The sequence below is a fragment of the Xyrauchen texanus genome, chromosome 1 (assembly GCF_025860055.1).
Source record: "Xyrauchen texanus isolate HMW12.3.18 chromosome 1, RBS_HiC_50CHRs, whole genome shotgun sequence".
NCBI classification, from domain to species: Eukaryota; Metazoa; Chordata; class Actinopteri; order Cypriniformes; family Catostomidae; genus Xyrauchen; species Xyrauchen texanus.
Window position 1 is genome coordinate 54,349,811 of NC_068276.1, and position 68,704 is coordinate 54,418,514.

The following is a 68,704-nucleotide window of genomic DNA, read 5'->3' on the forward strand; positions in this document are numbered from 1 at the left end:
CTCATCAAGCCTGCGTGTATGAACAGCAGACTGAAACATAGAGAAAGCCTTCAACTTGAAACATTTCAATTCATTCACTTTAAAATCACAAAACTCATTTGAGTGGGTTACTAATTTAAGGACAATGGAAAAATTGATGTGAAGAAAATATGCATCCCTACACTCCAGGTAGTAGAGCCAGAACTTTAAAGACAGAGAACATTTCTTAAAATATTTTCCTTTAGGCTCTGTAGTGTTTTATTGATTTATTTTAAATTTAGTGTGCTAGTGCTTGTGCAAGAGCTATTTCTAACTACCCCTGAGTTGTTAGATCTGTGCTCATCGCTCTCCTCAAGCCTCATATTGGAGAGACTCCTGAAATTACAATTAGCACTTCATTGTACCTATTCTACCACTTGACCAGAAGGTCCCTAAACTTTTTTATAAGCCAACCAGCATATGTAATACCCCATATTCCCCTATATAAGCCTGTACACCTGATAGGGTTTTAACACCATGGTATATGAATATGGTAATCATTCAGTACCATTTTAGCAAGATATCATGGAACAAAACAACTGTAAAAAATGGAGAATGAATCAATAGTGAAACTTCACTGAGGACAGCACCTGAGTTGAATACTTTACCATCAGCTCATGCTGTGTGAATATATGTGGTGTTTGAGATACAAGTGTCGAGTTGAGATTGGCTTACGCGCTAAAGCTAATAACGACACTTCCCCTTCTGTCGCTGTCTCCACGTTGTGTCGGAGAAGCGACACTAGGGGTCTCTCTTGAGCGCCGATATTCACCTCTGATCTATGAAAAAAGGCCAATGAGAGTTGGCAGCCAGTATTTGCATGTCCCGCCCCTGGACATACGGGTATTTAAGCGGCGCAAATACGGGAGTTCATTCAGAAAATTTCTTCGGAGCCGATGGTCTGTCTGCAGTTTGCTGCGAGTTACACGCCACTTAAACGTTCCTGTTTTCCTCTGACGATCTGCATGCTGTTGGATCTTGACGGCGCACAACAGCGGCTTTCTCCTTCTCAGTGCACGGCATGCATTGTTGCCCCTGAGCGCCGACAGCGCAGAACACGTACACACACACACTGTGTATTAAAAGAGTTTTTACTAAAAGAGTAATTTTCTCTAAAAGAGCAAACACAGCGGCGTTGAACGTCCTTTTAAGGATGCGTCTTTTTCAAGATGCCTTTCTGCCCCTGTGTCGTTCCTGGATGCGGTAGAGTGCTCTCTGCTTCAGACGGCCACAGGCGCTGTCTCGTGTGTTTGGGCCACGATCACACCGAGGCGGCGTTTGTGGATGGTTCATGTTCTCACTGCGAGAACATGACCATGACCACGTTAGCGATCGCGGCTCGCTTTCAACAGAAAGCAAGCCACCCCAGCTGCACCCGCATTGCTCCTTCTTCCCACGGGATTAAGGGCGGTGCGGTTGGCGCTGGAGGCGATTTGGGGTGGCAGCGGGTGCAGTTTCGCCGGGTAGCCCCCACGAACCTCCCGTTCCCGACACGCTCGCTGGTCTCCGTCCATGCTTCGCGGCGATAGCGGCTTCGCCTCACGGCCCGGCTGTCTATCCTCCCGAGTCCGAAGCAGATGAGCTCGCCGCTGCATCGGAGAGTCGCGGTGTCTGATGCCGAGGACTCCCCTGGACTGCCGCCGGGCCAGCAGGCCCAGGCTGAGGCCGGCAGCTCAGATGTCCGACATGCTTGCCCAGGCCGCCTTGGCGTGGGGTTGGACTGGAACCCTCCATCCTCCCCACAGCCTTCTCGGTTGGATGATTGGTTCCTGGGGGCAGCGCGCGTTCGCGACCTCGCATCCCCCGGTCCCTTTCTTCCGGAGGTGCATGATGAGCTGGCGTCTACGTGGAGAGCCCCGCTCTCCGCTCGTCTAGGTGCCACCCGCTCCACTCTCTCCACCCTCGACGGCGGAGGCGCCCGCGGTATGACGCGATTCCCCAGGTTGATAGGGCAGTTGCGCACCATCTATGCCCGGTAGCCCTACCTCCTGGCGGGGTCGCCCGTACTCCCGTCCAAGCCCTGTAGGACAACATCCTCGCTAACGCGAAGGCCTACACTACGGCTGGACGCGCTGCCTCCGCCCTGCATGCGATGGCCCTCCTGCAAGTCCACCAGGCCAAAGCTCTCAGAAACATGCACGGGGTGGACCTGATCCTGATGTGCTGCAGGAACTGCGCTCAGCGACCGACCTCGCCCTGAGAGCGACGAAGGCCACAGCGCAGGCACTTCGGACAGGCGATGGCCACCCTAGTGGTCCAGGAACGCCATCTTTGGCTCAACCTGGTCGAGATGCGTGAGGCTGACAAAAACCGCTTCCTGGGCGCACCTGTCTCCCAGATTGGCCTTTTCGGTGACACCGTCGAGGACTTCGCCCAACAGTTCTCCGCGGTGAAGAAGCAGGCGGAGGCCATTTCGCACATCATGCCCCGCCGCAGACCTGCCGCTCACGGGCCCTGCCCCGTCTGCCCGCCGAGGCGTCCCCTGCGAGGAAACCAGCTCCTGCTCCGCCTCAACCCGGGCCCAGCTCTCAGCCCCAGCGTCGAGCACTCCGCAGGCGGCGCGCGCCCCTGTCTCCACGAACCCCTCCAGGACCCGGAAGGCTCCCAAGCGTTCCTGAGACAGCCGACCCAGAGCCGAAGGCGTTAGCTCTGGAGGTGGTAAGACCGCTCCGTCCCCGGTGGAGGGCGGGAGGAGAATCCTTTGTTTTTCATTTGCCACACCCCTGGCGGGGGCTGTGGTACCCACATTCTCAATAAAAGAGCTATTTCCTTTGCCTCTGGGTCACCTGGCCCGCAAATGCCGTTTTCACGGCAATGTGCTTTCAGATCACAACAGTCCGGTACACGGACGCGGCGATCCCGCCTTCCGCCTGCCCACGACTGTCCCCGGCCGGCCGGTTCAGAGCGAGTCCAGAGGGCGCCAACATCAGACCTCCTCCTCAGTCAAGAACCCGCCCCTGCCGGGCAGCGGAGCAAGGTAAGTGCTTTGAGTCTATTCTCAGCACCTCAGCCTCAGGCCGCAACGAAGCCGCCCGACGCTGCATTACCTGTTCCGCCCGCTCGCGAGGCCCGCCCGGTACGTCCAAAATACTCGTCCCTTTGGTGCCCCTAAGCGCCAGAGCTGGGAAGCATGGCTTTCAGCTTCCCAACGCATCACGCTGGCTGCACGGACCATTCGACTTCGGTTACGCCAATTCAGTTTGCCCGGCTCCGCCCCCTTCAGGAGCGTCCGCTTTCAGCAGTACACGGCGAGCACGCCAGTTCCCTGCGCACGAAATCGCGACCCTCTTAGCCAAGAGCGCGGTAGAGCCCGTCCCTCCAACCGAAATGAGGAAGGGTTTCTACAGCCCTTACTTCATTGTACCCAAGAAAGCGTGACTTACGACCAATCCTGGACTTGCGAGTTTTCAATCGGGCCTTGTTAAAACTCCCGTTCAAAATGCTTACGCAGAGAAATATTCTGGCTGGCGTTCAGCATCTAGATTGGTTCGCAGCGGTGGACCTGAAGGGCAGCGTACTTCCGCGTCTCAATTCTGCCACGACACCGACCCTTCCTACGGTTCGCGTTCGACGGCCAGGCGTTTCAGTACAAAGTCCTCCCCTTCGGCCTGTCTCTGTCCCTCGCGTCTTCACGAAAGTCGCAGAAGCGGCCCTTGCCCGCTACGAGTAGCCGGCATCCGCATTCTCAACTACCTCGACGACTGGCTCATCCTAGCACACTCTCGAGAGTTACTATGCACACACAGAGACCAGGTGCTCTGGCACCTCAGCCGCTGGGGCTTCAGGTCAACTGGGAAAAGAGCAAGCTCACTCCGGTTCAGAGCATCTCTTTTCTCGGGTTGGAGTTAGACTCAGTCTCAATGACAGCACGTCTCATGAGCGGCGTGCTCAGTCGGTGCTGGACTGCCTCGCTTCCTTCAAGCCAGGCACAGTGGTCCCTCTAAAACTTTTCCAGAGGCTCCTGGGGCATATGGCGTCCTCCATGGCGGTCGCGCCGCTGGGGTTGATGCATATGAGACCACTCCAGCACTGGCTCCAGACTCAAGTCCCAAGACACGCATGGCACCGCGGCATGCATCGGGTAGGATCACCCCGCCTGCCTCAAAACACTCCGACCCTGGACAGACCTCTGCTTTTTACGGGCAGGAGTGCCCCTGCAGCAGGTGTCCGGCGCGTCCTGGTCACAACCGGCGCCTCCGGTCGGGTGGGGTGCCGTGTGCAGCGGGCACGCAGAAGCGGGCCGTTGGAAAGGGGCCCGCTGCGTTGGCACATCAATTGCCTGGAGTTGCTGACCATCCTTCTTGCTCTCAGGAAGTTCCTCCCGTTAGTTCGGGACAAACATGTCCTCATGAGATCGGACAGCACCACGGTGGTGGCGTGCATAAATTGCCAAGGCGTGCGCTCCGCCACATGTCACAACTTCGCCCGCCGTCTCCTCCTATGGAGCCAGCAGCGACTCAAGTCAGCTGCGTGCCACTCACGTCCCGGCAAGCTCAGCGTCGTAGCGGACGCGCTATCACGACAACGCCTGCCCGGCGGGAGTGGAGGCTTCACCCCAGTCGGTCCAGCTGATTTGGGAGCGGTTTGGCAAGGCCCAGGTAGACCTGTTCACGCCCAGGAAACCTCCCACTGCCCGCTCTGGTGCGCCCTAACAGAGGCTCCCCTCGGGACAGGCAGCTGGCACACAGCTGGCCCTCGGGGCTGCACAAGTACGCATTTCCCCCAGTGAGCCTTCTTGCACCGGTGCTGTGCAAGGTCAGGGAGGACGAGGAGCAAGTCACGTTGGTGGCCCCCTACTGGCCCACTCGGACTTGGTTCTCGGAACTCAGGCTCCTCGCGACAGCTCCTCCCTAGCGAATTCCCCTGAGAAAGGACCTCCTCTCTCAGGGACGGGGCACACTCTGGCACCCGCGCCCAGACCTCTGGAACCTCCACATCTGGTCCCTGGACGGGACGCGGAAGAGCTAGCCAGCTTACTGGCGACCGTTGTGAATACCATCAACCAAGCCAGAGCTCCCTCTACCAGGCACCTTTACGCCCTAAAGTGGCGCTTGTTCGCAGATTGGTGTTCTTCCGAGCCGAAGACCCACAGAGATGCTGCGATTAGGTCAGTGCTTCTGTTCCTACAGGAGAGGCTGGACAGGAGGCTGTCCCGTCCACCCTCAAGGTGTATGTTGCGCTATCGCCGCCCACCACGATCCTGTAGGCGGCAAGTCTTTGGGTAAGCACGACCTGATCCTCAGGTTCCTGAGAGGCGCCGGAGGTTGAATCCCTCCCGGCCAGGCCTAGTTCCCTCCTGGGATCTCTCGGTAGTCTTGGCAGGACTCCAGAGACCTCCCTTCGAGCCGCTCGAATCAGTTGGACTCAGGGCCCTCTCTCTTAAGACGGCCCTGCTGATCGCTTCGCCTCCATTAAGAGGGTCGGGGGACCTGCAAGCGTTCTCTGTCAGCGACACTTGCCTGGAGTTCGGTCCGGCAGATACGTCTGTGATCCTAAGACCGTGACCGGGCTATGTGCCCAAGGTTCCTACCACACCATTCCGAGATCAGGTAGTGAACCTGCAAGCTGCCCGGGAGGACGCAGACCCAGCCCTTTCGTTGCTGTGTCCAGTCGCGCGCCCTGCGCATTTACCTAGACCGCACACAGAGCACCAGGCGCTCTGAGCAGCTCTTTGTCTGCTTTGGGGGCGGCAGAAAGGGAATGCCGTCTCCAAACAGAGGCTCGCCCACTGGGTTGTCGATGCCATCACACTGGCTTATCACACCCAGGCTGTGCCCCTACCCGTACGGGTCCGAGCTCACTCACAAGGGGTGTTGCGTCCTCGTGGGCACTGGCCAAGGGCACCTCCCTAGCAGACATCTGTAGAGCAGCGGGTTGGGCAACACCCAACACCTTCGCGAGGTTTTACAACCTCGGCGTTGAGTCGGTTAGCGTCTCGTGTTTTCTCAGGTCGAGCCCGTAGAACTTCGGTAACGCGTGAGACCGACCGGCGGGTGGATCAGCTTGCGCCCAGCGCCCTTTCCTGGCGTCAAGGTAAAGTAGTGCGCCTTCTTCCCAGGGCGCCCCACTCCGAGTCGGGCCCCTGGTCGATTCCTCCCCAGCCCTCGGGTCCGCGGTTCAGCGGAGGAACTTCGCCGACCCAAGCCACTCGCGGGTACCCTGATGGCTACCCTGTACTGGTATAGGTGCTCCACAGGTAAAGTAGAAGGCCACCTGTGCGGGCGCCCCTGTGTGTATTTCCACGGTTCTGTCCCCTTACGGCGGACCCCGTGTCTCCCTTAGGCAGTTACAGCTGCCCGGTCGCCATGCTGTAGCAACTCCCCTTCGAGGCTGGGATCTACCACCGCACCATACTTTCCACCACGAGCCCTAAGGCGGCCGTGTGGCGTGTCTACCACTTTTCCTCCCCAAGAAAAAGGGCAGGTGTGGTCTCCGCAGGGTCTGGGTAAGACCCCTTCCCTATATGCATGTAAGGGCCCGGCCGTGATTGCTCTATCGCGAGAAACATAGAGAGAAAGAGGCCCAGCCAGGCTGGCCCGTTCCCATGTTGGCAAACATCGCCTTGTTCCCCTCCCAGGGTAACTAGAAGGATCCCGATGTTCAGTATGGGGCATTGGGGAAGAGTACGTGCAGCCGGGTACAGGCGATGCGTGGCACTGGATGAATCCCTGCCCGCCTCTGTATCGGCAGTTCACGTACACGGTTCAGCACATGGCAAGATTGGAATGGGTCCCCTAGTGTCGCTTCTCCGACACAGCGTGGAGAGGCGACAGAAGGGGAACGTTTGGTTACGTATGTAACCTCCGTTCCCGAGGGAGGAACGACACGTTGTGTCTTTCCTCCGCCATGTCACTGAACCGAGCCACTGTTGTGGCGGACCATTTCGGCTCCTCAGAAAAATCCTGAATGAACTCCCGTATTTGCGCCGCTTAAATACCCGTATGTCCGGGGCGGGACATGCAAATACTGGCTGCCAACTCTCATTGGCCTTTTTCATAGATCAGAGGTGAATATCGGCGCTCAAGAGAGACCCCTAGTGTCGCTTCTCCGACACAACGTGTCGTTCCCTCCCTCGGGGAACGGAGGTTACATACGTAACCAAACGATCACATGCATTTGAAATGTCACTTACATTAGCTGTTATACAGCGAATGCTTCTGTCTAGTAAAAACGTTAGTTGTTTCATTTGGTACAATACTGCACTTCAAAAGCTTATATTGTAAGGTCATTGTGTATAGTCCGTCATATGGGACACAGCTTATATTGTTTAGTATTAGAGTGATACACAGTTGTTGTTTTTTTGTTATCATGTTCAGTAACATACATTTTAAATTTCTGAACCATAACAGTAACTGTAACAGTACAGTAAGTTCTTCCTGTCTTCCTGTCTGTCAAGGATCTGTTTAAAGATCATGCCACAGGTCAAATATTAGGTGCCTTAGAGACACCCAGGCCATTCCAAAAACAGAAGCAAAGGAAATAGTGTGTATCGCTGGAGTCTGGGTTGTTGAAGAGCTGCAGTAAATCACCGGAGGTCAGGGAACCCCATTACTGGAGCTTTCCTCAAATGCAGCCTTCAAAAGTCACTCATTTCTATTAAGGTCCATGACACATACAGCACTGAAGTCCGATACTTTATGCTAAACATTGCATACTCAAAAACCCATTAATAAAGGGACAACATGCATTTCCAGAATTTATTTTAAATACCAGATTTCTGCAGATAATCAAGAATGAATCTAGATAGATAACTGTGGTTTAAAAACACTGCACGATGGGAATGTGTTCAAATTCCTTATTACCCAATCTTAGAATTAACGTTGTCATTTCAAAGTGGAAGAATGAAGTATAAAGGCTTCTGACATCTCTTCATGATAAGAAATATGTCCCCAACACAACAAACCATCAAAACTGTTGTCTAGTGAGGAAAGTATCTTGTGGTTCAATTCTAGCTGTTTCTGTTTCTATTTCATTTCCATTCCTCCTATGTCTTTGCATCTATAGTATTTGTTATCAGGGCCCCACAGTGCTGCTGTGTGGGTTAAAAACCACAAGCTAAATCTCTGGAGCCCAAGCTGTTTTTGGACCATTGATGGTCTGGTGGCTTGTTCTGTGGTGCTGTTTGATGGATGTTAGTTCTTTTATTGCCACCATATGCTCTTGAGCTCCTAAATACGTATGTTGGCGTCTACAGAATGGGCTTTGAAAAGACTCTGATACATTGGCTTCTTTTGAGGCCCATGTACTGTTTATTATGTTGTCATTCAGAGTGAATGAATAGAACATCAACTGAACTTCAAACAGAGACAACTATTAAGTCCTTGTGGCAGGGCGGAGTGCGGGGCCGGGTCGTGATTATACACACCCGGTCCCTTATGAGGCTAATTAAGCCTCTGAGAGGGATAAAGGCCGATGGCAGACGGTAGTGTGATGAGAGAGCGATCGTTTACGGATATGTCCGTTGCGTGTGTGTTTGTCTTTTGTTTAAGTTTATTATTAAAATATTATTTATATTGACAAGCCGGTTCTCACCTCCTCCTTTCCATTGACTTCTTTACACTGGTGCCTAAATCCGGGAAGGAGGAGGGATACGCCATAGTAGAGTTCTTGCAACTACCGTCCACCCCAACGGAGCAGCCGTGGCCATCTGTGGGGGGACGAGGAGCCGAGCCGCCTGGAAGCGGACGACGGCCGCTGACCGCGAGGGGAGAAGGGGCTCCTAACCGACCGCCTGGAGCGGTAAGGGGTGGAGGAGTCCCCTACCAGCCGCTGAAACGGGGAGCGGGGAGGGGCTCGCTGCCGACCGCCTGGAGCGGGAGAACCTCTGCCAGGGGTGGGGGAGACCTCTTCTGTTCCCCAAGAACGCGGCGGGGCGTTCCGTCCGCCAGGGGCTGGAGGTCTGCCTCCGATCCACCCGGAGAGGTGCGGATGTTGTCCGTTAGAGGGTGGAGGAGTGGCCGAGGAACAACACTGTTACACCTTTCCATTGAACTTCTTTACACTGGTGCCGAAACCCGGGAAGGAGGCGAGAACCGGCTTGATAACATAAATAATATTTTAATAATAAACTTAAACAAACTACACAAACACACACACATGACGGACGTGCCCATAAACGATCGCACACTCATCGCACCACCGTCTGCCATCGGCCTTTATCCCTCTCTGAGGCTTGATTAGCCTGATAAGGGACCGGGTGTGTATAATCACGACCCGGCCCCGCCCTCCGCCCTGCCACAGTCCTTTCAAAGAGATCCTCAAAAATTCCAAGTATTTATTGAATATTGCATAACCAAGACTGCAATCATGCAATTTATCATACCTTGAGCTCAGTGGTTCTCAAAGTGTGGGGCAAAAGACCGATCTCAAAATGTGTTCACTTTCATAAGAACCAATGAAATTTGTGCACAATTTCTTCTCCACCACCCTTTTCTCCTTATATAGTGTCATGTATGCCTGAAGAGAATACTGCTGAGTAAGCAAATTAAAGTCAAATTATTTATAGCAATTTACCTGAATAATAACACACCTAGTTTAATGGCACTATAGCCCCCTTTAGTACTGAGGTTTGGTCCCAACACAGTAATACAAGAACACACCTCCAGCAGCATGTTCACCCCCAGACCGCGTGCTGGCAGTGCGTTGGTCATGCACTTGCATTTAAGCATGCATACCTGCGTAGTAGTGGTGTAGTGGCTAAAGCACAGGTCTGTTAATCAGCAAGGTCGCTGGTTTGAACCCCACGGCCACCACCATTGTGTCCTTGAGCAAGGCACTTAACTCCAGGTTGCTCTGGGGGATTGTCCCTGTAATAAGTGCACTGTAAGTTGCTTTGGATAAAAGTGTCTGCCAAATGCATAAATGTAAACGTAAAGTTTGTTTCTGGCCAAAGAAAGCATGTACTTAGTAAAGGTATTTGACTAATACATAACTTGGATGCAGATTTCAGAAGGTTTAATTGGTCTCACCCTCAATATATGACATTATAACATCATTGTTATGTGCGCATGTCAAAATCAGTGACTCATGGGAAATACCCTCTTCTCCTGAGGGGGACAATCTATTGCAAGAACGATTATGAGTATAGTTAAACGGTAATAATTGGGAAACATTTTCTCTGACTGTAATGATGGGACATAGTCTATGTATGTAGCCTCTCCTGCCAACACAGTTTGTATGTTTGGGTTGGGAAACAAAACCTCTGCATAAGTGTAATACATGGCTCTCTGTGTCTGATCGGAAAGGTTCTGGGAAAGGTTTCTCTCTCAGACTGAAAGGACAAGACTGGGAGTGCGACGAGTTTACTTACTCAGTAGGCATTCGGCAGTGGCATTAAAGGGATTGAGAAAATCCCAGGAAGTGACCCATCTCTGAAGGTCTGGACGAGAGACTTAAATGTTGCAACTTTCACAAAGACTTCAAAGCTGATGTAGAACTTTTTTGATGCTAAAACTTTAAGTAAGCCACGTGTAGGTTCATTTAACTTAAAAGTGTAAACACCGTGGGTCTATGGTGCTATCAGACATACTGCAGCTCTGTTTGCAGCGTCCCGACTGCCTGACTTAACTTAACGGCACCGCTTTCCAAACCCCAACCCCATAGAAGGAAGGAAAATGGCATTCCAGTGAGGATAGGAGATGTAAACATAGTGAAAATCAATGACATTTTCAAACGAAAACATATGATTGTCGATGTGGCAAAAGGGCCCGATCTGGGTTTTGCATCCCTTGTGCTGTTTTTCGATAATTTCTGTGTAAACATGCGCTAGACAGATGCATTTAACCACTGTGCCAAGTCTCAGTTTTTTCAGCATAAAAAAGCTATGTTCGTGGCACTGCATCTAGCTTTTTTTAGTGCAAGGGCGTGTTTGGTGTGAACGGCCCTTTTATCTTCAACAAGATGTTGCCTCCTCTTCACTCCATATGTGGATTATTTTTTCAAATGCTTCAAATAAAATTTGCTCTACAGAGCTTGCTTTGATTTAGAATACCACCCTCACTATTCCAGTGGATTTTAAAAACATAACGGGGTTTTCCATTCCCACAAACTATAATTTACTCATTCTAACCATGTAGGCTGTGGATTGCTTTATTTGTTCAACAGCATATAGTTAGATAAAGCAGATGAATACAAGAGATGAAGCTTGAGCTGCCTGTTGTCCCTGTGAACCATAAATTATCTATATAGATGTTTTGACGTCTGTGTGTACATTGTGGTTTGTCACAGGCTTTGGCTTTTTAAGGAGCAAGTGACACAGCTTTTTCCCATTAGGACACCCATTTGACTTGGGCAGCAAGTCACCGAGGTAGGCCGCTGACGTGCATTGACTGAGGAGGAGCCAATGCTCTATTTCCAGCCAAAATTCACGTTCTTAGAGCCAACATTTTTAGCTTATTGAGAAACAGAAGGACAGACCACTACAAACTGTTCTCGATAAGTCTCACTCTCATATCTAACACATTAAATGAGAAAAACACATTCCCCCCTCTTTTCCCCTTCTCTATTTTGTTTTCAGGGAATCGTTTTGATTTACTCATGTTTCACATACTCCCTTATTTTTCCACAACTGTAAGTCATGGTCATCATGTCCTCTGGAGAGAGAAGAAGTTGCATTGAGCTTCTTTCCTGGCTCTTGTACAAAACATCTTATACCGTGGTATGCTGACACTCTTAGAAGGCAACAAGTGTTGCATTTAAATTTTTCTGTATGAGCTTTGGTTTTCTTGTTTTTAACAACTTGGATTAAGCAAAATAATACTCATCACGTCATTTCTACTAAGCATTTAAATTTACAGTTAATATTGACCGAATGCTTGTATTTAAGGAGCTGCTCGCATGGTCTGTCAAAAGCAGTGATATATTTCCACATTCTTTTCCCCACTAGTTAAAGAGCCAGTTAACTGTAAATCTCAATTTGTACAGACTCAACTGGCAAAGAAACGGTTGTAAACATCTCAAAGTAATTTTAGGGACGAGAAGTATTCTCCCCACAAAAAATAAATACAATATAATGGATCAACCAGTCAACCGTGGCATGCAGATAAAGCAAAAGTTGTTTACTAGGTAAAGATTATACTTGTCGGATGCTGTTGGTGTGTGAAGAGAAGATATTCTGTGGCTGCACTTTTATTTAATAGTACACACAGGAACATATTAGCAATCAATACCTACCGGTTATTTCAGTACACTGCAGTGTAGACTTACATATGTGTATAAATGTAGGCTTGTGGTTGTTAGTAAATGCTAATTTATAAAACTGGTGTCATCAATCAAAAGCTTCTATCCTCAGACTGATAGCTACACAGATGTCATTCTTATTTCATCCCAGGATTGTTCTGTACGATTTTTCTTTATGTCAACTGCCATTTTATTCTAGACCTTGAATGGGTACACACACTCTCAGAAGGTACAATAGGGTACATTTCCATTCCTTTTCATTAATTGTGCCTTAGAAAGTACATGAAAGACCTTTCAAAGTACCAATTTGTTATTTTCAGAGAACAAAGTTACCTGCTACGATGTTCAACCACTATGGCCACAGACATATTGGAGCTTTTCATCCTCTAATCTGCTTTTAGGGCAGAAAGGAATATGATTGCTACATTTATATAACCTATTCAATTCTGCCTTAAAAACACTTTAGAGGAAGAAAAGGTCCAATGTTCTTTTGCCTGGTGGCTAGTTTGTAACTGAAAAGATGTAGGTTCAATTAAGGACTAACATGAAGACCAGACACTGCATTTGCCAATAAGGTGATTGGCTTGTTTAGCCCTTTAATGTATACCGCGTGTCTTTATTGTCCCAGGACCTCATCCACCCCCTGTACTTAATCCATTATTTGGAGTTATATCAACACCTATTTAGTATTTCTCTACCTTTTATCTATCTATCTATCTATCTATCTATCTATCTATCTATCTATCTATCTATCTATCTATCTATCTATCTATCTATCTATCTATCTATCTATCTATCTATCTATCTATCTATCTGTCTGTCTGTCTGTCTGTCTGTCTGTCTGTCTGTCTGTCTGTCTGTCTGTCTGTCTGTCTGTCTGGATGGATGGATGGATGCATGGATGCATGGATCCGTCCGTCCGTCCGTTTGGTTCGATTAAAATGAACTCTGGTGTGATTGCTCTGTTAGTGCAGTTCATTTGAACAAGTGTGAAAGCTGCCATCTGAACCTTGGTGCGCACCAAACAAGCGGACCGAGACCCCCTGAATAGTGGGTCTCGGTCCACTTCCAAACGAACACTGGTGCGGTTCGATTGATATATGAACGCAACATGGACCAAAGACGTCTAAATGGGCCAAAAACAGGAAGTAATTTGCCTAATACTGACCACAAGCATACATGGTTCTCATCATTGGAGCAATGTTGCCCATTATAGTTCGGTACAGGTGTCTGAACCGCCGTCCGCCGTCCTTGCAGCATATCTTCACTTGTGTGTGCAACGGAGGAATTCCTGGCACTGTTTTGACTCCTTTACACCTTTTATTAGCTCTTATTTTGTTCTCAGCTGGTAAAAATACCACCATACGGTATATACATATATAAATTTAACAAGAGCATTTCGCCCAGCAGCTAGCATTGTTTTGGATGATTGGCAAGTTCTGTCAAAAAATTTACGTCATAAAAGCTGTACAATCAGGTTGACTTTTTCCTGATGCCTTTTGTTTCGTATCTTTAGGTTCAGTGTTAAAAATGCCAGTGTGAAGGCTAAGCGAACCAGGACTAAATGTATCATTTTCTTTTTTGGTCTGAACCAAGAGGACCAAGAGAACTGAACTACAAGTGTGAACACAGCCTTATATGGTCTATTGAAATTATGTAAATTGTGCATCTATTTAGACTCAAAAAGTGCCTGAGAGTGCATAGCTTGTATTTTACAATTAATCTACAAAATGTGAATGTGTATTGCTTTAGACTGGAAATTTGTGAGTGGTCTTTTTGAATCTAGCAGACACAGTCACATCTGATAAATGGAAAAGTTCTCTCCTGCCTGTGGCCTCACTGCTTAGGCAGATTTCTCCCTCTAGGGTCGCTCTGTATGTAACAGGTGTGCTAGAGGCCTCAGACTCAAGCCAAAGTACCAGGGCTGCCAAGACTTGCTCCCTTAAGCTCCCTCATTTTCACTCAAATCACAGATTCACCAGGCTACAGGTGTGAACGTGTATACATGCAGAAGAGGGCAAGAATGATCAGTATCAGTTCAGTCCAGCTTTAGAGAAATCTAAAGAATTTGGCATAGTAATGGAATGCTCATGGCACATTCATCTTTGTGCATTTTGAATTTGTTCTTATTTTTTATCCCCTTTTCTTCCCAATTTGGAATGCCCAATTTCCACTACTTAGTAGGTCCTCATGGTGGTGAGGTTACTCACCTCAATCCGGGTGGTAAAGGACAAGTCTCAGTTGCCTCCACTTCTGAGGCAGTCAATCCACACATTTTATCACGTGGCACACTGTGCATGACACTGCGGAGACTGCTACTCTCCACAATCCATGCACAATTTACCACACGCCCCATTGAGAACAAGAACCCCTAATCCCGACAACGAGGTGAATCTACCCTAATTTGGTTGCTTAGGAGACCTGGCTGGAGTCACTCAGCACACCCTGGATTTGAACTCGGTACTCCAGGTGTGGTAGTCAGCGTCAATACTCGCTGAGCTACCCAGGCCCCTGGCTGCTGGATATTTAAATTTATAGAGCACATAGATTTCCTTTGGAAAAATATCGATATATAGACATTCTAATTCTAGGAGCCATCCATGAACATATTCAAAAGAGAAGTCCAAAGATGTGCCTAAAAAGACTTTAAAACAACATTCACAGAAAGGTCCAAGAAAGCTGTGATAGTTGCCTGCAGTGTGTGAAATTTGGAGTTGCATAATGTTTTGACAGAATTGCCAGTTCCCTTTCTGTCGCTCTCTCCACGTTGTGTCGGAGAAGCGACACTAGGGGTCTCTCTTGAGCGCCGATATTCACCTCTGATCTATTGAAAAGGGCCAATGGGGGTTGGCAGTCAGTATTTGCATACCCCGCCCCCGGACATACGGGTATTTAAGCGGGGCAAATACGGAGTTCATTCAGAAAATTTCTTCGGAGCCGATGGTCTGTCTGCAGTTGCTGCGAGTTTACACACAACTATAAAACGTTCCTGTTTCCTCTGACGATCTGCATGCTGTTGGATCTTGACGGCGCACAACAGCGGCTTTCTCCTTCACTTTGCACGCCATGCATTGTTGCCCCTGAGCGCTTCGACAGCGCAGACACACATACACACTGTGTATATTAAAAGAGTTATTTTCCTTAAAAGAGTAAATTTCTCTAAAAGAGCTAATACAGCGGCGTTGAACGTCCTTTTCAGGACGCGTCTTTCTGAAGATGCCTTTCCGCCCCTGTGTAGTTTTTGGAGGCGGTGATTTCTCCCCACCTCTGACGGTCATAAAAACCGCCTGGTGTACCTGGGTTGCGAAACACGCAGGCAGCGTTTTTTATGAATGGTCTATGTTTTCAGAACGAAAACATAGCCATGACAGCATTGCGGTCGTAGGCTTTCTCTTGTAGTGAGAGAGAGCCACTTCAGCAGCCCCCCGTGCCTCGCCTCCTTCCCACGGGATTGAGGCAGGCGCCGAGGGCGATGAAAACGATCTGGGGTCAATGACGGGCTGCGTTTCGCCGGGTGAACCCCCTTGAAACCCCCCGCCTCCCCGGCACGCTTGCTGTTTTCCGTCCGGGCTCGGGATGAGCATGCAATCCAATGGGTTATGTTTTCAGCCTGAGAACATAGCTGCAGCAGCGTTGCGATCTCTGCTTTCTTGTGAGGAAGAAAGCCACTTCAGCCGCCCTCCGCCTCGCCTCCTTCCTACGGGATTGACGCAGGCGCCGCAGCGATGAAGATGATCCGAGATAATGGCGGCTGCGTTCGCCGGGTAAAACCGCCGAAACCCCCCCCCCTCTGCATGCTTGCTTGCTCCCCTCACAAGCTCGGGATAAGCGCGGTCTGCCTAACGGCCGACTCCACCCAGCAGTCCTCAGTGGTGAAGAAACAGATGGAGGCCAGGTCACACGTCCTGCCCCGCCGCAAACCTGCCGCCAGGGGCCATGCCCTGTCTGCTCGCCGAGGGCGTCCTCCTGCGGCTTTCAAGGAAGAAAGGAAGTGGTGCTCCGCCTCAACGAATGAGAGCGGGCCTAGCTCTCAGCCCCGCTGAGCTCCCCGCAGAAAGAGGACGCCCTCGTCTCACGGACCCCTCGAGGACCCGGAAGGCTCCCAGGCGCTCCTGAGACGACCGACCCAGAGACCGAGACGTTAGCTCCGAGGTGGTAAGACCTCTCCGCTCCCGGTGGAGGGCCGGGAGGAGAATCCTTTGTTTTTACATTTTCCACATTCTCAATAATAGAGCTATTTCCTATGCCTCTGGGTCACCTGGCCCGCAAATGCCGTTCTCACGGCAATCTGCTTTCAGATTACGACAGTCCCGGTACACCGGACGCGGTGATCCCGCCTTCCGCCTGCCCACGACTGTCCCCTGGCCGGCCGGTTCAGACGAGTCCAGAGGACGCCAGCATCAGACCCCCTCCTCAGTCACGAACCCGCCCCCTGTCGGGTGCGCGGAGCAAGGTAAGTGCTTTGAGTCTATTCTCAGCACCTCAGCCTCAGGCCGCAACGAAGCCGCCCAACGCTGCATTACCTGTTCCGCCCCGCTGCGAGGCCCCGCCGGTACGCCCAAAATACTCGTCCCTTTGGTGCCCCTAGCGTAGAGCTGGGAAGCGTGGCTTTCGCTTCCCAACGCATCACGCTGGCTGCACCGACCATTCGACTCGGTTACGCAGTTCAGTTTGCTCGGCTCCGCTCCCTTCAGGGGCGCCCATGAAATCACGACCCTCTTAGCCAAGGGCGCGGTAGAGCCCGTCCCTCCAACCGAAAAGAGGAAGGGTTTCTACAGCCCTTACTTCATTGTACCCAAGAAAGGCGGCGGCTTACTGACCAATCCTGGACTTGCGAAGTTTTCAATCGGGCCTTGTTAAAACTCCCGCTCAAAATGCTCACGCAGAGAAATATTCTGGCTGGCGTTCAGCATCTAGATTGGTTCGCAGCGGTAGACCTGAAGGACGCGTACTTCCACGTCTCAATTCTGCCACGACACCGACCCTTCTTACGGTTCGCATTCGATGGCCAGGCATTCCAGTACAAAGTCCTCCCCTTCGGCCTGTCTCTGTCCCCTCGCGTCTTTACGAAAGTCGCAGAGGCGGCCCTTGCCCCACTACGAGTAGCCGGCATCCGCATTTCTCAACTACCTCGACGACTGGCTCATCCTAGCACACTCTCGAGAGTTACTATGCACACACAGAGACCAGGTGCTCCGGCACCTCAGCCGCTTGGGGCTTCAGGTCAACTGAGAAAAGAGCAAGCTCACTCCGGTTCAGAGCATCTCTTCTCTCAGGTTGGAGTTAGACTCAGTCCCAATGACAGCACGTCTCACGAGCGAGCGTGCTCAGTCGGTGCTGGACTGCCTTGCTTCCTTCAAGCCAGGCACAGTGGTCCCTCTAAACTTTTCCAGAGGCTCCTGGGGCATATGGCGTCCTCCGCAGCGGTCGCGCCGCTGGGGTTGATGCATGTGAGACCACTCCAGCACTGGCTCCAGACTCGAGTCCCAAGACAAGCATGGCACCACGGCACGCATCGGGTAAGGATCACCCCCACCTGCCTCAAAACACTCCGACCCTGGACAGACCTCTGCTTTCTACGGGCAGGAGTGCCCCTGCAGCAGGTGTCCCGACGCGTCCTGGTCACAACCGACGCCTCCGGTCCGGGTGGGGTGCCGTGTGCAGCGGAGCACGCAGCAGCGGGCCGTTGGAAAGGGGCCCCGCTGCATTGGCACATCAATTGCCTGGAGTTGTTGACCGTCCTTCTTTCTCTCAGGAAGTTCCTCCCGCTAGTTCGGGACAAACATGTCCTCGTGAGATCGGACAGCACCACAGTGGGGTGTACATAAATCGCCAAGGCGGCGACGCTCCCACCACATGTCACAACTCGCCCGCTGTCTCCTCCTATGGAGCCAGCAGCGACTCAAGTCGCTGCGCGCCACTCACATCCCCGGCAAGCTCAACGTCGTAGCGGACGCGCTTATCACGACAACGCCTGTCCGGGCGGGAGTGGAGGCTTCACCCCAGTCGGTCCAGCTGATTTGGGAACGGTTCGGCAAGGCCCAGGTAGACCTGTTTGCCTCCCAGGAAACCTCCCACTGCCCGCTCTGGTACGCCCTAACAGAGGCTCCCCTCGGGACAGACGGCTGGCACACAGCTGGCCCTCGGGCCGCGCTAGCACGCATTTCCCCAGTGAGCCTTCTTGCACCGGTGCTGTGCAAGGTCAGGGAGGACGAGGAGCAAGTCACGCTAGTGGCCCCCTACTGGCCCACTCGGACTTGGTTCTCGGAACTCAGGCTTCTCGCGACAGCTCCTCCCTGGCGAATTCCCCTGAGAAAGGACCTCCTCTTTCAGGGACGGGGCACGCTCTGGCACCCGCGCCCAGACCTCTGGAACCTCCATGTCTGGTCCCTGGATGGGACGCGGAAGAGCTAGCCGGCTTACTGCCGACCGTTGTGAATACAATCAACCAAGCCAGAGCCCCTTCTACCAGGCACCTTCACGCCCTAAAGTGGCGCTTGTTCGCAGATTGGTGTTCTTCCCGAACTGAAGACCCGCAGAGATGCGCTATCAAGTCAGTGCTCCTGTTCCTACAGGAGAGGCTGGACAGGAGGCTGTCCCCGTCCACCCTCAAGGTTTATGTTGCCGCCATTGCCGCCCACCACGATCCTGTAGACAGCAAGTCTTTGGGCAAGCACGACCTGATCCTCATGTTCCTGAGAGGCGCCCGGAGGGGCCTCCCGGCCAGGCCTAGTTCCCTCCTGGGATCTCTCGGTAGTCTTGGCAGGACTCCAGAGACCTCCCTTCGAGCCGCTCGAATCAATTGGACTGATGGCCCCTCTCTTAAGACGGCCCTGCTGATCGCGCTCGCCTCCATCAAGAGGGTCGGGGACCTGCAAGCGTTCCCTGTCAGCAACACTTGTCTGGAGTTCGGTCCGGCAGATACGTCTGTGATCCTAAGACCGCGACCGGGCTATGTGCCCAAGGTTCCTACCACACCATTCCGAGATCAAGTAGTGAACCTGCAAGCGCTGCCCCGGGAGGAGGCAGACCCAGCCCTTTCGTTGCTGTGTCCAGTGCGTGCCCTGCACATTTACCTGGACCGCACACAGAGCACCAGACGCTCTGAGCAGCTCTTTGTCTGCTTTGGGGGACGGCAGAAAGGGAATGCCGTCTCCAAACAGAGGCTCGCCCACTGGGTTGTCGACGCCATCACACTGGCTTATCACACCCAGGCCGTGCCCCTACCCTTGCGGGTCCGAGCTCACTCAACAAGGGGTGTTAGCGCCCTCGTGGGCACTGGCAAGGGCACCTCCCTAGCAGACATCTGTAGAGCCGCTGGTTGGGCAACACCCAACACCTTCGCGAGGTTTTACAACCTCCGCGTTGAGTCGGTTAGCGCCTCGTGTTTTCTCAGGTCCGAGCCCGTGAGAACTCGGTAACACGTGAGACCGACCGGCCGGGTGGATCGCTGTGCTCAGCGCCCTTTTCCTGACGCCAAGGTAAAGTAGTGCGCCTTCTTCCCAGGTCGCCCCACTCCGAGTCGGGCCCCTGGTCGATTCCTCCCTAGCCCTCCGGGTCCGCGGTTCAGCGGAGGAACTCGCCGACCCAAGCCACTGCGGGTAACCTGATGGCTACCCTGTACTGGTATAGGTGCTCCACAGGTAAGGCCTCCTGCTCGGACTCCCCCTGTGTGTAATTCCACGGTTCTGTCCCCTTACGAGCGGACCCCCATGTCTCCCTTAGGCAGTTACAGCTGCCCCGGTCGCCGTGCTGTAGCAACTCCCCCCTTTCGAGGCTGGATCTACCACCGCACCATACTTTCCACACGAGCCCTAAGACGGTCTACCACTTTTCCTCCCCAAAAAAATGGGCAGGTGTGGTCTCCACAGGGTCTGGGTAAGACCCCCTTCCCTATATGCATGTAAGGGCCCCGGCCGTGATTGCTCTATGCGAGAAACATAGAGAGAAAAGAGGCCCAGCCAGGCTGGCCCGTTCCCATGTTGGCAAACATCGCCTTGTTCCCCTCCCAGGGTAACTAGAAGGATTCCGATGTTCTTATGGGGCATTGGGGAAGGGTACGTGCAGCCAGGTACAGACGATGCGTGGCACTGGATGAAATCCCTGCCCGCCTCTGTATCGGGCGGTTCACGCATTACACGGTTCAGCGCATGGCAAGATTGGAATGGGTCCCCTAGTGTCGCTTCTCCGACACAACGTGGAGAGAGCGACAGAAGGGGAACGCTTGGTTACGTATGTAACCTCCGTTCCCCGAGGGAGGAACGACACGCTGTGTCTTTCCTCCGCCATGTCACTGAACCGAGCCACTGTTGTGGCCGGACCATTTCCGGCTCCTCAGAAAAATCCTGAATGAACTCCCGTATTTGCCCCGCTTAAATAACCGTATGTCCGGGGGCGGGGTATGCAAATACTGACTGCCAACTCCCATTGGCCCTTTTCAATAGATCAGAGGTGAATATCGGCGCTCAAGAGAGACCCCTAGTGTCGCTTCTCCGACACAACGTGTTGTTCCCTCCCTCGGGGAACGGAGGTTACATACGTAACCAAACGTTTTATCTCACATAAACTCTGTCTTGTTCCTGGCAGTGCCAGGCAAAAAGAAGGGAAGATTATTGCACCTTCAAACTACAATACATAATTAGACGAAGGGATGGTTGTAAAGTATTGCGGTGCACAATACAGGACAAGTAAATGACATGACAAGGGTTTCATTATGATATTAAAATGTTACCTCCACGAAAATCACAAAATTGTTCACTCTTTGATTGATAATCTATCATAATATACACACTTGTGTTACAATAGATTCCTTATTAAATAAAAGCTTGTGTTCTATTTATGCATGTCTATTGAAACACAGCAGATTGGCTAAAGGTACATCAAAGCTAATTGTTTGCTCAGCAGATTATTGTGCTGCTTTGCACTACATCTTCTTACAAAGAAAGCACAAAGACAACAGGCATTTTAGTACAGTGAATATAACCCTAAATGAATGTCCTTTGGCCTGTTTTTGTCACCAATTTAATCTGTAAATTTAACAATTTAAAATTAAACGAAAACTGCCAGCTCAGACCGTTTAAAACTGATTTGTTTTCTTAGTTCAACCCATTTTAGGATTGTTCATTTAAAAAAGATGTGTAGTGTAAAGGGAATGAGTTTTGCTGTCTGCTTGTATTTTTAAATGAACACAAAATTGATTGTAATTACCCATAATTTTGTCTCATCCATCAACTGGCAAAAATTAAAAAGAGCATTTGGAAGGATTTGGGCTTTTCCCATTTTAAACAACATTCACTTTTTTCAGTTTAATTTGGGTCATAACTGTGGGCATGCATGCCTCATTTCAGCAGCCTGGTTTCCTGTCATAAAATCATAAATCCATTGCACATTAGAGGCTGCTGTCAGTTATGGCAACATGAAAGTAAAGGCAAAAACAGCAGACAGCTTTTCCCCTCCTTCTTTAATAGAGAAAGGTGCTTGTCTTTTCACTCTATGCTCTAACTGAACTAGTGTTTTGACAAGGTGAAATATGTCATTTTTTTTAGGGTTTGCTTTTACTGCTCAGCATCTAGAAAATTGACTAAGATGTATTTATTCATTTGTATTTATTTGTTTATCTGTAACTTTTGATCACATCTTTGTTATTGGGTAATTGCACAAATGCTGCATTAAGCTATAGTTCAGCTAAACATGATAATTCTATAATTATTTACTCACATTCATATCCTTCCTCTGTGGAACATAAAAGATGACCTGTCAAAAAATAAAAGTAACATAAAAGTGTTATATATTGAAATCGTGTGTTATATTCCATGATGTCAATACCATGTTTTTTTTTTTTTTACTGAAAAATAGGTCGCTATTCACTTTGAGTCCTGACATCTGCCTGGCTCTCCCTAGCCCATTCATGAATGTACATGAGTAAAGGGGCCGTTCACATCTACCATGTTTTGTGCTAAATAAAGCTAGATGCAGTGCCACGAGTGGAGCAGATTGCCTCTCAAGACACATTTTGCAGGGTTGAAGTTAGTTTTATATAACGCAGTGTTAATTAAAAAAAAAGAAAAGAAAAAAAGAAAAATCATAATTAAAAAATATAAGATCTTACTATTACCAGAAGGTGAAAATGAGGATCCACTCTGTTTGTTGTTCATGCCCAAAAGGGTTTTCAAACTAGATCACACAGCCTTAAAGCCCAGGGTATCCCTGGGCAGTCAAGGGCACCCTGGTAGTGAAGGGCCCCTGGGCACTGGCCCCATTGGCCCGGTTGGTAATATGTCCCTGGCCAATGCAGATAGTCTCTAAAGACCATCAGAAAATGGTCAATAATCAACTTTGGTTTACTTATTAAAACTGGGACAGACAATGGAGCATGTTGCATTGTGTCAGTGCAATGATAAATAAAAAAAAATACTAATTTTGTGTTTCTATTATTCTTGTTTAAATGAAACACCAGGTGATCCCCCAAGTTAAATGTTTTTGGCATTATGGGGGGGTCCCTTAATTCTGAGTGGGTGTCCAAAAACACAGCGCTCCTGCACGAGATGCTGAAAAACAGTGTTACGTGGTGCAACGGTCAAAGAAGTCTTTTTAGTGCATGTTTACAGTGCAGACTGAAACAAAAAGTGTTGTGGTGATGTCCGATTTGTGAATGAATTATTCTTTTGAGTCAAATCTTTTCAGTGAATCAGTTGATCCAGTTCACAGTTCAGGTGATTTGTTCACAAATTGGACTGATTCGGTTTTCAAGTTCAGTTCACTAACTCAAAGATTCATTCACAGCAGTTAACGGCTCACTGTTCCTCACACAAGCTATGACTTGAAAAACAATGCAAAAGCCTTGTGAATTACTTCCATGATAGTTTTGTTGTGTTTTTTTGTTGTTGTTGTGATTTTAGAGCCTGACAGCCCGGATCCTTGTTTAATTTAATTATATGGAAAAAAGGAAAATTGACTGTAAAGGGATAACAGGGAAAGGAGGAGGCGAGAGTCCTCCTTATTTCTGCTTGACGATAGAAATAATGGTTTAAGGAAAAACTAAACAAAAAGACAAACACACAAAGGTGTCGGACAGCTGCCCGTAAATCTCTCTCTCTCTGTCCCACTGCAGTCTCCAGTCGGCCTTTATCCCTATCTGAGGCTTGATTAGCCTGATTAGGGGCCGGGTGTGCAGCATCATGAACCGGCCCCACCCTCCACCCTGTCACATTGACCTGTGTTGAACGGAAAATATGGTCTTGAAATGTACATTTATGGGTAAAGTATTTTAAGGGAATTTACACAGAGACTGTGATCTGTTCTTTATTTTGAAGCAGTTGAAGCATAACTTTAGAAAGTGATGGTTGTGTTATTGTGGGCATTGTATCAGACTGAGGATATGGGTGATACCTCCATAGCAGAATTGTTTATGACATGGATCAACAGAGTATAATGAAAATCAGACCAGGCTACGTCATGACCATTCTGTCTTTGTCTGTGTGCTCTGGTCCTTGTCTTTCCCTGGCACCTGGGAATGCTCATGATAGTGGCCAATTCCACCATGGTTTCTGAGGTTTTGGGGTGCTTGGCTTCAAGTGACAGGTCTGCTCTTTGCTTTTTCAACACTTATGGCTTTCAATGTCATCTGTCTTGGCTAGCTAACCAGGATCTCCTCCCAGCTATGATGACTATACTTTCATCACTGTGATGTCACATGCAGACTTTGTTGCATTGACATTTTAGGCTTTAGGAGGCTTAACCATCCAGTTTTCTATGATTAAAGAATTACAGAAAGAGACACATCATATTTCCCACTGTCTTTAAACTGCTGTTGTTGGTCACACAAGTATTACTACTTTGGGGCTTTCCATTTTTTTCTCACAAAACTAAGCAAAACCCAAAACACTATTCTTAGATCTATTCAACTGAAACCATAGTGTAAAATGAAAGTAGTGTAAAAGGAATGTGGGTGGTGATGCTCCCTGTTTTTGGTTACAGCTCTACGGTTACAGCTCTACAGCATGAACAATATTAGCAACATCAGGATTTTTTTTTTTTAAAGAAGAATATTAATTATTTTTGTCTTTTGTCACATTTCAAAAAGGTGCTGAAGATGAAAGAAACAATTTTAGGCAGATGCTACTTACACCCCAGTGCAAATAGTGGAAGATATTATTTGCACCCCAACCCTGATGAGAATAATGGTAGATATTACACTGCGGTGTGTTTGTTGTGTTTATTTAGAGTTCCACAGACACACTATATAACCTCTACCTCTAAACTTAACCTTACCTTAGAAAAAATAACCTTGGTTTGATGCAATCTACACACAAGCAATGCAGAGCCGCGGGAGTAAGAGGAAGGGAACAAGTGCAATCGTCAGACCCCGCCTCCAGATCAAAACCTTCTCTGTACTCCTCGACATTCACTGTGACAAATCACTGTGATGAAATCAACATTTATATTAATTTGATCTATTATGTTAAGAAGAAATATTTAGAGTGGAAACAAGAAATAGGAAGTGAAGAAGAGTAGGACAAAACAAGGAATCGATCCTTGGCCGCTAATACAACAGTACACATTCACACGCACTCTTTACTCCCCACACCACTGGAGCAACACCTATTGTTTGGGTTACGGTATTTTTCACTGGTTCCACCAGACATTGGGGTGCAAATATCTTCCCTGTGTGGCAGATGCTACTGTATTAACACCGGGGAGCAAATATACACTCCATAATTTGTTTTATGGGGGTCATGAAATGGAAAATGTAATTTTCCTTGATATTTAGACATATGAGAGGTTACTAAAAAACGACATTTCTCTGTTGTATTTACATGCCCCACAACAAGTGTCATCGCACCCTTAGCCCCGCCCACTGTTGTTCAGTTTGTATCATAAACAGAGAGGGAGAGAGACAGGACTAGTGTGACAAACTATTCCTGAACACCAAAGGGGACCCATCTGGACTATTATAAAGTATTTGTTTTTGCATTTAACATGCATCACACGTCTTTGACCGTTGTCATGTTTATCGTGCCGCTTTTAAAAGACACGTGTCAAGTTACAACTCAGGAAAAGAGATACCATTAAGTTTCATTCAGCTGCTCTGCGTCTTGCACCCATTTGCACTATTTTTAATTATAAACGAGGGATGTGCCGTCGTGTCCATGAACCATCCCATTAATCAGGCTCAACAGCTGCTCACATTCTACTACATAAAAACGTAGACATTTTTGAGGCAAAAATAACTTTTATGTGATCTTGCAGACATTGTATGGCTTTATGATGCTATCAATCTACATCACTAGCCAAATGAAGACACCTGTAGAATTCTGCATAGGCCAGAAACAAATACAGAATCCAGTTTTACAGAAAGGTGTTCTGAGTGGCAGTGAGAGCGAAAGGCTTGAAGAAGCATCTTGGGTGAGTGAAGTTTTCTTTTGAGATTATTGCGTGCATATCAGTTTGGTTTTGACCACTCTTATTTGTTGTACTGAAAACACGATATAGGCTATATGCTTTCTACCCTTTTGTTTGTCTGAAACATCTGAGCAATGTACAGTGGAAAAGAGAAGTATTTGGAGTGCTGGTAAGCCACACTGTGACACATCTGAACATTTGCTTTCAAGTTTAGAATTGCTCAACTTTAAACAGACTGATGCAGATACTCCTACTTATACCAGGTCCGTGTATCATCCGATCATTCGATTATTCCATTTAATCTGGCAAACCAAAAACGAAATAACGAATCAATGTTTTGTTTTTCTGTTTTTCTGTATGAACCAAATATGAAAATTTTCGTTCGTTTGATTGCTTTCAGCTCGAAACGGGAAATATAATAAACAAGGAAACCAAAACGAAATAATGGGTCGAATATACGTTGTCTTTATTTTTCTTTATTTGTTTTCCTATTTCCCACGGTGGATTAAATTCTGTTTCGCGCATGCGCAGTGGATAGTTTCAAAGGAGTAGGTCGCTGAGCGCCAAAAGCGTAGGGTTCGGTCCCAGTTGGTCAAACTTTCCAGTTCAAATGGCACTCGAACCATACATGTCTTTTATTGAGGACATGTTTATGAATGGAATGCCATATCATGAGATCTCAGTAAAGATGCAAGAAATGGGTGTCCAGCGTGGAAGCTCTGAGATCAGCATCCGGAGACTACTTGCCTATGGGATCAATTCCATGCCACATATATTTGCAAAAATATAAAGTATTGCAAAATAAAATAAAGTTTTGCAAAACAAAAAATGTATTGAGCAAAAAAAAATTTTTTTTTTAAAAACAAAAATTAAGTACCACAAACGTAAAATAAAGTATCGAGAGAAAAATAGAAAGTTTTGCAAACAAAAATAAAGAATTGCAAAATATAAATAAAATATAGCAAAAACCAAGATATAATTAATTGCAAAAATCAATGACTGTTGTAAAAGAAACTAAAGAACTTTTATCCTTTTTTTATCTCTGCAACAGATTTTTAGGCAGCAATGATTTTGCCACACATCTTTTTCTTTGCAATGCCTACTAATTATTTTGCAATGCTCCTTTTAATCTGCATTTCCATCACGTGTGAGCTCGTGATACCGTTTTGCCTTTGTGCTTCACTTTTCTCTGCGTTTCACTTTATGGCACTGTTTTGACGTGGGGGTGGAGTCAGGGGATTGGGGCGTGTACAACGGGCTCAGTGATGCCTCCCTGGAAGTTACCTCATTAGCTTGAGACACTGATCAAACATCATGGCTGAGCACAGGCATGCAGGTGGATCTCAGGTATATAAAGTTGATTGTTTCCTTTTATTTAATTAGCATTAAATGTGCTTTAACAGCGTTTGTGTCAGATAAAGAAGTTAGAGATCAGTTAAAGTGGTGGATTTATTAGCCATACGCGCTAACATAGCCAGCATCTGCAGTTTTTTCTCTCTCAATTGATTGGACTATTGATTGATTCTTATGTTTACTTTATAGATTATAATTGTCTATACCATAGTATGTTGTCTTCTAAAGAAAAAATGTAAACTCCATATTTAGATGTAACATTATCACTGTTAAAGTAGACAATAAATAGATTATAAATAAAAAGTTAAATGATCGTAACAAACGTGCATGTGTTCTGTCTTTAAATATAAAGTTTTGAAATATAAAATGTTCACATCCCCTATATTCTTAACCCTGCGTTATACAGCTATGTGGCATGGGGGGCGTGGTCGTGAGTCGGTCTGCTGGAGAGAGAGAGCGGTAAGGCTTGTCACCTGGTTTGTAATTATCTCTAACACCTGTGTCTTGTTGTAGTGATACGGAGAGAGACATTTAAAGGGACGCCAAGTGTCGAGAGGGAGAGAGAGATTGGATCCAGAAAGCTCCACAGACTGAGTGTGAGATTGTTTTGTTTACATTTCTACGGCGGTGACCGTCGTATGTTCGTGAAAGAAATTAAAGTGCTGATTTCAAACCTGCTCGCTGTCTCCTGACTCCTCCATTGGTCAACAAACCTGTTCGCAAGCTACTTAAGTTCTTACGATGCTCACAGTAAATGTACGTGTATCTAGGTCATCTCATGTAATGATTTGCCATGTCACATTTAGCAGAAAGAATATCCAGATGTCGTGACGAATCTTATTAGTGTTCTGACTCAAAGCTTCGGTCATATTCAGGCGGGTCAGCAACAACAACAGCTTTCTCCTGCTGTTTCTCTGCCTCGAGTAGAGCAGTATATAACCAGTTTATCAGCACCTACTCTTAAGAATCAATGTTAAATTTGTTTTGCTTTTGCACAATTAACATTATAAGTGATGTTCTTTTATTGTTTGTAGATCGTTTCCTGGGATGCTTATTTGTTACGATCGTTTAACTTTTTATTTGAAATCTATTTATTGTCTCCTTTAACAGTGATAATGTAACGTCTATTTACATATTTTTAAATATGGAGTTTAAATTTCTTTAGAAGACAACATACTATGGTATAGACAATTATAATCTATAAAGTAAACATAAGAATCAATCAATAGTCCAATCAATTGAGAGAGAAAAACTGCAGATGCTGGCTATGTTAGCGCGTATGGCTAATAAATCCACCGCTTTAACTGATCTCTAACTTCTTTATCTGACACAAACGCTGTTAAAGCACATTTAATGCTAATTAAATAAAAGGAAACAATCAACTTTATATACCTGAGATCCACCTGCATGCCTGTGCTCAGCCATGATGTTTGATCAGTGTCTCAAGCTAATGAGGTAACTTCCAGGGAGGCATCACTGAGCCCGTTGTACACGCCCCAATCCCCTGACTCCACCCCCACGTCAAAACAGTGCCATAAAGTGAAACGCAGAGAAAAGTGAAGCACAAAGGCAAAACGGTATCACGAGCTCACACGTGATGGAAATGCAGATTAAAAGGAGCATTGCAAAATAATTAGTAGGCATTGCAAAGAAAAAGATGTGTGGCAAAATCATTGCTGCCTAAAAATCTGTTGCAGAGATAAAAAAGGATAAAAGTTCTTTAGTTTCTTTTACAACAGTCATTGATTTTTGCAATTAATTATATCTTGGTTTTTGCTATATTTTATTTATATTTTGCAATTCTTTATTTTTGTTTGCAAAACTTTCTATTTTTCTCTCGATACTTTATTTTACGTTTGTGGTACTTAATTTTTGTTTTAAAAAAAAATTTTTTTTGCTCAATACATTTTTTGTTTTGCAAAACTTTATTTTATTTTGCAATACTTTATATTTTTGCAAATATATGTGGCATGGAATTGATCCCATAGGCAAGTAGTCTCCGGATGCTGATCTCAGAGCTTCCACGCTGGACACCCATTTCTTGCATCTTTACTGAGATCTCATGATATGGCATTCCATTCATAAACATGTCCTCAATAAAAGACATGTATGGTTCGAGTGCCATTTGAACTGGAAAGTTTGACCAACTGGGACCGAACCCTACGCTTTTGGCGCTCAGCGACCTACTCCTTTGAAACTATCCACTGCGCATGCGCGAAACAGAATTGAATCCACTGTGGGAAATAGGAAAACAAATAAAGAAAAATAAAGACAACGTATATTCGACCCATTATTTCGTTTTGGTTTCCTTGTTTATTATATTTCCGTTTCGAGCTGAAAGCAATCAAACGAACGAAAATTTTCATATTTGGTTCATACAGAAAAACAGAAAAACAAAACATTGATTCGTTATTTCGTTTTTGGTTTGCCAGATTAAATGGAATAATCGAATGATCGGATGATACACGGACCAGGTCCAGTAATCCATCATTGAACTACTGACTAATGTCTGATTGTGTCAAGAGCATTATTTGGTAAGGTTACATGACTATTACCAGAATTTGAAAAATTGATATAGCAAAAAAGCAGTCCAGTCTGCTTCCTTTTATATCCCTGAAATTTTACAACTGTGGATTTCCCCAAAAAACCCTTTTTCAAATGTCAAACTGATCTATTAACAAAACATGTATTCATTTTCAACATCAAAATGTTACATTTTCCCTAGTTTAAGCTATTAATTAATAACTGTCTGCATATTTCTTGTTTTGTAAAACTAAATGGGAAAAAAAAAAAAACTTTTAATGGTTTTACACAGAGTAGCTTTACAAAGTTAAGTGTGGCTTAGAAGTGATTGGTAACATGATTTCCCAGTTATTTAACCTGTAGAATCAGCAGATGGCAGTTTAGGTAAATACGTAATCAGATTTGAACTACAATTGGCCATCGGTGATGAAAATGAAGGACCAAAAGGCATAGATCTAGGAATGGAGAAATAGGCTAATACTCTACTTTCCCCTATGATATAAACATTCATATTAAAACTAATAAATAATGTCACGCCTTGCCAAAAGGGGTGCTGAAATCAGGTCATCATTCAACCAAAAACTCCCAGGCTCTGCCAATTTGTTAACATCCAAAAAAAGAAGTAATTTCGTTTTACAGGTATTACAGACACAAGACTTTAGGTCAATAAAGACGACAGGCATGCTGAAAGACCCCGTTTGTGCTTATATGGCTGTGCAGTTTGTTGTTTATTTCCCCTTTTTTTTCTGAAGACAGCAAGGACAGGACTAAAGCAGCATGGAAAAGCCCAGAGAAGTGCACACAGAAAGGTGTGTGAAAGGCAGCCAGCTGGAAGTAAGTGGAGCTCCTGAAGCGCTTGGAGAATGCAGACCGACTTTTCAACACCAGTCAGCAGCAATGTTCAGCCACGGAGAAGGAAATATCTACTTCTCTGAATGAAAGCTGTGGTTTATTCTTAGAAAATAAACATTTGTTATCAAAGGAGAAAAACCATTTATTTTTACTCTTGTGCCCAAAAGTATTGTATCATTATACATCGTGTCATGACCATTAGCTAGCCTATTATATGGTCATTACCAGTAGGCCTATATGACATTTTTTTAAATGTTACGGTCATTTGTTTTCATTGCATGTGAATAAATGGGTGTGATTGTGTGTGTATGACCAATGTGTTTATTTCTGCAAATTACTGCTTTATAATATAACTAATTTATCTTCTCTGTCTTATGTTATATTTCACTTATTTTTCTCTTTCCTGTTTTCTTGAGAGGGGATACTATAGATCGTGCATATATCATGTACATTCAAACGTTAAGCGTCAAGACACGTTGTTTGATGTCAGCATGAGTCACACCTGGCATGGCGTTTCTTAATGCACCATGTTTGAATGTACATACATTTTTCAAATAGCAACTATGGAACACTTTGATTACAAGACTAAAACTTACCTGAGGATAAATCATGTGCTGCATAGATGACTGATACATAGGAACAACATATACTATAAATGCTGTTTAGGAATTGTTTTAATTAACAGAACAATTAACAGAGTACAAATGCAGAAGAGTTTGTGCTTTCTTTCCAAACTGTACTCAAAGATTTGAAATATATGTATATACCAATCAATAATGTTCAAACATATATGAACTGGATTACATACACACAGTTGACAGATAAAGTAATAAGGGTTGGCTGATGAAATATAGATTACTACAGTGCTTTTATTGTAGTTTTCTTATTATTCGCCTACCTACCTACAAATGTGATGAAATATTTTCAGATAATGTATGGACCCCAAGTGTTTTCCAGTAACAAAACTTTACTCATGATTTTGGTTGCTTTCTTTTCAATATTGCATAAAGGGTCTTGATCTGCAATCAGTGGCGTAGCAATGGGTGGGCCGGGTCTAATTTGGGTGGGCACAGGCCCTCTCAGAATATTAGAGATTATTCTTTGACATTCTGAATGTGCCGCTTTGCTGTTGTTAAGGAAAATTTTGTAAAAAAACAAATTGGGTGAAAACTTGGCCCGTCCATTTTTGTTGAGGCCCACCCAAAAGTTATTTCCTGACCACACCCTTGTCTGCAATGCCTTTGGCAATTCCACTGTGACATTGAGCTAATTTTTTAATAGCTGGTGATATATTTCCACAGGTGAAAAAAAAAATGTATTGAACTTGGTGCAACTGGAGCATTACTCATCCATTGGTTATGGTGGTTAGTTTATGCGTTTATGAAATTAGTGATTTAAAACAAGGGCAAGAAAGAAAAGAGGCTTATTGAATAAGTGTTAACAACTGGAACTGGTTCAAGGTATTTGGACAGATACTCTTACTTGCTGTGGCTACTGTTGCCAAGGGGGCAAAAATGTCTTCCATTTCTTTACTGACCTACAGCTGCACACTAAGCCCCTCTGTTCTGATGAGTCAGACTGGCTCCTGACCCAAGTGAACAGAACCATCATGACTGTTTATGTTATTGTTAACTTACCCTTAACTTGTTGGGGGAGGTAGAAATCACTAGAGAGAGAGGCTCATAACCAGCCACAAAACAAAGCAACTTCATATTTAGCTATTTAAATGCTAATATTTGCAGTGATTAAATTAGGATGATGTAGAAGGCATCTTCTATGGACTAAAATGTGTGCAGATTAGGTTTTTGTATGGGGCTAATCTCACTTCACTATTTGTGCTATCATAAGTACTTGCAACTGTTTATCCGAAACTATATATTGTAAGACAGCATACCAATAACCAGTCTTGTCACAAGGAAAGCTGCATTTTCTGGATCTTGGTAGGCATTTGGCGCCCTCTTGTGAAAGGTTGTGTGAATGTAGGCTAATAGTCTATGTTATGCTAACTAGAGTGTTTAGTCATACCATAGATGATGGGAAAATAATAATAATAATAATAATATTTGCATTAGGCAGATTTAAATTTCATGAGTGAACAAAGTAAATGGGTGAATAAAAAAAGATACTGAAAGAGATATTGCAGCAGATATTGACTAAACTTAAGTAGAAAATTAGCAAAAATGCTACTCTTCTACCCTTGATAGCTGACCATTTGTAAACAGGCAGAAACTTGATATGGGACAAGAACATATATAGAAATACAGATGATCTCTAATTGATATTTTAGACTATAACAGCGTAAAGAAATCAGGCAATTAGTAATACACCCTCATGAGTATGACATCTTGTATCTGAATGAACCATGAACTGTGGAGAGTTGTTGGATTCTGATGTTTATGCACGCTCCACTGCCACGTCACCATCCAATAAATTAGACAATCATTTGCTAGTATCTCATTAGATAATACCTAGCATTCTATCTGCTGTTAATGTTACTCACACAGTACAATTTTTAAACTATTAGTGCATCATACACCATTTTTGATACATTAAAAAAAGCCCTTTAGATTAGGCATATGCAAAGTACAGCGAAGAACAGAAGTACGTCAAGTTAGTGTCTGTAAAACTGAGAACCTTTACACAAGTGTCTATGAATTCTCAGTAACGGTGGTTAAAGGCATGTGTGGACAGTTGGCATGGCGAGGCAGTTGGCCATTTCTTTTGGCATGTCTGCTGCTTGTTCATGTGTGTAGACATCAGGCCCAGCGTGTGTGTGTAGCAAGGGCTCTTCAGGCTGAGCTGCTCGGGTCAAAAGGTCAGGATGACAGTAACATTAGTAATACAACTTATATCTAATGAAGGGAGAAATTAGTTTTACGTATATTGAGGACTTCCATTTAAAGTCTTAAAGGAACAGTTCACCCAAAAATAAAAATTCTGTCAGCATCACCCTCATGTTGTTCTAAATGTCATGACATTTTAAATCTTTCTTACTTATGCACTTATTCAAAATTGCCATGTGAAGACCTGTTGTGTCCGGTTGGATGTCAGTGATGCCACGTGTCACATGCCACGTTGATGCCAAACGTCATTGCATATCTCATAACCGATGACACGTCAAGTTTGAATATGCGGAAAAGCAAATTAGATATTTGTGGGATTATATGTTTGTCGACCAATGGAGGATAAGGTAGTGTTCAGGAAACATGAAAAAAGTCAGTTTGCTGGCACGTGTGGCCCAGAAACTATACTCTTCCCCTTTACATTGTTGTCTTATTCCACACTCAAAAGCAATGGTATGGCATAAGAAGACTTGGAATATAGCGTTCAAGTCATATGGACTATTATTGTACTTTGTGATGAGGAGGAGGGCTAATCAGCCAAGGAGAGGGATAAATGTGGCGGAACACAGGAGAGAGAGAGCCACATGCAGCTACCATGTGTGCGTTTGTGTTCTGTGTGTCTTTTTGTTTAAGTTCTTATTAAATATTATTTTGACTGTTCAGCCGGTGCCTGCCTGCCTCCTTTCCGTAAACTTTGTTACATACTTTTTGGTCACTGTATGATTTCATCCCTTACAAAAAAATCTAGCGTTGCTGCAAATATGCCACTCATACATTTTCACATGCAAACAAGCTTTGCGGCAAACTCCTCATTGTCGCAAAAGGTTTGCTGAAGAGCTGCAAAATTCTGGCAAACATTTGCTGTGAATTGCAAGCTCATTAGCATGTGAAATAATGAGTGGCGAATTTGCTGCAAGTTTGCCAGAACTCTAGATTCTTTTTGTAAGGGATTGTTTGGAAAAGAGCAGCGTTTACATTCTGCAAAATATCTCCTTTTGTGTTCTACAGAATAAAGAAAGTCATAAAGGTTTGGAACAACATCAGGGTGAGTAAATGATGATATAATTTTCATGTTTAGGAGAGTTATCCTGTATAGGATTGACAGTTTGTTTACCTAAGCTCCAGATACTCACAAGAGGGTACAGGGAGTATCACTGATGTGAAGTTAGGCATTGGGATGTGCTCTGTCAGTATTTCTCTAGAGAGGACATGCTCTGTAGATGTAGAGAATATAAATGGCTCAGGATCTGACTCTACAGAAAGGCAGAAAAGAGAAGATCCCACTCACTGTTTTATACCATTATTGCATTTTCAACCGGTTCTTAGGGCTTAAACTCCCTTGAGGACTGATTTTGAGTCTTAAGATTGCGAGCTTCAGGTGGACTCTGGACTGAAACCCCCAATGGAATCTTAATCAGCTCCTAGTTCACAGAAGTTTATGCTGGAAAAAACCTTACTCTCCAGGACCAGCACTGCTTGCCTAAACCCAAGACTTAATTTACTGATCCTAAATCAGCAATGTGGCAACTCAAAGGTACATTTTACCACTAAAAGGTTGCGTTTTCATAGCTTAGGAAACTTAAAGGAATGTTCTGGGTTCAATACCAGTTAAGCTCAATCTACAGCATTTGTGGCATAATGTTGATTACCAATTCATTTCGACTCGTCCCTCCTTTTCATTTAAAAAAGCAAAGATCGAGGTTACAGGAAGGCACTTTCAATGAAATGTGAAGCTTATAATTTTACAAAAGCACTTTCATTAATTCTACTGTTAAAACTTGTGCATTATTTGAGCTGTAAATTTGCCATTTTACAGTCATTTTAGGGTTTGTTGACATTACATCGTCATGGTAATGAAGTAGTAAATTTGGCAATAACTTTACACAGAAAAGGCAGCCTGGTTTCGTTAATATGCGTAGCTATGTCTACGTTAATAAATTGTAACATTTAAACTTACATGCTTTTATGATTGGATAGACACTAAAAAGCAGAATATGGACATTCGAAATCATCTAAAATATAAAATTCTTACAGCTTTAAAAACGTACAATATTGACGAATCCATTATAAGCATTTGTAAATGTAACTGTTTTATATACTGTTTAAATTTTAGATTAACCCTACCCCAACCATTAAATGTCTAATCATCAGAATGAGCTTTATTGCTAAGTGTTCTTTCATACAAAAGGAATTTAGTTTGCTGATAGGAGAGTGCACACAGAGCACACAGAATATAAAACAAGGTAAGAGTATAAATAAACATACAAATAACAAACAACCACATTTTAACAATATTAAAACATGTAACAAGTATATTAATGCACAGTAGCAATAATTTTATATACAATATTTTCATTGATATATATATATTACAGCCGCTAATCTCACACCTACTTCCTAACCTATCCATAACTATTTATTAAGCATATAAAACACGTAACAGGCAAATATATAAATATGGCAAAATTCAGAACAAAGGTAGTCCAAAGGGTGATGTGCTGCACCCTATGTGCTCATGTGTTGTAGAGATTGAAATTTAAATTATGAATCGCTGTATATCTTCACCTGATGCACTCCAGAACAGCGCTGTCATACCTCATTCAAACATATACATTGCAGAAGACGGCATGTCGCAAATGGCCACAAGACACTTGAGAGCCAATGAGCATTCGACATCCCTGCTGTAAAACCGCTGGTCGCAATGTTTTTTTGAGGCGGCAATTTTTTGATTTTGAAAACGTCTCGGTTACGTATGTAACCTCGGTTCCCTGAGACGAAGGGAACGAGACATTGCGTTACTAACGCATATGGGGTGTGCCTTCACACACGACCTATTTGAACCCTCTCTACAATAACGCCAATATTCTAATATTGGCTATGGTGGTTGAGCCCCAACTGTTTTTGGCGCGAAACTGACCACTTGTTTCGGCGCGAACTGACCACTATAAAACAGGTGCACACACACCATATCCTCAGAATTTCTGACTGAGAACAAGGAGCGCATTGCTCGTGCCTCAAGAACTCTGAGTCTTGTGGTGCGGCTAGAGTTCGCAATGTCTCGTTCCCTTCGTCTCAGGGAACCGAGGTTACATACGTAACCGAGACGTTCCCTTACGACTTCAGTCCACTTGACATCGCGTTACTAACGCATATGGGGAACAGAATCCCATCACGCCGCACTACATGACATGACTTCCTAAAGAGGAAACATGGCGGCGCAGTCTTATGGGACGACGACCGACATGAGTATGCCACAGTGAGTGATCCTCATGATCGCCAGGAGGAGAGCACTCATAATGAATATATGAGCTATAGCCATATAGTATGAATTACTCCTTATGAACCCGGCCGGGAAGGGAGTTTATTTATAATGAAGTGCTTGTGACTTATGGAATTATAACAGCCTGAATGCAGGCGGTTGTGTAAATGATGCAGAGCCCGTACATAAAAAGGGGGCATAAGTAAATATCTATCTATCTATCTATCTATCTATCTATCTATCTATCTATCTATCTATCTATCTATCTATCTATCTATCTATCTATCTATCTATCTATATATGGCCAATGAATAGCAAGTGCTCTAAACAGAGAGGACTTGTGAAGAAAGAGACGTTATGTCTAGGTTGTAAAACCTTGCGAACGTGTTTTGTGAGGACCATCCTGCTGCAAAACATATGTCTTGTAAGGACACACCATTCGTCCATGCCCATGAGGAGGCCATGCCTCTAGATGAGTGTGCTTTAACACCAATTGGGCAAGTCTGACCCTGCGATTCATAAGCCAGTGTAATTGCATCGACAATCCAGTGAGAAAGTCTTTGCTTGGAGATGGACATTCCTTTTGTGCGTCCTCCATAGCATATAAAGAGCTGATCAGACAGTCTGAACTGGCAAGTACGCTCAACGTATGTATGTAGCGCCCGCACAGGGCATAACAAATGCAATGATTGTCCTCATCCGAATTAAATGGGGGAGGGAAGAATGCCTGGAGGTGAACCACTTGCGCTTAGAAGGGTGTGGTCAGAACCTTGGGTACATAGCCTTTCCTGGGTTTGACAGTGGCTCTTGAAAGGCCGGGGCCAAACTCCAGACAAGAACTGTCGACTGATAACGCATGTAGGTCACCGACCTGTTTTACTGAGGCCAGAGCCAGCAGTAGTGTGGTTTTAACGGAAAGCATGCGCAAATCAACAGAGTCCAAAGGCTCGAAAGGGGGCCCTGCGAGAGCTTTTAGGACTAAAGTTAGGTCCCAATTCGGGATTGTAGCTGGCCGAGGTGGGTTTAATCGTCTTGCTCCTTTTAGGAACTTTATGATTAAATCATGCTTGCCTATAGAGGCGCCGGCTTCATGTGCGTGATACACAGCTATAGTTGCCACATACACTTTGAGCGTTGACGGGGTGAGTCCAGCGTCTAATCGCTCTTGAAGAAATATTAGAATTTCATGTATGGGGCAGTTTACTGGGTCCTTACTACGTGAGAGACACCAGTCAGTGAAAACCTTCCATTTTAGTGCATAGAGGCGTCTTGTGGACGGTGCTCTGGCTTGTAAAATGGTGTTCATGACTGAACGCGTCAGTTCTGGCGCGTGTAGTGCGTCCCGTTCAGTGGCCACACATGCAGGTTCCACAGCTGGGGCTGGGGATGCCAGATTGTGCCGTGCGCCTGAGAGAGGAGATCCCTCCTCAGCGGTATTTCCCATGGCGAGCTGTACAGCATCTCTATCATTTCCGGAAACCATGGCTGGTTGGGCCATCTCGGCGCAACTAATAGAACCGTTTCCTTGTCCTCCCGGACTTTGCATATGACAGAGTGGATTAGGCATATCGGAGGAAACGCGTATTTGTGTTTCGCCGGCCATTTGTGTGCCATTACATCCGTTCCCAGCGGGGCTTGGGACTTCGAATACCAAAGGGGACAGTGAGTATTCTCCACTGAGGCAAATAGGTCGATTTCTGCTTTGCCGAATATTTCCCAAATCCTCAACACCGTCTGAGGATGAAGTCTCCAATCGCCCGGTATCACCCCTTGGCGTGACAGTAGGTCCGTGCCTTAATTCAGGCAGCCTGGGACATATGTCGCATGCAGGGAGAGGAGATGACGCTCGCTCCATAGGAGGAGGTGCCGTGTCAGTCTCAGCAGTGGCGGAGAATGAACTCCACCTTGGCGGTTTATATATGCCACAACTGTCATGTTGTCTGAGCGAACCAGGACATGACAGTTCGCTATTTCTGGCTGAAAAGCCTTCAAGGCTAGAATTACAGCTGATAGTTCTAGGCGGTTGATATACCACGCCCTCCTCGGACCTGTCCAGGTGCCGAAAGTCGGGCGCCCATCGCACACCGCCCCCCAACCTGTGTTGGAAGCATCTGTTGTCACCACTTTCCGCCTGATAATTTGCCCCAGCGCCACACCTCGCTGGTAAAATGCAGGAGCTGTCCATTGTACCAATGCAGGTATATAGCGGCGGGATATAGTGAGACGCATGCGCCCTTGGCGCCAAGCATGTTGTGGCACACGGCGCTTCAGCCAGCACTTAAGTGGTCTCATGTGTAAGAGACCTAATGGGATGACGGCCGATGCCGCCGCCATAAATCCCAATGCTTTCTGAAACAGCTTCAGAGGAAGTGATCTCCCCAGTTTGAACTGAGACAGACACTGTAGAATGGCCTGAACGCGCTCGCTCGTGAGGTGCGCGCGCCCGCTCTTGGAGTCGAGGCGGACTCCCAAAAAGGAGATATTTCGGCTGGGAGAGAGCGTGCGTTTCGCCCAGTTTACATTGAGGCCCAAGCTGTTTAGATGCTGAAGCAGTAAGTCTCTGTGTTGGCATAACAGAGCCTCTGATTGTGCTAGTAACAGCCAATCGTTGAGGTAGTTCAATATGCGTACGCCACTCAGTCTCAGAGGGGCGAGCACCGCATCGATGCACTTCGTAAATGTGCGAGGAGCCAGAGACAGTCCGAAGGGCAGGACTTTGAATTGATACGCTGTTCCCTTGAACACAAATCTCAAAAACATCCTGTGGTGCTGTACAATTTGGATATGGAAGTACGCATCCTTCAGATTTATCGACGCAAACCAATCGTGTGGGCGTATATGCGATAGAATTAGTTTCTGAGTAATCATTTTGAATGGGCGCTTTATAAGTGCGCGATTTAAATGTCTCAGATCCAGGACTGGCCGAAGTCCACCGTCTCTCTTTGGGACAAGAAAATAACGGCTGTAAAACCCTTTTTGTGCTTGACAATTTGGCACAATCTCTATTGCGTTTTTCATGATTAGATTGTGTATTTCGGCTCGTAACACTGGCGCGTCTTCGGACGAAACCGTGGAAGACAGAACGCCGTTGAAACGGGGTGGCCGGCGAGCAAATTGGATTGTATAGCCATGTTCGATCGTTTTTTGCACCCATTCTGAAATGCCCGTTAGGGCTCGCCATGCATCCGCGTAATGGGACAGAGGGCACTTTGGTTTGCTCACCGTATGATATAATGCGGTTGTGCATAATGTGTGTGCTTTGAAGAGGAAAAGGGCTCTTTTTTGAGAATGTATGAGCATCTCGTGCATTTGCAACGAGTGCTGTATTCTTTATTGCATTTTTTATTGCATATGACACCGAAACAACATTTTTTAAAACATTGTGAACAGCAATATTCCTCTCCCGACAAACAGCAGTGGGGAGGTGGGGATCAGTGTTCTGTATCTCCAATTGAGCCTTCTTCTTCTTTCCTCTTCAAAGCGCTGCGCCCATCAGGAGTGCTTCCGCTGCGCGGGGGAGTTCCTCCCGTCAGCGCGAGGTGGGCGCTGATACGGCTGCTTCCGTTTGGGCCAAGGCTTGCATGGCCTCACTGGTGGCTCGGCGGTGAGTTAGCAGGCATGGATCTTTTAGCCGGGTGCTGACTTGAGACAGAGCGGGGGCGAGCTGTCTGCGCTATGCTCCGTTTGGGCATGAAGTGCCTTATGGATTGTGACTGCTGCTGAGTCGTGACGTAGCGCTCAGCAAACGTACTCACCGCATCGCCAAAGAGGCCGGCTGGAGACACTGGGGCAGCCAATAGAGATGTCTTCTCTCTGTCACTCATCTCCATGAGTGTCAGCCATACATGCCTTTCCAGAACTACCAGGTTACCCATGGACTTCCCGATGGCTTGCGCCGTGACTTTCGTGGCACGCAGCGCCAAGTCTGTAGCGGCCCGAAGCTCTTTAAAAGTCTCCGCATCAAAGCCTTGCTCGTCCATTTGTCTAAGGAGCTTCGCTTGGAATACCTGAAGCACTGCCATTGCATGGAGTGCTGATCCAGCTTGTCCTGCCGCTGAGTAGGCTTTCCCCGCCAGTGTGGACGTCTGCCTACACGGCTTAGAAGGATGAATGGGGCGTGATTTCCATGCCCTGCTACTCGTTGGACAGAGATGTGCTGCTACCGCCTCCTCCACTGGGGGTAGTTGAGCATAGCCGTTCTTTTCACCGTGGTCCACGTTCGAGAGAACGTAGTCACTGCGCGTGTGCACTGAGAGGGGCACGCGCCAGGACTTAGATAGTTCGCTGTGCACCTCAGGGAAGAACGGGGCAGTTCTGCGGGGCGCGGCCGCTTGACGGCGTCCGGACTGCAAGAACCACTCATCAAGGCGAGACTGTCCAGGTACCTCTGGGGGAGACCACTTGAGATTGAGTTCTTCGACCGCCCTTGCAAGGACGCGAAGCATCTCCCTGTCAGTGGTGCGCACACGATCCTCGCCCTCGCTGGGGGGAGGGGCGGTAGCATCATCCATTGACCAGTCGCCTGATGCAGCGAGAGACATGACATCGTCATTATCATCCTTATCATCCCCAGCGTCAGATCTACCAAACGAGACGAGGCTGCACGCTCCTTCAGAGGGCGCACATAGCGTATGGGGAAATATGCGCTTCGTGGAGATTGAGGGGCTCGTGGGGCGTGTGCCGGCACGAAATCCACCTCAAGTTCATCCTGCTCGACCTCGCGGCCCCGCCGTGCCCCATCGTGTGAACCCTCGGGAATCACAGAAGAGGCTGGTGGGAGGGCGCGAGAGGCTGAATCGTTCCTCAGAACGAGGGCGATTCGTGAACGAATCGACTTGAGACTCATGTCCTCACAGTGAGGACAGTCTGTCTCCATGAGAGCCGCCTCTGCATGGGCGCGGCCCAGACAGAAAACACAGCTCTCATGCTTGTCTGATGGCGGGATGTGTCTCTCGCACAAGGAACACTTACGGAACGACATCTTGAAAAAGACGTGAACAAGTAAGTGGCTCTTCTAGATATATAAATCTAAATATAGATTTATATTTATATAACTTATATCATTTATATTTATAATACAAGTATTTGCTTAAAAGGATACTCTACACCTGCCGTTGCGCTGCGGAGAATCAGGATGCTGAGGTCCGTTCACCAGCGAAGCGTCAAGCGGCGAGGCGGACTGATGTTCGCCGGAGCACTGCAGGGGAGCGGAGAGTCTTCTCTGCTGTGAAGATTCCGTCCGCTGACTGGTGTGAATTGACGGCGAAGGTAGAGGGCTTCGAGACAAGAGGTAATCGCTGTCTTGAAGGAAGAAATTCTGAGGATATGGTGTGTGTGCACCTGTTTTATAGTGGTCAGTTCGCGCCGAAACGAGTGGTCAGTTTCGTGCCAAAAACAGTTGGGGCTCAAACACCATAGCCAATATTAGAATATTGGCGTTATTGTAGAGAGGGTTCAAATAGGTCGTGTGTAGGGGCACTCCCCATATGCGTTAGTAACGCAATGTCAAGTGGACTGAAGTCGTAAGGGAACTAAACCAATCAACACGGGTTGACGGTTACAGTGGGCACGACGTAGGGGTGTTCAAGTTTGAGTTTTTCGGAGTTGACTCCGATTCCCGACTCCAGCCACTGGAGTTAATGGAATCGACATTTCAATCAGGAAAGTTTCAAAATTCTTGGCTGTGACCAGGGATGGCCATTAGTGGGCAGTGCCTTCCCAAGTGATTTTCTTTATCTGCTGGCCAGTTTCTCCTACCCGAATCCAAACACTAACTTTAGTGGGACTGGAGAAGCTTACTTTTGACAAGATGGCTTCCATGTCGATGGAAAAACAAATCGCACATATTTTCTTGCTAGATTCACTTCAATAACTATTAATAGGCATATAAATGGAGACATGATAAAATAAAAAAAAATTCATTTGGACCGTTTTATTTATGGAAAATACTGTATTGTACGTGACATCGCCTTTTAAGGAACGTGTGGTGAAAATGTTAAAACAGCAGCTTTTAAAACTCAACAGTCTTGTCCACAACAGATGAAATAGCTGTGGGTTTAATTAAGATATATTGATATAGTTATTGCTTTGATAAAATATCACTAGATTACCTGTAAGTTAATAGTGTTTCCTATTCCATATGTTCTGGCGATGGCCCTGTCAACTGCAGTCTTTAATCGCACACTAAATGTAGTTTTTATTTTCTCTTAAGAGTTTAAAAAATGTGTGACATGAAGACATAAATTCCTGCTATTATAACAGCGCACTTTTAGTACTGTTCATATTAGAACATTAGCAGTCAACTGTGCATCACTAGCGCGACGGTGCTGCGGCAGATATCGGATGGAAACGGGGATCGCTGAATAAAAGGCTTGAATCTGGTTTTAAGATTTGGATGATAGCTAACAAATGTATGGATTAATTTTATTATTGTTTTATGGTGCTTTTTGTGGTTTATTTTGTTTGTATTTATTTTATTTTTGTTTTTGTGTCTCATGGCAAACATAAATCTAATGAAATGCTTACTAAACGATTGAAATGTTTTAAATTAAATTTTTTTTTTTTTATCCCGTTTTCTCCCCAATTTGGCATGCCCAGTTCCCACTACTTGGTAGTGTCTATGTGTGTCAGTGCAAACGTTAGAGAATATATGTTTGCTTGAACCAAACTTTACATAAGAATACATACGAATTCTCATAAGATCACGTTCCAGCAAAGTAATTTTTTAACACAGAAATAATTTTTACATGTCTAATGGCTATACTTTTGAAAAAGTGAGTATTATAACATTCAAAAATTGGCCCCAATTCACTTCCATTGTGAGTGTCCCACTGGATCCAAGATTTTTGCTTTTTATAAAGAAAAGTAGGGATGAGTCAAAATTAATTTTTGTGATACTCAACATTATGCTGCAAATGCTGTCGATTGAGCTTTACTTATATTGAACATGGAACATTCCTTTAAAGTTCTCAATTATGTTTCACTGAAGTATCAACTTTGTCAGAGGTTTATCCAGAAATTTCCTAGAAGAAATAAAAATGTAAACAAATGAAACAACTGTTGACGTAAGCGTTTAGAGCTATAAAATGAATGTGAACAAAGTCCATTTCTTTGCAAGTCAGTCCACTCGGCCATCTTTGGAACGCTCCCGGGCAAGCTGGGCTGGGCAGCTATTTTCAATGTAAACAAGTGGCATAAAAGTACAGCTCCTATCTACTTGAATGGGGAAAGACCAAAATCTCCAAAACGGTTGGTCAAGATTACGATCAAATAACATATGGGATCATAAAGTGCTTCTTTAGCTCAGATCTTATTTTTCTGGCTGGTTCAGCTAATGCATGTGCACATTTTATGTTGACTGACAGGTGATGTCTGTATCTAAAAGGTGATGGGCTCTTTTACCTGAAAGGTGGGACTTCCTTTTCTACATCCGTTGGACATTCCAATTTCTCCCATTCATTTTAACAGCAGTGGTCTGTCTCTGCTAAACTGTCTATGATGTAAATAGCCTAGCTTGGATCCACTATGCTATTCACATCTTTGTTTTAGCTCTAAATTCTTACAATATGTCAACAATTGAATGAAAAATACTTGAGTTCATATTGAAATCTGACTTTTGGTTGCAGACTTCCCAGGTGGAAAATCTGAGTAGCAGGCCACTTAATCAAATGTCTAAATGTGCTCTCTATTTAATCTATTCACTGTCTATGAGAAACAGTTAAAGATTAAAGATCTCATTTGTTATTTTTCCTTTCTATGGTACCTGAGACCTGCAGTGATTCAGATCCTCTGGCTGCCTCCTCTCCCAGTAGCATCTCCATCAAAAGGCTGTCCACGCTGGCCTTGCCCAGAAGACGCATTAGCTGCAGCTGCTCCACCATTTGCCAGGCAACACTCTGAAGTGTGGTCAGAAGCAACAGTAGCTCCCCAAATCGTCCTCGCTGCTCGCTAGTGGCCTCATCCAACAACACCTGGGCTTGGAATCGCAATAGACGCACTGCCTGGGCACACTGTAGTCCAGGGCAGTCTAAAACAGACAGGGCTCAGTGACATAACTATGCAATTCAAAACAATACTTGGTGAAGATGCTCTCTGAGGTCACATTCGCCATTTCGTAGATGTAATGGATGATTACTTCTGTAGTTTACTTCTGAAATGTAATCTTGTAGTGATTAAAAATTACATTAATAAAATTGTAATCAGTAACATGATCTATAATATGTTAAACTTTTTGGGTAATGCAATATGATTACTTTTGGATTACTTATTGCATGTTTTTGTATTTTTTTTATTTTATCCCCTTTTCTCCCAATTTGGAATGCCCAATTCCAACTACTTAGTAGGTCCTCATGGTGGCACGGTTACTCACCTCAATCTGGGTGGCAGAGGACAAGTCTCAGCTGCCTCCGCTTCTGAGACAGTCAATCCGCGCATCTTATCACGTGGCTCGCTGTGCATGACACCGCAGAGACTCACAGCATGTGGAGGCTCATGCTACTCTCTGCGATCCACGCACAACTTACCACGTGCCCCATTGAGAAAGAGAACCCCAATCACGACAATGAGGAGGTTACCCCATGTTACTCATCCCTCCCTCGCAACAGGGCCAATTTGGTTGCTTAGGAGACCTGTCTGGAGACACGCAACAGGCCCTGGATTCGAACTCGCGACTCCAGGGGTGGTAGTCAGCGCCAATACAATGTAGTGATGTAAATCGTCTAACTTTATTTTTGCTGCACCACAATACAAAAAAAAAACTTAACCATGTCACCGAGCCTGGATCGGCACAGAACGACATGGTTCAGCAATGATAACCGTTCGGCCCGATGGTGGAAAAGAACCTTTTGTATATGATGTGCTTGATTGTCTGTGAGTGAATATATATTTGTATAAGCAACAATCTCAGACTAACTATTACACTCTTTTGACAGATGGCTGCTCTTGCTGACCAACCTGGCTCTAGTTTTATAATCAGACCTTCAGGCCAACAGACAGTAAATCCAGAACTCAACATTCCAAGTTAGCAATGTCTCAGATATTAATAGATCCACATAGAACATCACAAAACCAAAGACAGTACAACAAAGTTGTGCCAGGAACAAGTGCAAAAGCACCTGGCACAGACAATGGATTTGAAAGCAAACCACCAAGACTGGGTCTTAGCCCTCAGCAATGATCCCTGACTAACCTGGGGAAAAGAAGACAATGGTTTTGAGACAGACAAATTCTGTTTCTGTGATGTTGAGCTCTTGCAGAGGTCTCACTAGCTCCTCCAAGATACGAGCTGCTACCTTGGACATCTCCTGCTCGGTCCCTCTCACAGGAATGATGAAGTCATTTCCTGTGAACAGACAGTATAATGAATTATATGGCTCACATTATAGAGTCAGAGGCTAGTTGTCACATGGGGAAGTTGTTTCTAAGTAATGATAACCTTCAGAGTCAAAAGTTCAAAGGTGCAAATGTGTGTTTTCTATAGCAGAGGTTTTATATAGTGGTTTCAAACACCTAGTTAAAAAAGCTCTTAAATTAGAATAATCCCTCCCCAGTAAAGTTTTTATTTCATCATATTTTTTGTAATTGCTCTCACAGAGAACATACTGTAAGCAAACCAAGCTGGCATACATTCAGGCAAGGATCAATTACAGTATATATGCTTTTTTACATTTAGTAGATAAGCTTATAATAGGATGTTTAATGCAGGTTAATATGTAAAGAGAGGTGTAGATTTTGTTTTGGTGACGGGGAATGTGTTTTTCCCAATGTGCACATGAAACATGTGCCACTGGTTTAATGCCACTATTTTGGCAAGTTTAAGGTATGTGACTGTGCAGAAACAGTTTATTTTTAGAAATATTCACTGGAGTAAAAAGTGTGACAATTAGCCCCGGTCTCTCATGTATATTTATTACATTTCAATTGACCAATGTTCTAAAAATACTTAAAGTAATAAATAACTTTGGGTAATGCAACCTCTGGTATTAGCCTGTGCATCAGGGCTTCCTCAGCTCAGTCTTGTTTTCTTCTAGGTTTTTTACTCATCTACACTCACCTAAAGGATTATTAGGAACACCATACTAATACTGTGTTTGACCCCCTTTCACCTTCAGAACTGCCTTAATTCTACGTGGCATTGATTCAACAAGGTGCTGAAAGCATTCTTTAGAAATGTTGGCCCATATTGATAGGATAGCATCTTGCAGTTGATGGAGATTTGTGGGATGCACATCCAGGGCACGAAGCTCCCGTTCCACCACATCCCAACGATGCTCTATTGGGTTGAGATCTGGTGACCGTGGGGGCCATTTTAGTACAGTGAACTCATTGTCATGTTCAAGAAACCAATTTGAAATGATTTGAGCTTTGTGACATGGTGCATTATCCTGCTGGAAGTAGCCATCAGAGGATGGGTACATGGTGGCCATAAAGGGATGGACATGGTCAGAAACAATGCTCAGGTAGGCCGTGGCATTTAAACGATGCCCAATTGGCACTAAGGGGCCTAAAGTGTGCCAAGAAAACATCCGCCACACCATTACACCACCACCAGCCTGCACAGTGGTAACAAGGCATGATGGATCCATGTTCTCATTCTGTTTATGCCAAATTCTGACTCTACCCTCTGAATGTCTCAACAGAAATCGAGACTTATCAGACCAGGCAACATTTTTCCAGTCTTCAACTGTCCAATTTTGGTGAGCTCTTGCAAATTTTAGCCTCTTTTTCCTATTTGTAGTGGAGATGAGTGGTACCCGGTGGGGTCTTCTTCTGTTGTAGCCCATCCGCCTCAAGGTTGTGCGTGTTGTGGCTTCACAAATGCTTTGCTGCATACCTCGGTTGCAAGGAGTGGTTATTTCAGGCAAAGTTGCTCTTCTATCAGCTTGAATCAGTCGGCCCATTCTCCTCTGACCTCTAGCATCAACAAGGCATTTTCGCCCACAGGACTGCCGCATACTGGATGTTTTTCCCTTTTCACACCATTCTTTGTAAACCCTAGAAATGGTTGTGCGTGAAAATCCCAGTAACTGAGCAGATTGTGAAATACTCAGACCGGCCCGTCTGGCACCAACAGCCATGCCACGCTCAAAATTGCTTAAATCACCTTTCTTTCCCATTCTGACATTCAGTTTGGAGTTCAGGAGATTGTCTTGACCAGGACCACACCCATTGAAGCAACTGCCATGTAAATGGTTGATTAGATAATTGCATTAATGAGAAATTGAACAGGTGTTCTTAATAATCCTTTAGGTGAGTGTATATAACATGGGAGTTTTTCTTGCCAATTTGTTTGTTTGTTTGTAAGGTGTAATTTTTCTGGTTTTTTTCTGTTTTCTGTAAAGCTACTTTAAAACAATAAGTGTAAAAAGCACTATCCAAATTAAATTGAATTGAACTAAACATTGAGGCAGCCATATTTACAAGAGAACCCAATCAAGCCACTCTCTTCTTACCCAACAGGATGACATCATTGTAGGGCAGTGAACGACGCGCCACCCCTAAGATGAGGTGTTCTGCAGAGTGAGCTCTCAACAGCACAACCTTCACATAGACACAAACACACACCACACACAGACAGAATTACGCTCAGACTAGCTCCTGGCATAAACAACTGAAAGCACATGATTGAACGAACACAACCAGGTATAAGCATACTCTGTCATCCACGGAAAGCTCACGGAATTCAGGGATGCGCTTTGCCCATTCCACTAAGAGGAGGAGTTGCTGTTTCATGGATTCACACACATCACCCACACTGGCTATCTTCTTTGTGTTGATGTTCCTCTTGGGATTCAGGAAGAGGTGCTGTAGAAAGCAGTGTGACTGTGTGTTATATAATCGAAAGTTGGTAGGACAATTTCGATGGCAAAATGTCCAAAGATGGTACTATACTTATTTAAATATGCTATGCTTATGTGAGAGGAAAGAATACAGCAAGATATTTTCAAAATGATTTCAGCAGAAAGCTTACCTGATGATTGCTGGCCTCTGCCTGCAGCAACACATCGATGGTGAGCGTTCCCACCCCTTGACCCTCTCTACGACAGCTGATACGGTCACGCTCATTCTGAACAGCTAAGAGATACGAGGAGAGATCAGTTTTTCTGTTCTTTGTTACTGAAGACAAAACAATAGCTACCAGTGGTTTAAGCAGATACTTTGCTTAACACTTTGAGAGCAAATAAAAAAATTAATGTTGGGTTGGACAGAGCCTTATTACAAATTTCAGCCATATGTTTATTCTATCTTTTACAAAGAGATACAGACATTCATGAGTAATGGGATAAGGCCAATAAATCAATTAGTTTATATGTAAGATTTCAAGTGCAGTATCATAAACTAAAATGAAATGGACTTCTCTCATATTTTACCCTGCTTCCTCATGCCGGCTCTGAAGCACTTTCGAAGTCTGCAGTAGCGACATTGGTTTCTTTTGTCTTTGTCCACTACACACTGCCTGCTGAACCTACACACACACACACACACACACACACACACACACACACACATGCACACACAAGACAGAAATACATATAATTCTCACATTTGCAGAGACAGAGGAGAAGTCCAATGAAACACTTTTCATGTCACACTCATACAGGCTCAGATGAAAGTGGTCACAGATTTTTGTAGGAAACAGACATCTGTGTTCATGTATAGATGGAGTCTTACCAAGACAATGTGCGTGGCAGCCAGCTCCTGTTGAACTGTGAAATAACTTTTCCATTGAATAAACTGAGCTGTGAACTTGTAATGTTCTGTCTCACCTAGTTGGCAATTACAGTTTTCTGCCTGGTCACAACCAATGTCTCTGAGAATCTACACTTGCTTTTGATATATTCTTATTGATAAGTATCAGACACATAATAGCTACAGGAATTTAATGAGCCAAAGAAGGGATCTGTCAGAAGACCTAAAAGACTCTTTAATATTTGTTATGCTGTATGCAGACTAATGAAGACTAACTCAATTCTAACTCATTCCCCTGCTTTGTATACCTGTAATTCATAAAGGCAACACCAGCATGTTTTGTTTTTATTTGATTTGATTTGATCCCCCGTTATTTGTAAGTGTGCCATGCACATCTAGAGGACAGTTATCAATATGATTGTGTCTTCTCACCTGCATGTGTAGGCATGGTTCTTGCGTACACTCCTTCTAAAGAAACCCTTGCAGCCATCACAGCTAGATGCACCGTAATGTTTCCCTGTTGCCCTGTCTGCACAGATAGCACAGAGGTTTACGCTGCTCTGCTGCAGCAAAGGCACTGGTTCTGATGCAGGCACGGGGTGAGGTATTAGTGTTTCTTAGAAAAAAGTAGACAAAACATATTTTGAAGTCTAGCATCTGTTTGACAACATACTGCTATAAAAGGCACTCATAAACTTAAAACTGACCTTTTATATAACTATCTTCTATATTAAGTCTTTTGATATGTAAAACATACTTTTAACTTATGTTAAAATATTTAAATCAATAAGTATATTATTCATTATTTTAAATTCCTTTAAAGAGCCCAATGAATGTCTGTTAGCTTTGATGCTATTTGCTAGTGTTCACCTAAACACTAACAAAATACATTTTAAGCAGTTATACATATTTAAAATGTACAGTCTCTTCCAGCAAAAGAGACCAAAAACATTGATGACTCACACTGCACTCAATCATTTGGTCCAATCAAATGCTTTCAAGAGTAGCAATAGCAAATAAATAGCAAATCATCATGTCCCAACCAAACTTCCTGTTTCAATTAGAACGTTTGTCCCCATAATTTTTGGGAAATAATAATTATATACATTTTTAAGAATTGTACTTTCCATGTGGAAAAAATTGCAACTGGCAACGTAAAACGACAATTTTAAGATCAGGCAGAAGCCTCAAAAACGGTTTTATCGGCCGCGCGAAAGAGGGAAGTGGCAATCCTAATGCCAAATCATATTGGGCCTGTTGAATATTAATAAGATGATGCCACGGCACGTAATTAATATTCATGAGCAAAGTTTACACGTTTTATAATAGCGTATCCCTCACCTTTACCGAACGTTTTTACGCACAGGTCTGCTTTTGAGTGTTAATTTTTTTTTGACAGTCAAACAGTTAGTATAGTTATAGTGTGTCGGTGTTATGTCTACAGTCTGTGTGAAGTTGACATTTGAATGGGCCGCTGGGCCGGTCCAGTGTGTTGACGCTGTGAAACGGTAAACACGACCACAGTAATAACATATTATCAGTAATGATTACCTAGAGAGGTTAATGAACACGCTGGCTTTCATTCCAGAGTAAATGAACCATGTAAACGTGACCACTACTTAATCAGAAATGTTTATCTTTAGAGTGTACTGACTAATCTTGGTGTCCTGTATTTATTTCTCGACGTTAAGGATGGCGACTCCACGGCAATGGAGGAAATAGATCCACTCACCAACTGCGCTTCAGAATGTCGCTAGTATTACTTTGAGAATTAATAATCTCAATATAATTAAACAGGTCAGCGAAGAGACTTTTACACCCATTTCCCACGTCATTTCTCAGTGTTAGCTAAATTTTAAATCAATTTCCTCGTATATTGCATTTGGGAATTTGATTGCCAGCGGTTTGTATCCTCAGCGGTCACGTCCATTCTTGACTTAGTTAGGCAATACACTCAGTGCTGCATTCCCTCTTAGAGAGGTTGTAATAAATTATAACATACAGATCGCCTTTGGGTTCAAAGTGCAGTGATATTAACAGTCAACAATGCTTTTGTCCACCCACGTGTGTATGCATTGGAAGATGGATCCTGTATATCTGATTCAGCAACCAGCAGAGCTTCTAATGATTATAGAAAATTAGATTATAATGGAAAGCAGGAACAGGTTGAAGTGGTGTGAGCACTGGTGTTTAAAAGTCCTCTTATGGGGAGATATAGACTGTAAGCTGCAGCATCTCATGCCAGAAAGTACTGTAGGAACTAGGGATGCAGCGATATGAACATTTTGGACCGAAACCAATATTTTGCCACTGACCTTGCTTTGTCATCAGATCACAGGTTAACTTTGGAATTATGCTTTAAAAATGTACAAAGGGGTACAAAAGCTTTGTGTGTGTGTGTATGTATGTGTGTTCTAATGACAGTAATTCCTGATCTTGTTTTGCAAGCTATGGTAGTGTGCAGGATGTTTTTCTTTTTGCCTTGATAATATGTTTTTTCTTACGCACCCACCTATAACTTTTCAGGTGTGTGAGAGGATTTGAATAACTGCTCTAATGATAAGTTATTTCAATTGACCAACAGATTGGATCTGTTTAACACATGACAGGCCAACTTTTCCAAGAGAGACACAATAAATTATAAGTAGAAGTTAAAATGATGATTATACAAAAAACAAAACAAAAAAAAAACTAATGATTAAAAGATGATTGATATGAAAAAAATGATATTTTTGTACTTCTAAAACAATTTTGCACTTCTGTTTTTGCAGTTCAACTCATATTGTACTAGTGTTGTCACGGTACCAAAATTGAAGTAGTCTGTACCAATACCAGTGAAATTTCACCCTACTCGATACCATTTTGGTACCAAAGCAAAAACAGGTTACTAAAGAACACTCTTTTATTAACAAAGTCTACAAAACATTAGCAGCAGAACTAAGAACAAAAATATGCCATTGAGCAACACTTTCATTTAAATATATTATTTTTTAATTATAACAAAACTGAACAATGTATGCTTAAAGTATTTTTGAACACTTATATAAGATTTGCTTCAACTTTTGCAACTTTTAATTTAAGTTTTTACCAAGTACTAAAAAAAGCCTAAATAAACAAGCATACAATAGAATTAATAAAAATAAAATTCCAAACTAATGTGCAAAGTGCTCCCTTATTAATAAAGCTGCATACTGCCAATTTTCTTCATGATAAGAAATGCATAGTGACATATATTATGATTAAATAAGTTCGAGCTGCATTGAGCGTCCGCGCTCGAGGGATGAGCGACCGAGGCAGTTTCAATCTGTCCCCCTTAGATCGGGACATTCGCGCAACTCATTGAAGAGGCACCGACCACACAGAGAAATGCCAGTTTCTGAGTTTATAGTTATTAACATGACCTGCTTCTGTATTATTTGAACTTTAATAAAGCAATATTACTGCATTAAAGATGTTACGCCTGGATGTTTCCTTTAAAAAGCTCCGCCTCCGCTTATTCCACAATGGTAGCCTACATGCCTCTGAATGTACTTTTTTTTTTTTTTTTTTTATCATTCCCTAATACTTTGGGATCTACATAAAATAAACTGTGAAAGTTTAGTGTGCATCTGGACTGATCTGTGTAATTCTTCCTCCATCAGGTGTGAATTGCTGTTCTCACACGATATCGTAACAGTTTTCCTCCATCAGGTGTGAACTGCTGTTCTCACGCAATATCGTTACAGTTTAATGTGATTTCATGTTACGTTAATTGAGTTAAAATGGCTATTCGACAATGAACATTTTAGTCGATAATGTCGACTTTTCATTTTGACAAGATTCAGTTGAGACTCAATCTTTTGCTTCTTGTGAGCGTTCGAAAGTTCCCGCCTCTGCGTGGGTACCGGGTAGACCCGGTACTCAGTACCCCGGTACCTTCAGAAATTCTGGTATCGTAAATAATTTTTTGTTTGAGTACCGACTTGGTACTGGGGTACCGGTATTTTTGACAACACTATATTGTACATGTATGTACTGATTTAGTATAGAAAATAACAAATTCATACATGTAACATGTTAGACAGTTCCAAGGAAATGACAACCACATCATAGAAAAATAAAAAAGTTTTAACCAATGGAACTAAACCCCCTTGGGATTATAGAGGTATAATCGATAATGCTGTCCAGATCGCTAGAGGGCGCTGCTTGCTTACAGAGCGCTGACTGAAGCACTGAATACAGACCTTATTCACGCTAGCGGCATCTTTGATTTTTAATGGGAATGACAACAAGGCTTTGAGGAATAGACTTCCAGTCTTTTCGATGACACGAGTGGTATAAAGCTGTATAAACCTCTTAGATCACATCGGATTTTCCACAGCTTGTGTTGTCTGCCATTCTTTGTATACTGAATGTTCTTGGACAGATATTTAATCAACGTTTTTTCAGCGGAACAATCCAAAATACTGCGTACAGACAATTGAAGAGATGACGCGTCTATCCCTCACAGCCTCGTTGTCATTCCCGTTAAAAATCAAAGATGGCGCTAGCATGATTAAGGTCTATAACTGTGTTTCATTTCGAAGGCTGTTGCAAGGTAGGACGTGTCCGTTGTTGGCAGCGGAGTACTGAGAATTCTCAGATTCGAATTAGCTTTGTTCAACGAGACAGCCTTCGAAGGCCAAACGGAAAAGCTCTGAATGAGAGTTATGAGAGTTATCACGATGTAGAGAGAAAAGAAAATGGATTTTGCAGCTTTACTTAATAATTTATTCTAATTATATATTATTATAATTTTATATATTATTTATTTGACACCCATCTACTAAGGTACTTCAACTTGGGAATTAACATTACTTGCATTTGAACATCATATTTTTGGGTAACTCAATGTTTCCTTTGAAGTAAAGAATTGTGGGTTGTGAGTGCCAAAGAAGAATACACCTCTTGCATCCTCCGAATTCCTGTGAAAGGATGTCGCTTTCGAAAGCTACATTTAGAACGTGCTACTTGTGTTTATGAAACGAGACAGCCTCCTTGAAGTATGGTGTCGATAAATGTGACCTCCGAAACATGCAGCCTTCAAAACGGTACACAGCCTATATTTTAAAACGCATTATTTTAAGGTTTAGTAATCATGCAAGGCCATATTGCAATTTTTTCAACCAATTATGCAGCATTAATGAATATCATACCGATGCTACAGAAGTCAGAGTCTGTTGGATTCATGTAGCCTATAGATAGTTTAACATAAATTTCATGAGTTTTTCTTAAAAAAAAAAAGAAAAAAAAAAGGCAATTGTCAGGGACAATTCCACAATATTTTCAGCGTTTGGACATTAATGTTATTACCAACTGCTGGTGGAACTGCAAATGTGGAAACTATGTTTAGACTTTATGCTAAAAACAGACCTGCTTTCGAAACGTCTTCACGCAATGACACATTAATCAGGAAAAAAACGAATTGCCCTTTGTGCCACTTCATTAACATACAACACACCCAAAGTTTGCGCAAACACTCCCACTCATGCTCACTTGCACTTTGCACTAGCACGAAATTTGCAATGAATTACTTCACTCTGGAAAATTGGAAAAAATGTGTGCACTGTTGTTGCGCGTAAATGGAGCCCTTGCTCTTCTTGGCTTGCTTCTCAGTTCTCCATGTTCATTAGCAGCAGATGCAAATACAGACTGCTGTCAGACATTAAAACATTTATCTGTGTTTTTATGATTTAAATCATTCATGCATGTAGTGTGTATGCAGTTCATATGCAATATCAATCATATTCAGCCACGAAGTTGACTTTTTAGTCCTTCTCTTAATCCGTTAGGTAGGAAAGGTTCTTCAGCGTAATATTATGTTAACTGTGCAATGTTTTAGTAGATCAGAGGTCACATGTACCTGTTTGTTCAGGGAGCACACGTAGACTGTCAAACTCTAGCATGGTGTATGTAGGGTCCAGTGTGACTCCATATTCGGCTACACTCAGGTCAAGTGAAATCCTGGAGGTCTTCATGGTCTGGTGATGTCTTCCCAGGTGAGGATTTGGATTTGGCCTAATTATATTCTGTAGGCCTAAATGAGAAACACTGCCACTCCTGTTTAACTTACTGACCCTTTCAGTCCCATCGAGGTGGTAAACAATTCAGCTTTGGCATATCGGTCTGCTCTTGGCTCAGTTACTCTTCCTTTCCCTTACAATGGACATAAAATTTTGAAATTTCACCACCAATGACCTAGATGTCTTTTTCTAGAGATCCTCTGTGCTATAAGTTGCAAATTGCCCACTCCCAGGGACTGAAGCAGGACTCCTGGATTTGCTAAAGATACTTAATGTCCAAGTCTCATCTGAGCTAGAGTAAGAGAGAGGTTGAGATTTTTTCAAATGTCTGCGTGTTTGCTATTCTCTTATCAGTGTAGAGGGGATCATAAAGGGGTGGGCTCTGAAGCAGGTAAACATGACTCATTCTTCAGTGGCAAACAACATCAAGCTCATATTTATTTGATAAATAACAGCATATGTTCCAGTTTGTCCTTTGGTTTACATTTAGCCTTTATCCTACTTTTATTTTGTGCCCACTTTTAGAGGTGCATCACCAAATGGAATTTTTTGAAATAATAGTATTTGTTTTCACACAGGTCACAGGGGATGGATTACTGATTACTGACTGGGCCAATGGGGCCAGTGCTCAGGTGCCCTTGACAACACCCCCCATGCCCCCCCTCAACAACATTTGGCCAATAAAATGGCCTTTGCAAGTCACAATCCATCCCTGGTCACACCATCAGACCTGGCATTGTTGCTATGTTGCACTGTCTCCGAAAGCCAGGATTCTCATGGTTACGGAAAACATGGAAATTCCAGGGAAACTTTTTTAAATGGCAGTTTCCAGGCCATGAAAATTCCTCTAAATTTCTATGCTGCTTGCTTGCAAACCAACTTGAATTATCATTTGAGGGTCTTATTGGAGTAATTTGTACACTAATCCTTTAAATATATTAATAAAATAAAAGCTGTGCTGTACAGTGTGTGTGTGTGTGTGTGTGTGTGTGTGTGTGTGTGTGTGTGTGTATATATAATGCCTTTGCAGAATTCAGGATTGGAAACAGGGAAATTTGACTGGATTTATTGAAACCCTGGAAAGGGCCACAGTGTTTTTTAGGGAATCCAAGCTACAAATGGCTAATTTATAGCTTACAGTATTGCAATTGTCTGCATATTAAAGAGATAACAATGTTTTCACAATGTTTTTCTGCTCTAGGCCTTCATGCTACTCCAGGTTCACCTTAAAGGTGAAGTGTGTAATTATTGTTTAATATACAATAGATGTTAAAATATTCTCCTATCTCAGCTTAAAGAGTTAGTTCACTCAAAATTGAAAATGATTTCATCATTCAGTCACTCTCATACTGTTCAAAATCTGTATAACTTTCTGATATGGAGATGTTTGGCGGTATGCCAATCTCAGTTACCTTTTGCTTGCTTTGTATTTTTTTCCATACAATGAATGTGAATGGTGAATTCTGCCTAACATCATCTTTTGAGTTCCAAGAAAGAAAAAAAAGTCAGTCATAAGGGTTTTGAACAACAAGAGGGTGAGAAAATGATGACATCTTTTTCATTTTTGTGAACTCTTCCTTTAAGGTGAGATTGGAGAAAATATTTTAACATCTATGGTTTGTTTAAACAAAAGAGCAGAGATAGAGTTTATCTTATCAGACAGAAACTTGTCTGGTCTTTATTTTAGTGCCTGAACGTCCTTTTTTTTCTTTGAGGGAACAGCCAGCAACTTTTATTTTCAAACTTTGCCCTTTTGGTATATTTAGGTCAAAGGTGCTGTTGATCAAAGGCAACGTGATAACATGCTATTGCGCTACATTCTTTCTACTGTGCTGGATTCAGATTGTATAACATTTCAAGTGATACAATAAAATCAATGTCAGTGCTCGTCGTCAACAAAGTGTACTATAGATTTTCACGTCAACCCATCTACATGTAAATAAAAAAATGAATCCCTCCACAAAGGTAAGGATAGGTCTGTCAGTAGCACTTTATTTTACAGTACTGTTCTACATTTACGAACTGTATAATTAAACCAACTACAGTAATTACTAGGTATTAAACCTAACCCTAACCTTAACCCATATTAAGGACATGTAGTTACCTAATTTTACTCCGTACTTTCTTGGGTAATTACATTGTAAGCATACTGAAAACACACATACTCTCAAATAGAGTGCAAGCACTGTCACTGTATTACTTAAATCTGTTTCACAAATATTTGTCTGTATTCTTGAGTTATGAAGTAGCCAGTGACTGCTGAATGGTTTGGTGTTATGTTCTGTTCTGTTCAAAATGGAAGAAGTTTCTTATTAACATTTTTAAGAGCAAAACTTCCCAGACATCTATAAAGCCACAATCGTTATTTCCCTTTTAATGTCAAGTCAAGTCAAGTCAAGTCAAGTCAATTTTAACAGACGATAAGAACTGTAATGTCTATAAAGTCGATTAATCATCATTGTGTAATTTAGATAAAATACGAATTTTAATAGTGTTTATAAATAATTAAATGATAATTGTATTAATAACCCCAGTGAGCAAGCTGTAGGCGACTGTGGCAAGGAACACAAAACTCCATAAGATGTAGATTAATGGAGAAAAATAACCTTGGGAGAAACCAGACTCACTGTGGGGGCCAGTTCCCCTCTGGCTAACATTATGAATGTAATGTAAATATTAATTATGTATAGGTAAAATCATGGTTTAAAATTATTAAACTAAGTGATAAGGGTCATTGATTAAACATCGATTGTGTTTGAACTGTAAGATTAATGACCAAAGTCTTTGAAGTCCATCTTGATTAATTGCAGAAGTTCACAGATGCAATTGTCCTTGTTAATTGGCTGATGAAGGCTTTTGTTGGCAATAGTTAGTCTAAGCATTTCATTTCAGGATCGTAGTCCATAAATAGACCGAGGTGATGCAGGTTGGAGTTGGCATAATTTCATCCTCTGAAGTCCGTCATAATAGATTGAAGTGATGTTTGGCTGGCACCGGCTGCATTTAGCCATCATCATTCTGCGACATGTAGCAGTGGAGTCCAAAATAATGTTTTAAATATTATGCTTTAAAGGGATAGTTCAGGCAAAATTAAAAGTCTCTCATCATCTACTGTCCCTCATGCCACCCCAATTAAGATTTTTAGAAGAATATCTCATGTCTGTTGGTCCATTCAAGTGAATGGTGGCCAGAAATTTGATGTTCCAATGGTTAAATCCATATGTTCAGAAATGATATTATAAGATATATAAGTGTGGGTGAGAAATAGATCAAAAATAGAAGTCATGGATCATGAGGGTGAGTAAATGATGAGAGAATTTTCATTTTTGGGTGAACTATCCCTTAAAGTACTTCAAGGAATACTCAATCCCGCCCCACCCCCCCCATTTAAAATATTAAATCACCATTGTTAATGGCTTACAAATAATATATTATTGAACATTTGTATAATGTTTGAATTCTTTCTAAGTCATTATCATGCATCTGTGGTACCGTGTGATTCGTATACCTCAATAGTACAATAGTACACAGATTTTTGTTTCTAATACAGGTAATGTAATAAAATGAAAATAAATAAATAAAAAGGATTAAGGCTGAAAGGTTTTTTTTATTTAAAATTTGTAATTTTATTTTATTTTTTTACAAATTATAACAAAATATATGTCATGCTGCATATTACTTTTTTGGAAGAAATATCCATCATGCTTTTCACTAAAGGGAATTCCTTAGTGAGCATCAGTCCTTCTCCAAATGTCACACTAGGCCGTGGGTCAGACCTCCCCAGCACACGCTAACACAAAAGACCACACTTTATATGATTGATGGCTCATAAAAATCTGTCCGTCACAGCATAACTGAGCTCTGTGCCATGGTCTCCCATGAAATTATTGCTGGTTTACTGTGAAAAATGGCTTAAAAGCACTTTGAATTCTCTTGATTGGCCTGACAGTTTAGCAAAATGTTTTTCAAATTATTTTGAGGCTTTTTGCCTTTATTTTAGAGGAAAATGGTGTGTAGACAGTAAAATGGGTGAGGGGGACTGCAATCGAGACATGATCCTGTTCAGACTTGAATGTGTCCTGAGCATGTGCACAGCTCAGTATGCTTAATATATTATTGAATACATTTTAATGTAATATAATAGTAAATGTAATAATATAAAATGTAATTTTATGTTGTTATTTTATTTGCTTAACAAGAAACAGCCTTAAGATATGTTTTTGCTTACAACCACAAGGGGGAGACAGAGTACATCTTATAGGTCACTGCTTAACCTTTTTGAAGAAGGGGTGTTCCACAGTGCTAGACCCGAAACCATGCAAAGCTCTTTATGATGGAACAACATTACTCATGGCTTACCATTAATGAAAATAATATCTCCAGTAGATACCAAAGGTTCAGATTGCAGTGCTCTATTCTATGACTGAAGTGGCTTAAAATAAGTGACACACCTGTCTTAAATCTGAATGCGTATAGCCTGTGTACGTTTCTGTCAGTGTGGCAGAATTTACTCCTTACAGGTGCACTGGTGGCAGCTCTACCTGTCTGCATGTGTGCACTGAGGGATGATAGATGGAATTGAGCTACTGTATTTCAGAGTCAGTGCCTGTGCATTTTGGAAAGGTAAAGTGTGGAGAGCAGCAAAATTGGACTTGGCTGTTGCTCAGTGCTGTCACAACCTTGACTTTAATGCAGCTAGGGCTATTAACCAAACATAAATAAATTATGTCTCTACCTCTTCTTAGCAGGCTGGCATCTAAAAGTCTTAACAGATGCATTTCAAATTTCTTTGTCTGCTGGAGTCAAATGAAATTATTGTTCGAAATAAATCACTTTCCAGGGAGACAGTGCATGCAACATCATATTTGGATCTATGCTGTTTAGTGAAACCGTATTTGGCCACTGATAACCACTTGTTTGGATGTGAGTATACTGTATATATGTCTAAATGTGTGCATCAGTCCCTATTCCTCCATTCCTCCACACAAAAATAATATCCATTCTTCTTTATTTCTTTTTTTCAGATTACCATTTTTACATGAAAAATAGACTGCTTTTATGCAAACGAGTGTCAAGAGGAGAAGTACAGGTTATCCGGCTGTAGCAAGTATGATTGCACTGCAGGAGATGTAGCACATATATGCCACATACTGTATTTTATACAGTCTGCAGTAAATTCAGCTAAAGCAATAGCTGAAATAATGCACTGTATCATTATTGGGGCAATTTCCTAATGGGACAAAATCTGAGCATAAAAATATATGAGCTGGAGGTGTAGAATGTGAATTACTCTGTGGTATGCAGGACGATGATGCATTATACCATCTAGTCATTAGCCTTAAAGCTCTCGTCTGTACAATTGAATTATCAACTAAATTGAACCACTCCAAATATTCACTTTATTAGTTAAAGCATCAAGACTTTTTGTTGGAGGGACTTAATGGTTTTTGTGATTTCCATTTGCTAACATTTCAATAATGAAGCTGCAGATTTTTCAAACAGATCGTGCATTGAGATCCTATCATTTTCAACGGACTTCACAGCAAATCCTGATGCACATTTCAATGAAAGTCTTTTTGTATCTAGTACATGTTTATTGGATGCTTGTTCCGAGGAAACTACATTTGTGAATTAGAAACATTACAGTGCAAACTCCCTTCTAAGATCAGTATGTTCCTCATTAGAAAAAAAGACATCTGTAGTTTAATTCCATTGAAGGATGGGGGATAATAAAGCAGCAAAAATGGGTTATAAACACATGGCAGTTGTATGATTTAGTGGAGCAATAAAGAATAGAAAGGTGGCCATTCATCATGGGAGCAAGCTCACCAGGAGAGGATCTGTCACGGACACTGCCAAGTCCGGGAGGTAGTTCAGAGCGACCAAAAAAAATCATGCTCCAAAAATGGGCTCGGACCAATGGCTTTTCCAGACGTCTTCAGACGACCATGCTGAGTGTTTGGTGATGTCCATCATTTGAAAACGAACACTAAGGGCATATGGACAAATGTGTCATGAAAGGCTGGAGTAGATGAACATTATTGTAGTGCAAAGACTGAAAAATGGCATGACATTCCTGAAGAAAAGTTCCCTCCATGCATCCATCCATGCATTGTGATAAAAATCTGTGGGCAAACTATCCCTTTAAGAAATGTGTTATACGTTCGACAGAGAAATGTCATTTAATGCAGTAAGCAGTAGCCATAGTTGATCACTAGTACAGTATTCTTATTATTACAGTAATGCCAGACTGATCTGTGCTAACTGAATTTTGAAACACTGCCCCCAGTGGCCCCAGCAGTAAGGGTTGTTGGGCATTTGGGCACCAGTGAGCTCCCTTTTCCAGGTGTAATGGAGGGGTGCCAAAAGCTTGTTGATTTCAGCTGTAACACAGTGAAGAGAAATGTATATTGTATAAACTGTACCCCCAAACCCCAAAACTATCAGTGGAGAAAAATGTAATGTTAGAGAGAAAAATGCAACCTCCAAATCACACTGATTACTTTCTGGTTTCAACATGGAGTCTGAACCCGGGTCTCCCTTGGTGCTGAAGCAAAGTGCTTCCGGTCAGGGCAAAAGAGAATGTAAACATGCTGCAAAAATGTCTGATCACACACTCATACTGAAAATTGGTATGGCAGTACTGTTCATTAACTCTTATTAACTTGAGTTCACTACATGTGGGAGGAACAACTGCTGTCAGCACAAGGTCACGGATGTTTCCCATGAAGATTCCAGCGGAGATCCCTAACTATTTCCTTTGTCAGAAGTTGTAAAATAGATTTTAGTTTAAATATTTTTTTTCATTCCCATTCCCCTCCAGTGCTTTTGTATGCCAGTCAGCCTGTTTTAATTATTTATTAAGTTTTGCCTACAAGAAGCCATTCTATTTTCTAAATACGGCTATGTGAACCTCGACTCCATCTTCATTCCATTTACACCATATTTAAATCGGCTTCCCCAATCAGTCATTCTTTTCTATTATGAACTTGAAAGACGTTGTTGAAGAGAAATGTGGTTTAGATACTAGTGCTGGGCTTTTAAGTGTCTGTAGAAAATGCGCAACACCTTGTGCAGACAGAGTATGTCCATAACTGCTAATAAAAGGAAAAACACATGTTGGCTCCTCTGAAGAATTATAAAAAAAGCTCCAGCCATTCAAGGCCTCTATGAAGCAGCTTTTAATTAAAACCACTTGTTCCAGAACTTGTAGTTAATGTTTCCCATTAGTCATGTTTGAGGGATTACAGACAGCTCCAATGAAATTCAAGGATTAAATGGGAAATGCAGATGTGCGAAAAATGCGGCTTGTTTTATTGTGATCACGGTCGATTAGTAATTATAAAAAAATAACCAGATTTGACAAGGCTTCCTAATTTAATTTCTGCTTTATGTTGGCTTATGAAGGTCACTCAGGTCTGCGATAAAATAGGCCTGGATTCCAAAGTTCTTTCATGTTATGAATAAAAGTGTTATTTTCCTCCTATTTCTCCTCCTTTTTATGTCTGTAATTGGTTAGAATTAATAATTTTCTGTTCCATTTTTCTTCTTTAGCCATGGTGAAATTAACACATGCCTCTTTCCTTTATACATGTTCCTTTGTATATGATGTGCTGTTGTGAAAGGTGATAAATTGAAGTTTACAAAAAGGCTGCTAAAGAGAAGTAATGAATGCTTCATTAAGAGTATTCTTAGAATGCAAAATGGTATGGATGTTTACAGCCTCTTTCGTAATCATGTCAACAGTACAGACTGTGAAAAGGAAGTATCATTATAAGATGTTTTCGTCATGGGACAAGGGGCCTTAAATTCGAGAAGGAATGGAATTCACATTGGAGGTGGTTGGTTGACATTTGACACCAAGGTTCCCCCTGTCATGTGGATATCCCTGCTGCTCTGCAAATGTTTAAAAGGCAAGATGAGTCTTGGAGGATGTCTATGCCCCACTCCATTATTATGCCAGTGCCTTTGGCTGTAGAATCCCGTCTGCACATGCCGAAGTGGAGGCACATGTTTGTACATTTAATTATGCCTCTCACGTACCCACCACTGAGCTAGGTGTGTCTTTAATTATATACCCTGAGTTTGACCTCTTAACAATGGAGTACTTGTTTTCTTCTAAAGTTTTGCGAGGTCCCTTTGAGATTTATAAAATGCACATGAAGCGATGCATCAACAGTGTGTTTTGCTGATTAAAATGCGGCAAGGCATTATTCAAAATAAGCACAAGGGTTGGGTGAAACTCATCTCTGGAGTTTTACTCAAAGGGAAAACAAGTGAAATAAGTTGGACTTAAACTGTAATTCATTTTTAGACTACACTGTCTGCCAGGCATGGGTAAAATACAAGTGACGTGTAATGGGTTACTTGCGAGTCTGCTATTATTATTATGAAACTTTACAGGGAGCTTACAGGCAAAACTATGAGCAATTCCATTGCACTGACAGTTCCAATTAATGTGTTGTTTGTGCTTTTTAAAGCATCCCAACTCTGCGTTCACAGTGGAAGCTGATTTGTGAGGCAACAAAAAGAAAAGAGTCGAGAAATGAATCTGTGCAACGGCCTTAGAACAAGGTATGAAAGTAATTATTTTTGCTTTTCAAGATTTAGGCATATTTATGGGGCATTACTGTAGAAGCAGGCTGTTTAATGTTATTTGCAGAGAGCACACATTGTTTTCATCAAGCGCATGAGAAGCTAAGAGAATGGCTTAGAGAGAGAGATGTGACCTCAGCGCTTAAGTATGCAGCTTGACTCATCCAGTGGGGCCTCAATAGTTATGCAAGCTACACGCAATTAATAATGGAAGCAGGTCTGAAAGTTGACAACTCCTTGAAGTGCAAGTTGTCTAGCGTCTCTTGTGAAAGGCAGCCAGAGGCACAAGTTCAACCCACTGGTCAAAGATACTGTGTGGTAAGAGTGACATAACCACTATTTGATACAGAAAGAATGAAACACATTTTAATTACAAACTTTGGTATCTTAGCAAATCTGAGTACCATTTTTGAAATTAAGATCTCTTGATACTTTAGAAGTGACACGTGAGATTGTGGAATCTATAGCTCTGGAGATAAATCTGAGAATGAGACTTAAATGAACAGTTCACCCAGAAATTAAAGTCATCATTCATTCACCAAATTGTTGTTTCATACCAGCATGGCTTGCTTTCTTCTGAGGAATTAACAGTTTGTACGAGATGGTGGAATTCTTAGAAATGTATCTCCTTTAAAGAGAAATAAACAAACCAACCAACAATGTTATTGGGAATTTTCCTTAATTTAACCCCTAACCCAAATCCAAACCTAAATGTGAAGTCTAACTCCTTACCAAACAAAATTTTGTGTAACACAGAAGTCATTCAGTACATCATGTATTGCATAAATTTGTAGGTTTGGATAGGAGGCTAGATAACATTTGATTCCTGTATTGTATCGATATGAAATTCTGTTTGTTGATTGGCTGGTTTATAATTTGTACCCCTTTGTATGTCAAGTTGTGCAAAATCTTAGGGTTTTGTCATCTTGCATGAACTGAGCTGTCATGAGACTGTGTTGGAACACAAAAGGAGATGTAGTGAAAGTGAATGGTGACTGAGGCTGTCATTCATAACATCATCCCTTTTGTTAATTTCTCTCTCTCTCTCTCTCTTTTAAAGATTATCATAGTTTTAAACATAATCATTTGTATTTGTAAATGGATAAGTGAAAGGAGGAGGCGAGAACTGGCTTGAAACTCACACATGATGGTCAGCTGCCCATAAACGATCTCTCTCTGGCGCACCACCATCCACAGTCGGCCTTTATCCCTCTCAGAGGCTTGATTAGCCTGATAAGGGACCGGGTGTGCAGAATCACCACCCGGCCAAACAACACCTCCACCCCGTCTCAGTATTTTTATGGATTTTCATATTATAATATTGAAAGATTGGGTCTGGGACAAAGCTGAAATATTAAAATCTGTACATAAATTACATTTTAAATCTAAATGATGAAGGCATGGTTAAAAAGTCAGTTTTAATGCAACCTTTTAATTAAAACAAATCTGTTTTTTAATAAAAAGGACGCAAAACTGTCCGAAGTTGAAGAATCACCCATTCATTTTGTCTATTCCTTTACAAACAAAATGCACCTACAAACAAAAATGTATTGTTTTGAAATGGATGACCGAATAGTGCAGGAAAAAGAGCTTAAAAGTGTCTAGTATTCATGGGTTCCTTGGAAGAAAGTTGTAAGAGTTTGGAACAAACAGGGTGAGTAAATGATGAAGACGATTTCATTTTTGGGTGAATTATTATTATTATTTAAGGAAAAGTCTAATTTCTGTTTAAGACATAAATAAAGAAGGAAGGAATGGCTTTGTGAATAACACACAGTTATGCTGCAGCAGATAATGGATTGTGTGGAATGAAAATTAAGCTTGGTCTTACAATAAAAAAAATTATTCCAAAATTCTGACAGCGCCAAGACATGCAGAGCATTTGCAAATGTGTGTCTTTCACATCAGTGCATTGTAAATCATTTAAATGCATTCTTAGAGTGGAATTTTGGAATGTTTCATGTAATCTTGGTTGGCGCTGTATATTACATCCCATTGTTCTCAGCTCAGGTTGAAGGCTTTAGGTGTGTGGAAAAGATTCTGATCCTTTTTTTAAAATCATATGTTATATCGGTCCATACAATAGGCAGTGAGGATGACAGCGGTGGAAAAGCCAGTCTGTTTTTTTTCGGCTTGATTCCAGAGCAAAGAGTAAGTGCTGAATCGTGGGACCCACTTACAACTAAGACATGGTGCGCTTTCATCCCATCTGGCTGGATGGCGAAATAAATAAAAATAATGTAAAAACGGCTGCTCTCTGGGCTGTACCCTTGCTCCCTGGCTCTTTGTTAAAACCCCATCTCTGCTGCTCCATTGCCCCCAGCTACATTAAATCCCATTAAATTCACCTTCATTAAAACAGCCCCTGTCTCCTCCTCGCTGCTGCCCCTAATGCATGTCCGCTCAAGGACAGAGACGTAATGAGGGTAGACTGGATTTAACCTTGAAGAGTACAGGTTTTCATTTCAAAATCAATAACTTATGCTTCAAACCACTACTAGATCCAGGCTATAATTTTTGGGCATTAATTGCACAGATTATGTTTCTTCTCCAAAGCTGTAATGCCAAAATGCCATTTAACTTGAAACAGCAGTATGCATTTTGCATTAAGCTTCGTGATATTTTCTCTTTCCCACTGCCCCCATCTCAATCATAACCAATGGCAATTGACAGCTTGCACGTTTTCTTTATCAACAAGTCTATGTGAGTACACACAGCATGCTTGTTCTGGCTGGGGTATATGGGATTTCAAAGGGTGACTACACTATGTATAAACAATTATTTAATATAAGCGGTTTTGCAAAGTGAAGCCAGAAAATTGCACAGTATGGACTTGGATGCTTTAATTACACTGCAAAAACATTTTTGTACATAGTTTACCCTTTGAATTAAAGGAAGAGTTCACCTAAAAGTGAAAAAACTTCCTAGCACATGACGCATGCACAAAGTGATAGATGGCAATTAAATTGCTTTAGAAGACATGAATTAAACCACTGGGGATGTATGGATTACTTTTAAGGTGACTTTAATTGCTTTTTGGAGCTTTAAAGTTTTGGTCACCTATCACTTGCATTGTATGGACCGAAAGAGCTGAGATATTCTTCTAAAATGCTTTGTTTGTGTTCTGCGGTAGAATGTCATTCCCATTAGGGATGCATGATCTGATACCTGGATCGGTATCAACTTCAATACTGACATTTTTAATTGGATCCGGTATCAAGTGTGCCTGATCCAAATCTGATATGGTGTTTTACGAATAGCTGTTACCGTGAAGCTCCATAAATGACAAAACAACCATTAATGTAGGATATATGATGTTTGATTTAAAGTCTCTTGTTGACAAATGATAGCTTTGTGAATCGCTGCTTTTGAAAAGTAAATACATAGTCTGCATGCACAACGCTTTTCAGTGAATGCCTGCTGCTCTGTTGACACACACACATAGCTCACGTTGCTGTTTTCATAGAGCAGTGCGCAATATGTGAGCTCTACTCACTGACACATCTCAGATGTAGAAGCTTCAAAGTTTGGTTCACCTGTAACATACATTGAGATTGGCAACGGAGTAGCCTTTCACCAAAATACTGTATGAATAAGTGTATAAAAATATTATCAGCTAGGCTACACACACACACAAAGTACATCTTGAAGTGGTGCGACCGTCAAAATAAAAGCCCAAGGTTTTTAAAGTTAAAAAGACAAGACTGAATATATATTACTTTTGTAAAATACATTTCTAAAAGTTAATACATAAGAATAAGATTAATATCATTATTTATTTTTTCTTGATTATTTGTTTACAAATTACAACAATACTTAAGTTGAGTGGGTTTTAAAAAATAATTATGTGAATGAAATTTGACATTCTATGACAACTAAAGTGAGCAAAAAAGATATCTGAATTATTTCAAGTCCAGATACAAGTTGAAAAAAAAGTGCAGGGTAAGAGAATTGGCTTCTTTTCTACTGAAGGGTTTCATGTCAATTGTTGTTAATTTTGCTGCTGCATTATCCAGTAGAGTAGTTAGCAGTTATGCTTTTCTTAGTAGGGTAGAATTTTATGTTGAAATAATGTGTTTGTGTTTCTTATATAGAAGAGTTCCCTCAATTAGCATCACAGATAAATATAGATATTAGATTCGAAAGAAAAACAACAACACTGGTATCGGGATTGGATGGTATCGGCGATACTGGGATCAGTAGAGAAAAGTGGTATCGGTAAAACCCTGATACCCATCTGGGATTGCAGGAGGGTAAGAATTTTCATTTTTGGGGGAACTGTTTTTTAAGTGTACTTTTAGTACCCCATTGCCAATTTTTGTTAGATATGTTCAGAAAAATGTATATCTTTTTATTCTATTTCTTAAGTAAATACATATTGATTAAAATCTTATGTGGGAGTTTTCTGGAATCAGTTTGACAACAGTAAACATTTTTGCTATTCTGTTCAGTGGCGCTAATGGCATCGAATTTACACACTTAAGCTTTGAGGATATTTAGATATTTTTGATGGAAAACAAGACAAAAATATGGAGGAAGAAAATGAGTTTTTGCAGTGCAGTTTCTTGTGAAATTGCAGGGCGATGTCGTCATACACACAATAGGTAAAAAGAGACTTCCATCTGAATTATTTGATTTAGACTCAGTCAGTGAAGAAGGAAGTGGAAAATGGGAATTATGAATAGGTATTTGAACATGGAGCATGATTGAAAAGACGAGTGGGAAAAATCCAGAACACCTGAGATAAAGAAGTTCACACTTAATTTTCTTTTTCTTTAACTTTCTAAACATTCATCTCCTTCGCATGGGGATGCATGTCATTGTTGAGGTCCTGTGAAATGTATTAATTTGTCCTGCGGTGATAATTTCTGCTCGACATATTCATAATGTGAAATATTGGATCTCATCCTAAATTGAGGTGGGGGGAAGGGGTGATCATGGCAGCTTAATTTTTT

At 43.0% G+C, this 68,704-nt stretch overlaps 1 protein-coding gene across 2 annotated transcripts; it reads right to left on the reverse strand.

Annotated features, from left to right (window-relative positions):
* Positions 1-30,986: 30,986 nt before the first annotated feature.
* LOC127634640 (hepatocyte nuclear factor 4-beta-like) lies at positions 30,987-55,467 on the reverse strand. Of its 2 annotated transcripts, none has more exons than XM_052114305.1 (10): positions 54,995-55,467; positions 49,546-49,729; positions 48,795-48,889; positions 48,395-48,498; positions 48,079-48,228; positions 47,877-47,964; positions 45,614-45,766; positions 44,189-44,452; positions 34,301-34,420; positions 30,987-33,123 (listed from the first exon to the last, which is right to left on the reverse strand). In XM_052114305.1, the coding sequence occupies exons 1-10, from the start codon at positions 55,107-55,109 to the stop codon at positions 32,996-32,998; spliced, it is 1,401 nt and encodes a 466-aa protein (XP_051970265.1). In that variant the 5' UTR covers positions 55,110-55,467; the 3' UTR covers positions 30,987-32,995. The 2 variants fall into 2 exon arrangements, with proteins under 2 accessions (XP_051970265.1, XP_051970342.1); XM_052114382.1 differs by having other exon boundaries at positions 32,988-33,123; positions 34,282-34,420.
* Between the last annotated feature and the right edge of the window lie 13,237 nt (positions 55,468-68,704).

Coding starts and splice junctions, on each gene's coding strand:
- LOC127634640 (XM_052114305.1), bottom strand. CDS start 55,109: ATGAAGACCTCCAGGATTTCACTTGACCTGAGTGTAGCCGAATATGGA. Junction 48,890..49,545: donor AACCATGCCTACACATGCAG/GTGAGAAGACAC, acceptor GTGTGTGTGTAG/GTTCAGCAGGCAGTGTGTAG. Junction 47,965..48,078: donor AGCTTTCCGTGGATGACAGA/GTATGCTTATAC, acceptor GTCTATGTGAAG/GTTGTGCTGTTGAGAGCTCA.